At 42.1% G+C, this 72,089-nt stretch overlaps 1 long non-coding RNA gene across 2 annotated transcripts; it reads right to left on the bottom strand.

Moving 5' to 3' along the window:
* Window positions 1–42,081: 42,081 nt before the first annotated feature.
* On the bottom strand, window positions 42,082–55,584 carry LOC311603475. Of its 2 annotated transcripts, XR_014781087.1 has the most exons (4): window positions 55,499–55,584; window positions 52,510–52,586; window positions 51,837–51,986; window positions 42,082–42,442 (listed from the first exon to the last, which is right to left on the bottom strand). It is a non-coding gene; the product is annotated as an uncharacterized lncRNA (long non-coding RNA). The 2 variants fall into 2 exon arrangements; XR_014781088.1 differs by lacking the exon at window positions 52,510–52,586 and having other exon boundaries at window positions 55,499–55,582.
* Window positions 55,585–72,089: the final 16,505 nt, after the last annotated feature.

The following is a 72,089-nucleotide window of genomic DNA, read 5'->3' as shown; positions in this document are numbered from 1 at the left end:
ATTTCTGCACTGTTTACTAAATGGGGTGTTACTTTGCACTGTGCCAGTTTGAAGCATGCTCTCTCTCTGTCTCTGTCTCTGTCTGTCTCTCTGTCTGTCTCTCTCTGTCTCTGTCTCTGTCTCTGTCTCTGTCTCTCTCTGTCTGTCTCTGTCTCTCTCTGTCTGTCTGTCTCTGTCTCTGTCTCTGTCTCTGTCTCTGTCTCTGTCTCTGTCTCTCTCTCTCTCTCTCTCTCTCTCTCTCTCTCTCTCTCTCTCTCTCTCTCTCTCCATAGGCAATGGCCCTCACATGTGCAGTCAGGAGCTCATCCTGATTTTTTTTCAACCATCAGAAAAGCCAAATCTTTTTTTTTTTATGTGAAAAATTATTTGCCACTGCTTTGTGGGGATTCTCATGAAAGAACAGGGTCTGAGCATGTTTGAAAATGAGAGTTTACTGCAGGCTGGATTTGCTGGCTGAGCTGGATTTTTCTGACAATGAGCAGAACTCAAGGGATAGACAAAATTATAAGCTTCTGAGTGTGTGTGTACATTCAATGTATGTGTTGGTGTGTGTGAGTGTATGTGTGTTCTTATGTAAATGCAGTGGCATACATGCACTGAGGGCAGCAGACACACCTCAGATATCTGTCTCATTGCCTTGTTTGAGGCAGGGTCTGTTGATCCTGGCTGGGTAACTAGGCTACTTGGCTTGTGCCTCACAGGATCTTCCTTTCTTTCTCTGTGGTATGAATTCTGGGATTACAGACACTGGCTATACACGTCCAGCATTTATGTAGGTTCCGGAGACTTGAACTCAGGTCCTCCTGCATGCATTTCAGTGGCTCGTACCCACTGAAGTCTCTGTAGTCCTCAAAGAAAAGATCAAAGGCACAAGGAGAAAAAGACCTGAGTGTCTATTTCAAATTTGCTTCATGCACGTTTGGCTTAATGTGATGATATATGTAAACCTTGTATGCAGAACCCTGCAAGGGAAAATCTGCATGGGAAAACATGCATGGGAAAGCTGGTGAGGCTGTGTGAAAGCCTGTGTGTGAACGCCCTTGTGTGAAACAAACTCCATGTGTGAAAGCCTGTGCTCTACTCCTCAGACCCTTGTATGTTGAAATCCAGTTCCTGGGTGATGGTTTTACAAACAGTACTCTGGGAAATGACTGAATCCTTGGACTGAAACACTGCGGACAGTATTAGACATGTAAAAAAAAAAAAAAAAAAGGCCAAGAGCATTTGTGGTCCTTCCACTGAGCAAAGGCCCCATGAGAAGATGTCATCTCTCGGAAAATGCACCCTCCCTGAGCACTATACTTATTAGCAGTTTGTTATTGGATGTCTAGCTTCCACAATGGCAACAAACACATTGTTAAAACCACCCTGTATGTGTCATAGATGGCAGGATGGGCCAGACATGTACAGCCCTGGTTTGTATGCCCAGTACCGTCCTCTTAAAGGTTGTGGGCTGTGTGTTAGGGATGTCGGAATATCTGTACAGAGGCAGTGTGAGATTTGAACCTAGATTTCTTTGCTTATACATCCCTCTGTGTTGGTAGGACATAGAAACATACTTGGGGGCTATGAATAAAGGGGCTATGAAGCCAGAGACAGGAGTCTGGTGCCCAGAAACATCTGTGAGCATCCCATGTTCGCTAACAACGGATACAAACTGTGTTAAAGGAAACGCTTTACTTATGTCTCAGTGAGACAAAGCTCATCTGTTGGGATTTTTGATACATGGAATATTCATCTGGGAAACGTGGAACATTCCTTAGAGCATCTTTCTTGACCTTGGGCACAGAGATCTGGATATGCGCCTTGTGGACATCTGTTAAGCTCTATTCCTCTGCCACATTGGGTTTTCTCTACAAAGAGTCCAATGGAGAGGACCAGAGCTGGGTAGGCTCTGAGAATGCAAAGGGGATGTGCTTTCAAGCACCTTGCATCAGATTCTAGACAGAGTGAATAACAGCTTCTCCAGTTCTTCCATCCAGTGGAAAATCCTGCGTCAGGCACCCTATGTCTCCCAGGATCATTGACTCCACATCAACCCCTCAGTTCTCCCTGCCTAAAGCAAGTTCAGGGATGCATACAAAGGGCAGGCGTGGTTCTCAATATTTTCTCAGACCAATGTCACCATAGCAATTCTATGACGGAGCACTCTAAGCTGCACTCTCCATCGACAGGTGACCTCTCTCTTGGAAAGCAGTGTGGTCTCCTGAACTCCCGTGCTGTTTGTATTATCACCCCCACTCCATCCAGCTGCCCTACAGCACACTGAACTGTGGCTCTTAGACACCCGCCAGGGCCTGTTCTTGTCACCAGCTTGTGAACACCTTCATCTAATGCTGACCCCTCCAGCACTAGACCTTGCTCTTATTGACTAAGCACTGTACTCGCTGTCTGTACATATCTGGTTCATCATTCCTCAGTCTCTCTTTCCTGGGTTTGCAGCATAAGGACCATCACCTTCAGGCAGTCGTAGGTCACAACCCTGCTCCTTCCCATACCTACTCTAGGTCATATCCTAAAACTCTTTGGTCAAGGAACTGGAATAAAGCAACAATCCCCTCAGCTTGGCAAACACTCCATTCAGTTTAGACTCTCAGAGTTTCTGTATTAAGTCAGTGAATACACGACCTGGTTGTTAACATGCAGCTTAGCTCTGTGACTCCCTGCAATCACTTTTGTGCTCCTCTATTGCACGCATGCTTTTGAAAATAATACAATATCCATTTAATGGAGATGGAGCAGGAGAGTTGCTGCAGTCTGAATGCATGAGTGGCTTCCACCTTAAAATAAATATCCGTTAAACAACAGTAGCCTGTGCATGAATCTTATCAAAGTGCTTGTAGGCAGCCACAGTTAATGAGTTGATCATTATTACTCCTAAAAATCATAACTACCCAGGGAACGTGGCTGGGTTTGAATGCAACTACTACAGGCTGGCCACAGACACAGAAACAAGCTTTCTTTGTGCGGCTTTCTTTAAAGCACTGATTTTTAGGATTAGGAACAGGACATACCACAGTAGCCATGTTTATGTTTCTTCTTGTATATCTGAGCCCTAGGTTAGTTTCTAAGCTGATGTTAATGATGCTTGTACACCCCACTTCAAACTAAATGTTACGGTGCCCGTGAAGGTATTCTCTAAGTTGGCAAAGATTCATGAGCTCTAATAATAATTGTCCTGTCCAGTGTGGGCATCATGGAAACTGTACTACAACCTCCTTAGTTTGACACTCAGGCCGATGATCTGGATAACCATTCTGACATGTTCTATCTAGCCGAGAAGATCCAGGAGTTGAGGCAGGCAGGGAAAGGCATTACTTTGCACTATTTTGGTACACAGATGTTTGATTTTCCCCTATAGGACAAACAGATAAGTGTGCTCCATTCTAAGGAGAACAAGACACCTGACAGAGTAGTTCAGGATTTGCATACCACCAGTGATATGGTCAGTTGCAAGCCACTACACACTGTGCCACATGGTTTTCTTACAGTAAAACTCACAGGGGCTTAACCTTGCCAACTAGAATACAAACCCTTCACATAGCTTGCCAGTCTGTTAGGAGTGAGCCGTTGCTACAGTCCTTGCTCTAAGATGTACTGGATCCATCTCCAGTACAAAAAAAATTTTTATTTATCTTCATATGTTAATTTTTTGTTTCTTTTTCTTTTCTTACTCCTCCCCTACCTCCTCCTCTTCCTTCTCCTCCTGCAATTCTCATCCAGAACATTCATTCTGTAGTCAGTCACAGAACTGATTCTTTCTTGTTGTGTCCATCAGTACATCACCCTGATGCTAGCCACTCTCAAACCTATTGTTGGGCCTGGAAGGGATGGCTCAGCAGTTAAAAGGTCTCCCTGCTCTTCCAGATGATCTAGGTTCAATTCCTAGCACCCACATGCATATCACAAGTGTCTGTAATTCCAGTTCCAGGGGATCCGACAGCCTCATGCAGACATACACAGGCAAAACACCAATGCATGTAAAATTAAAAAAAAATAAGTCATTTAAAAACCCATTGTATTTGTTCTTATAGCATGCAATGAGAGCCCAAATTATTTCTTAATTTATATATCTTTATAGCAATGTTTTCCCAAGCTCCATGAGAGCAGGCAGATGCAGATCATACTCAGTCTTGGCACCTTACTAGGTAGGATGATGCCAGGGTGTAGGAAGAACCCAGTGAGTAACAGATAAGTGAATGAGACTGAAATGTAACAGCCCATGGGAGTCCTCTCTCTGCGTATCCAGAGAATCAGGTTAAGAGTCAAAGCCTGGGCTGGAGCTGGGAACCAGGTCCTTCCTTTGAAAAACAACAAAGTTGTATCAGAACCCCGCACAACGTGGAGACTACCATGGAAGTGTGCACCTTGATCTGCCTGTGCATAGATGTTGGCTGAGGTGTAAGGACAGGGCAGAAGCTTTTCACCCACAAGAAATGGAGAAGAGAAAGACATTAGAGTGTAGCCAGGGAGGTAGTGTGTGTGCACCACCTGGACTGCTCTGCTCAGTCAGCCATGCAGCTTAGGTCTAAGATTGTAGAAAGCACCACCAAGTGTGACTGGTGGGTGATAGATATCTCATTTACAAAACATCTTTTCCAGGATGCATCCTCCTCTTAACATTGTATTGATCTTTATATATTTATTGCACACTAGCCATATACTATGGAATGTATATACAATTTTATGTGTGAAAACTTATTAATAATATATAAACTTATATGGATATTTTTATTTAGTTAATACAAATTATCCACAGGACTTTAAGATATGATTCTTCTCAGACACATTATATACCTGGTTGTGAGGGAGTCTAGAAGGCACTACAGGAAGTTATGCAGGGTCAATAAGATAGAAAACATTCTATACATGTATGAAATGCTCAAAGGACAAATACAAAAATATTTTTAGAACCATTTACAGTTGTCTTCCTAGGAATCTACTACAAATGGAATACAGACACAAAATCATTTTTGAGAACCTTAAGACTGCAGGTTGGAGTTCTGAGGACCAGGTAACTTCTTGTCTTGCCCCTTTCATATTACAGGCTCCCACATGGCCAGCTCTTGGCCTAAGAACCAAAAGAAAACCCCAAGCATTTACCATGATTTTCTGAGGAGAACGCTTACAAAGTTCATCAAGAAAAACAAGGTGAACTGCAAGGCCCTTGTGCTCTGTGCAGTCACTGTGAGAAGCTCACAGCTGCTCTGGAAGCAGAGTCAGACCATGGCCTGCAGCTATAAACCTGGGAGCCTAACCCTACCCCCATCCGTGGAGCATGCAGGCACAAAGAAACCTTATTCTTTGATTGATTCTCTAGCAGGTCACCTTCCTCCTGACCATTGGTAACTAGAGCTGCCTCAATTATACCCCATCAAGAAGAACAGATAACAGGAAAGCCAGGTTCAGGGAGACAGCTGTAATTTTAGAAGCACTTCCTGTTATGAGTCTGACTTTTGATCTCCGGATGGCGCAGGTCAGTGAGTTGAAGCCAAGGCATGCATGCATCACTCTCTGACTGCTGAGAGCATGGCACATGCATGGTCTGACTCCTACAGGGTTCTGCTTGTTGGCTCAGGGAGATACCCAGGAGTCCTGTATCTTCCTGGTACCGAAACCTGGAAACTGTAGTTGCTCTCAGGTGCAGTTTGGGCAGAATTTATTGGCAATTCAGATAAACTTAAACTAGGATTTATCATGCAGTAGGATTAAGATTCTGGAACAAGGTTCTATGAGTCAGAGCAGACTTGCTGAGAGGTACCAATGAGCTAAGTGACTATGTCTTTGGAGCTCCTCACTTAGAACACAAAGAGGTGACAAGGTGGAGACTCGGATCTAATATGCACACTGATTTTGATGTGTACCTACTGTGCCTGGCTCTTTGACGCCACCAACTGTGATAGAGATTAGAAGAGAGTTGTGCGGTGAGTTTGGGGCACTTCTGAAGTGACTCCTATGACAGAATGGGAATCAAGAAGCCCGGTTTGGAGCGAGGCTCCACACTTCTCATATGTGAAATAAAAGGGAGCAACTTTGAGAGCAGTTACTGTATAAACTGACATGCCATTTCCATGGCATGGTTAAGGGGTTTTTTTTTGTAATATATCTTTAATTTATATATTCACTTTATATTCCAACTGTAGCCCCCTCTTACCTCTCCTCTCAGACCCATGCTCTTTCTCCTCCCTTTCTTCTCAGGGAAGGAGAACCCCACCAGCACCAACCCACTCCAGCACATCAAGTCGCATTACGGCTGAGCGCCTCCTCATCCACTGAGACCAGGCAAGGCAGCCTTATTAGGGCAAAGTGATCGAAAGCAGGCAGCAGAATCCATGTCCTAGACAGCATCTGCTCAGCTTACTAGGGGACCCACATGGACATCAACTCCCCATAGGTTACATATATGTAGAGGGCCTAGGCCCAGTCCATGTTGATCTTTGGTTGGTGCTTCCATCTCTGAAAGCTCCTGTGGGCCTAGGTTAGTTGACTCTTGTGGTGCTCTTGTCCCCTCCAGGTCATTCCATCCCTCCCCCAATTCTTCCACAGGATTCCCTGAGCTTCACCTAATGCTTGGCTGTAAGGTTCAGTATCTGATTTGATCAGCTGCTGGGCGGAGCCTCTCAGAGGATGGTTATGCTAGACTCCTGTCTGTAAACACAGCAGAATATCGGTACTGGGGTCAGGCGTTGGCTCTCTCATATGGAGTGGGTTGGACCAGGCATGACCTCAGTCTCTATCCCATCTTGTAGGCAGGGTAAATTTTGGGTTAAAGCTTTTGTAGGTGGGTTAGTGTTCCCTTCCCACCATTATAAGTTCCGCCTGGCTAGAAGGTGGCCTCTTCAGTCACTGTGACCCCTGATACTAGGAGGCTCAGCTAGTGTCAGCTCCATATCCTGCATGGAGGCTACCCTGTCACAGATCTCCAGGTTGTCTCAGAGATGCCCCTGCCCTCAGTTTCTCTTTTCCCTCCAAGTCCTCTCAACTCCCCTCCCCACTCTCCCCACACCTGAATCCCCCCTGCCCCGTTTCAAGGGGAAGAGTTTTTCGTTTGTTTTAGTTTTGTTTTGTTTTATGGTAGTTATGTGAGAAGAACCTCCAGAGGCATCTGAAAGAGTCCAGAGCAAAGGTAGTAGTTAGTGGAAGGTTGTAGACTGGATGAACATGGCCAGCAGACTGGACCAGGCCACGAGAGAAACAGGAGCCGAATAGAGAGAGAGGGACATAAAGGAAGAAGACAGGAGAGCAGTCAAGTAGAGGGAGGACACAGAGGGTGAGCACAGCAGAAACAGCAGGAGTATAAGGGGAACGGGTAGCTGGGAGTTTGAATGTTTCCTTGAATTCCAGATAAAGAGTTAGCTTGAAATAAGTTCCCCGGTGCCCCGTTTTCACTCTGCTGTTCTGCTGTGGTAATAAAACAGTCTGAGCAAAAGCAACCTAGAGAATGAAAAGGTCGATTTCGGCTGACAACTTGACGTCTGGGCAGGAACTCAAAGCAGGAACTTGAAGCAGAAACCATAGAAGGATGCTGCTCCCTGGCCAGCTCAGGAGCTCACGTTTAGCTAGCTTTCTTAGCTAGCTCAGACCCTTGTGTCCAGAGAACAGTGCAACCACAGTGAGCTGGTCCCTCCTGCATCAATTAACAAGCAGGACAGCCTCCCACAGACACTTCCACAGGCCAGCATTATCTGAGCCTTCAATTGACACTCCCACCTCAGGGGACTCTAGGCTGCGTCAAGCTGACAAAGTTAACTGTGACACACAAGATGGCCACAAAGCCCCCTTGTCGGAGCCAAGCCATAGCCACAGCCTTGACACTGAAGGAAAGCTTCCATGTAAAGTGTCTAGAGTGAGTGTGGAATGATCTCAGGTTTCCAGCAAAGGTGTGCTGTCTCCATGAGGGACGCAGGGTGCAGATTTTGTCACTCTTCTACCAAGATCCCATTTGTACTAATGTATTTCCTAATATCACAGGTTACTTTAAAATTGATTAAGTCTCCTGTTTTTGTATATGTACTTTTCTTTAAATTTTGTTATGGTGTGTATGTGTGTGTGTGTGTGTGTGTGTGTGTGTGTGTGTGTGTGTGTATGTATGTATGTGAGAGAGAGAGGGGGTGATGTAAGTATGGGAAGTATAAGTGTAGAGTGCAAATGTGCCATAAATCAATGTAGATGTCAGAAGACAGCACCAGGGAGTCAGTTCTTTCCCGCTGTGCTAACCCTAGGTCATCGGGCTTGTGTGGCAAGCACATGTATGTACCTGCTGAGCCATCCCATCTGCCCTGTAAAGTGCATTTCTTAAGAAAAACCTCAAATGAGGAAACCGAGCAGCAGAAATTCTCTACTTCTCCACCGGGCTGAAACACAAGGCGTTTCTATCACTGAAGAGCACGTCTATGGGATCAACCCTTGTCAAAGGTAGCCCCGGCTGTCACTCTGCTCTTAAGATTCATGTTGCCCCTGCTCCTGAGGCTGGGACTGACTGATGGCATTTTCTCCAGTGTTTGGGCTCATCCCCATCTTTGATACTCACTCCTGTATTCCTCCTCTGTGTCTTCTCTATTCTTGCAGGAGCTACAGAGGCAAGGGCAGCAAAGGAATCAAATGAATTGGGTGGCCTTCATTTTCCTTCCTCTTTTCAACTCTTCTCATTTCTCCCTTCCTTCCCTTCATCTTCTGTTTCTTCCTTCTCTTCCCCTGTCTTACTTTCCCTTTCCTTTCACACTCCCCTTATTCTTCCTTCAGATGCCATCCTTTTAGTAACAATCCATCCATAAATCCTTCCCCACCAGGACGCAAGATGGGCCTTGAATAGAGGATATTATTTATGCCAAAGCCACACAACCGGCTCCATCTTCCACTTTCACTCACTACACATCAAATGCAGCCCTGGTGCTGAAGGACCCAGAAGAAAAACACAGACACTGTGGTGCCCGAAAGGCTGATAGCGTAGTCACAGACTGAGAAAAGTCACCGTCAATAGCAAACCTGCTTTACAAAGCTGACAGACATGCAGAAGGTATCACAGACTCTAGAAGAGACCGACTGCAGAGATGGGCTGCACGCATGACTGAGAAGGGCATAGAAGCTGGTGACCCTGGGTTCTTAGTGTAAGAAAGACCTCTTTGTGCAAAACAAAAGAATCATATGTGGCTAGCACACAGGTACAAATGGCTACAGCAAAACAAGGAGCCAGATGACCTTGCTAAAGGATAGAGGAAGCTTGTAAGCTGACTGAAAGTGTTCAGTCTGGAATGGGAGGCATATGGAGCCAACCGAGCTTCATCTGTTATTCAAGAAGGAAGAAAGAAAAATGCATTTAAAAAAATTTAACTAGTTCAGATAAGAACTGTACCATAAAAGATAGTGTGTAAGTACATTAGTATCTGTGCTAATAAATACATCTTTACATTGCTGTGTAGTATGTGTGCTGTGCTTTACTTGCCTTGAAAGAATGTACAGTTATAAGGACAGTTTATAAACATGCTAATACATAATGAATCTGATCATGGTGTTCATACATGTTCAACATTAACACAGCCACTATGCTCCAAGTAACCCGGGACTCAGAAACATGTGACACAGGACCTATATGCAAGGCCTCATTTTCCTTTCTTCTTCCCTGACTTGCTGACTAACCTAAGGATTGTTTGTTTTTATTTTGTATATATTTATTTTACTTTTTCTGTATGTGTCTGTACGCATGTGGGGGTATACGTGCACATGTGTGGGGGAGATGGCACCTTAACTTATTCTTTTATTAAAGAGCCTTACATTGAACCTGGAGCTAGGCTGGCCTATGGACATTCTTTACAAATTTTGTTTTTCATGGTCTCTCTCTCTCTCCCTCTCTCTAGCATCTTAACCCATTTTGTGGGACACTGTGGTTTGTTTTTGTTTCTAATTAAGTGAATTTTCTGGTCCAGGGCTTTTGGCAGTGCCAGAAAGCGTAATTAAGTTCACGCTGGTCACAAGAAGAGTCTTTGGCAAAGCATATTTTATTCCTTCCTGTAAAAAACATTCTCAGGACGTTGGCCAAACTGATTGGATTTAATTGGGTAGAAGGCTCCAAGCTTTAAACTCTCTCCTGGACTTGTGGGCCGCCAACCCTCAGGCTTCCGGAGGCCTCTGCTCTGTAGTTCAAAGAGCAGCTTTTAGATCCGCTGTAAAGCTTGCATTTGAGTGTGCCTGAGGGCAGCTCTCTGAGACTAATCCCATGGCCTCCTTCCAAATGAGACACAAACGGACAGTCTCGCCTCAAATCAGAACCTGAGGGAGCCTAGGGCAGAGCCCTTTGACACAGAATAGGACAAGTCCAGTCACTTTAAAAGGAGCTAAATAATAATGGGTATTGTCTGGTGTTGGCTGGGAGCAGTGATGGCTGAGAAGGCTGTGCGGTGGTAAAGTGCTTGCTATACAAGCAATGAGGACTCAAGTCTGATCACCCAGAAACCATACACCAATGCTGGGCATGGGGCACGCCACTGTAATCTCAGCAATGAGACAGGTGGATTTCTTCAGCTTGCTGGCCAGATAGCCTAGACTCCTGGGTGAGGCTCAAGTCTCAGTGAGGCTCAGTCTGAAAAAAAAATGAGATAGATGGCTCCCGAGGAACAAAATATGACATTTACCTCTGGCTTCCAAATGCTTAATTGTGCATGTGTACCCATGTGCCTGCACATTCACATACACACACACACACACACACACACACACACACACACACACACACACACACATACACACACTCACGAGAACACTGAAGAAGAAAATGGCAAAGCCTGATTTTCTCATAGGTTCACAGAGAGGACTTGGTGTCTAGCTCGCTTACTTCACTCTCTAACTCACACCTTGCTTGAACAATACCAGTCCTTATACATTCCCTCAGAGAACAGCTGGAGCTCCTCCCATAAAGCAGCTGGAGAGCCTCCAAAAGAACTGACTGGAGCTGACTGGCCATGTGTTTGGCCCTTGGTAAGATTTCTAGTGGGAACAGATACAGAGGAATGCTCAGAGGAGTTAGAGAGAGCATGAACAGCCCACAAAGTCACCCTATGGACCAACTAAAAAGAGCTTATGGCAACTATGTGGCCCTTAGATGAAAGGAAATGCCAGGGAAAAAAAGGAATATAGAAATATTGGCATGGGATGGAAAGAAAAAAAAATCTATAGAAATACAGAGACACAAGTGTTGAGCACAAAAGGCCTTAGATATGGTGACCCTGAACTGGTTACCTAGTCTAATTAAAACAGTACAGATTAGCTTCTATTATCTTAATGAGAGTTTCTCCCTTATGTGGGTAAATGTGTGTATATGTAACAAATTATACTTAATACCTGAGCGATATCAGACAGAAAAATGCTGAAAGACCAAGACTGCCAGGCTGTTGTGTCACAAAGTGACACAAACAAATATTTGCAAAGATTATTAAAATTTGGAAGCTTCCTCCATGTTGAATAACTTTCACAGTGCTTGAGGCGTTTGTCCAGAAAATTGGAAGAGAAAAGTAACTACATCTTAGTTTCAAACCCTACGAGTTTCAATAGCCATTGCCTTGACAAGATTTGCCCACTGGGTCATAATGCCATGAATGTAATGGGGATAACCAACAACTTCCTGATTGGATTTAAGGACCCCTCCACAGGACACAACAAATGCCTGGTACCATAACCTGTCTAAGAACTCATGGATGAGCATGACACAGATCCAAAGACCTTACTAGCACTATTTTTAATAAATAAACATAGTGTCACACTGCACTCTAAATACTTATCAATTAGTGCCACTTGCAGCTCTCATCAAACACGCTTTTTTCTTTTTCTTTCTTTCTTTCGTTCTTTGTGTGTGTGTGTGTGTGTGTGTGTGTGTGTGTGTGTGTGTGTGTGTGTGTATGCAAGGGATGGCAATTAATAAAGCCCGCCACTGGCCAAAATAGATAGAATAAGGGAAATTAGAGTGTTCAAGTCTAAACGAACATCTATATCATACCCCTTTTCTCTTAGGCTCAGAGAAAGTGGCAAAAGAGAGAATTAAAGCCTTTAGGAATCTGGGATTTGGGAGGACTGGAGTGGAATAGTGTCTTCTGGCCGTGACAGGGCCAGTGTGCTTGTGGACTCACAGCAGCCACGGCTGTCTGTATAAAACTGCACAAGGTCAAAACAGTCAGCATTCTAGCAGAGAGGAAAGAAGGGCTCCTTAGGGCCCGCCCCTAGCCCAGAAGTTATTGGCAGTTGATGGCCTCTGGGGCCAGAAGACTCTGTTTTCTCTGAGAATGTGGCCTGTAGTAGTTTGTCCATGCCCAGCAGTGGGCCCTACATCCATTTGCATATGGACAGCACTGTTAGAGTCAGCGAACTATAAAACATGAGGGTGTGATGTTGGGAGGGGTTGTGATGTCGGAAGACAGACTATTTGGAGTGAGGAAATAGGAAAGTAATATAATCAAAATGTATTGAATACATGTATGAAATTCTAAAGGAGTCTTAAAATTAAAAAATATTGTTTCATGTAGATGCTGCTCTAGCTGAGGGACATCAACATATATATATGTGTTTTCTAGATACATATTCTAGTATGTTTGTTTGTTTAAAAATTGATGACCTAGCATGATATCCTTTCCTTCGTACTTACACAGGATAAGCACACACATGGCCACATAAAAGAGAATATTAGCAAATGTATTGACTCAGGGTCTGATGTAGTCATTGAGCTAAGAAAGATTTTAATGCTCGTGTTACCATGGTAACTAATCTTGATTGCCAACTTGACAGTACATAGACTAATGTAAGACACACTTCTTACATAATGTGTCTTCATGGGAGTTTCTAGACTCTGGGTTCACTGAGAGGGGAAGACCCACTGTAATGTGGATGGCATCATTCCATGGCCTGGGACCCCAGACTGAATAAGAAATGAACTGAGTGCCAACAATTGTCTTTCTGTTTTCTGATTGTGGCCACAATGTGATCAGCCTCCTCACCCTCCTGCCTTTTTTTGCCATGGTAGACGGTACCCTCAAACTGTGAGACAAATCAAATATTTAAATTGTTTTCTTATGGCATTTTGTTACACTGTGAAAAGAGTAACCAGTACACTTACTATGCTGTTCTCTATAAGCATTGAGGTCTGATAGCCTTAGGGGCTAAGCAAGAGGAGAGAGGAGAGAGCTGTCAGATCATGCTGGTTTCCTCCAGTCTCTCAGTATTCCTCATTTTAGCACCCAGGGATGTACGCAGTTTCTGCCTTCCCACACCCACACCTGCATGTCCTTTTACTCACCAACCCCTATCCATGTCAGCTCCTAACTCAGGTACACATAATGACAGACATGCACATGCTCCCTCACATACACACGGATTTGTTTTTCCAGGTAAATTCATTCTGTGGTTCTTCCATTAGTGATGTTCGTGCTTCATAGCATACTTTTCCATGTCCTCTTTAATACTTCCAGGAAACTCCTCCTCCAGGAAGCCCTCCCAGTCTTCTGGTCTTGTCTGAGTTCCAACAGTGCGCCATAGCACTAAGAGTTTAATGAGTTACATCATACACAGTCCAAATAGGATTCCTTAATGGCAAGAATGAATTACTTCCTTATTAGGATCCCTATGCCTGAACCCTGACCAAGATTCCATCAAAATAGGAACATTGGATATCTCAAGAGATCTGTGTTCTGGGTTGATAAAGAAGTAATAAGACGCACTTAACATAAGAAGGCATGGTCGTTAGGGCCTTGTGATTGAACAAGGGGTTTTTCTTGGTTGCCTTTCTGTTGCTGTAATAAAATACCCCACAAAAGCAACTTAAAGGAGAAAGGTTTTATTTTAGCTTACAATTCTAGGTTACAGTCCATCATTTCCAGAAGTCAAGACATCAGGAATGTGAAGCAGCTAGCCGTATTGACAGTCAAGAGCAGAGAAGGAGGGATCAGCGTATGCATGCAGGTGCTCATCCAGCTGTCTCTGCTCTCACACCCATCAAGACCAGGAGGATGCTTCCCACAGTGCCTGGTTCTTCCTGCCTCCACTAGCTTAATCAAGATAATCCCCACAGGCCCAATTTCTCTAGTGAACACTTCATTGAGACTTTCTTCCCAAGCGATCCTAGACTTTGTCAAGTCGACAATGAAAAACCAACCACAGCAGAGGTCAGTGACGGTATCCAGTCTGTCTCACTGGGTACTGATACCAGTGGATCTGGGACATAAACCCCGGAGTGCATGAGAATTATCAACACTCTACTTTGCAGCTGGGCCCTTCAATGTATTCTGTAAGGTGACGTAACTTAAAATCCTGGGTCGTCAGGATAGTTAACTGTGCCTACCCTGGTTTTTTCCCCCCCTCTTGGTCAGTAGTATACAAACCGGCCATAAAATAAAAACCTCAGGTCACAGTTGTAGAGCTGTGCTAAGTAAGGAAGAATCAGAGCTGAGCATAAACTGACAAGCTGTATGATAGTAAACGCTCGGGAACAGTAGAAGCTCCTTAGAATTGCATTTTTACCTTACTATTTGAAAACTCATGAAAATTAATACTAATGTCATTAAAGTGGCACAGGGGAGAAGGTCTCCTTGCAGATTCTGTACATCTTTCTGAGCAGGCAGCTCAGCCGGAGAGTGGGGACATGAGCCCCGGGACAGTCAGAGCAGTGCTCAAAATCTCTTAGTTCATTCAAGGCTGATGACATTGATTAAGGCCTTTGCCCACCTGTTCTGAGAGGGATCCTGGCTTGGCCCAAGGACAGGAACATGGATAAGGGTCCATGTCAGTCACTTTACTCATTGCTTCAACAGAGTGCCTGAACAAAGCAACTGGAGGAAGGAAAGGGTTCTTTCAGCTTAGAGCCTGTGGGAAAAGACTTTGACGACAGGGAAGTGATGACACCAGAAGCGTGAGGTAACTGGTCACATCACATCCATTGCCGATCAGGAAACAGGAAAGTAAGTGCTGGTGTGCAGCTTACTTTCTCTTTTTTCTTCAGTCTGGACAGCGCAGTCCATGGGATGGTGCCACAATCATTTAGGGTGTATCATCTCACCTCCCTTAATCCAATATAGATAATCCTTCACAGACATGCTCAGTGACCTGCCTCACAGATGTCCCTAGATGCTGTCAATGTGGCGATCAATATTAGCCACCACAGGCTCCTTATAGTAGATTTGGTTTTAATTGATTAAAACTGTTATCTTGGTACAGTAGGAGTAGCTCATTCATTAAGAGTCCTGTGTGCCGGAGGACCCAAGTGGTACCCATGGTTGGCAGCTCCAAGACATCTGACACCCTCTCCTGGTCTCTGTGGCATCTGCACACATGGCAGACATTTACAGAGACATACACAGTCTCATAAAAATAAGTAAATAGAACGTTAAAGGGACAACTGTTATTTGTGCTTTTAGAAAAGTAAATTAGAGTCTAGGTGACTTTGCTTTTCCTTTTTCAGATGGTAAATTACAGTTATGAGTGTCATAAAGCAGTTTTCATACAATTACTTGATGTACTTTGGCCGTCATCACTAGCCTCGTCCCTTTTCCTTTCCTTGCCCTACTGTTCCCATTTGCTCCTGCAGTCTCCATTCTGCTTTCATGGATTATGTACTTGTATGATTTTGTGTATCTATGAAAGCCTAGAATCCACAAATAAGAGAAACCATAAAGTTTGTTTGATTTAATTTGCTTAATATGATAAACTCTGGTTACATATGCTTCTTTTGAAAATGACATAATTGGTTTTTGTTTTCTTATGTGTGTATACACATATACATATGTATTAGTTATATATATATATATATATATATATATATATATATATATATATATATATATATATATATATTTGTTATATATATTAGTTCCCATATCCAGGTTAACATGCACCTTTCCATAACTTAGCTACTATGAATGTTTGGACAATAAATAAGTGTGCAAGTATCTCTGTGGCATGTTTATTTAGAGTCTCTGATATACACTCAGGAGTTAGATATTCATGCAGTAGCTATAATATTTAGTTTTTTGCCTCCATATTGATTCACATAGTGATTAAACTGACTTAAATCTGTTTTCCATACATCCTTATCACCATTTGTTTATTTTACTTCTTTTTAAAAATATTTTTAATTGTATGTATGTGTCTCACATGTATGTGCACATGTGAGTTCAATACCCACAGGGGCCAGAAGAGGGCATCAAATGCCCTGGAGCTGAATATGCAGACAATTGTGATTCATCCAACATGGGATGCTGGTAACTGAGCTCATGTTCTCTGCAAGAGCTTCATCATATGTTCTTACCTGCTGTTTCATCTCTCAGCCTATTTAAACAAAAAAAATCCCTTCCTAATAAAAGTCAACAGATTTTTAGCTTTGTAAGCAAGTAATTGAAACAGTCCTTCCACCAAATAACTCAAGATCTACAGTTTCTTTACATCAGAAAGACTATCAACAGGGACTGACTTTAACTTCATAAGTCATAAATCCACTCTAAATTTGCCCCAGATTTTGAAAGGAGAACCCCATTCCTGACAACCATATCAGCTCTGAAAGAACATGCATATTGATAAGTTATAATTGCATTTATTTATGGCCATATTACTCCATTCTCTGTTGCAACAACAGCAACAAACACAAACACACCAACAACCCCACAAACCAAGTAAATCACAAAGGAAAGGGAAGATTTAGTCAGTTTTATTGCTGAAAGTCACCAAGACAGAGCAGAGCATCCTATGGCAGGCACAGAGGCATGTGTCCACGAGCAAGCACACCCTTGGACTTCCTTTACATACTCTTGCTAGAAGGACAAGAATCTTGGGGCCTCTGGTGGGTGGATGGGTGAGCTTATCTATTCCAAATATCTTCCTGAAACCTCTCCTCCAAACACCACAGTTAGGTTAAGATTCTATTCCCTTACTCTCACAGTGTGATTAAATCCCACTACGTGCTTTGAGGGGACAATGTATTCCAGTTACAGAGCTAGCTCAGATCCTCTGAAAACTCTGTTTAGTGATTCACTTTACTGATTTATCGCCAGGTTTTTCAACTCATGTAAATATACTCATTTACACTGATACATATGTATGTCACACCACAAGGACATAGCCACTCTATATCTTGCTGAATTGCATGCTTCTAATGGATATTATGATTTAATATGAAAAAGAAAAAAATCAGATATGTTACTATAGCATTAGTTTAAAATAGCTTTTTACTCTTCACAAAAAATTAATTATGTATTACGTGTGTGTCAGTTCTTGGGTTTGTATATATATGAGTGAAATGCCCACCTAGAGCTGGGGTTACAGGGGTTGTTAGTGCTAGAAATTGAAATGGAGTTCTCTGCAAAACAGAATTGCTTTCTTAACCAGTACTTTACCTATGATGTGCATTTATGATCTCCAGTTTCAACAATAAGACTTTTTGAACTATGAGTTATACATGGGACAACTTAAACACAGTCATAAAAAATACGTGCATGCAATTATGTAGTACCCCAATAGCTGCCAAAGTCCAGGGTAAATAAGAAAATCCTGGAAATATACATATTCACATTGCTTCAAAGAGTTGCCCAAAATGGGCTTTTTGTTTAAGAAAAAAAAAACAAATTAAACTGTAAATGTTAATTTATTATGATATTTTCATGAAAATAACTATTTTTGACAATGATAAATTTCTACATCTCCCAATTCTAATTTGTTAGTCAGACAGATCGTAGTTAGTAAATCATTATTTTCTATTTTAAATCCTCTATCTCAAAGTTTTGATATCATCTATCTTTTTTGAGTCACAAGATCAGTAAAGACTTTCCCGTGGTCATGAGCATGTTCTAGATTCCCAGTGTGTCTGTCCACTTTCTGTTTTACTCTATACCTTCAGTATGTCACATGTCTTTGGAGTGGACACAGAGTCATTGTACGTTGCTAGTAAAACAATGGGTAAATCTTTTCTTCTACACCATGACAAGAGAGAAGCTTGCACTAAAAGAAGGATTGTCCGCAATGACAAAAAGCCCCTCTCACAGGAGTATCCTGGCTCTATGCCTGAGGCTTCCAGTGAATCTGCCTAGCAATACTCGGGAGGCAGCTTTGTCTTCCTTCTCTTTCTCTTCTTCCAGGATGTGGCTATACAAAGTCCTAGGCTCCTGTGCTTCCAAAAGGAGACACAAAGATGAGAGGATGCAGTGCACACTCAACTACTTGCTGAAGCAGATGCTTCTCTCTTAAATCGACACAGAAGGACAAAAGAAGATGAAACATATTTACATAATGATATCATTTTTCTCTTAATGTAGCCCATGAGGTTAAAAGCATTACTAGTCATGAGCAGATCAAAGTGATTTGAAATGGAGATCTGGACTCAGGGAGAGAAGAGGGGGCAAGAAGCCTTAGCTAGGAAATGGGAGGACACTGGAGACCAAGAGAAGCTTCAGGAAAAGGTGAAGCCATGGCATCCTGAGAGGATCCACTTGATTTGTCTCCTGTAGGGTTGTACTGGTGTACAGTTAGTGTAATGATATAATGTAACATACTATAATATTATACATATTAAACACTATATCACATGTATACTATATACTATTAAACTATAGCATATATAATATAATATATACAATAGTTTATACAATATACCATAACATAGTATATATACTATATAATATATGGTATATAATATACAACATATATGTTTATATAGTATATATAATATGGTATATATTATTGAATAGCCACATAGAGGCTAAGGGGAAAGACACAATATTGACATCACAGTGTTGAGAGTCCTTCTTTTTGGGGGGATACATGTGAGCCCCACCTTTTCCTAGGCTTGCTGTGTCCAATACATTTAGACTTAGTTTACCTGTAATGGTATTAAAACACCCATAGCCTCTATAGTCCTAAATCACCCCTAATACACTTATTAGGCAACTCCCTTTCTATTCCCAGGAATACATCACTTACAGCATACAGTCTATGCTGTGTATGGGTGTACAGTGCAGATAGTGCTGTGCATTTGTATACCAATTACGGGGTCATTCTCCATTCTGAAAATTGAGACAAAGCTACTGATTAAATGAAGTCTTTTGGGGAAAAGCACAGGATGAAAAGCCACTGACCCTCTAGGTATGGAGTCTTAGAGCAGGGCACAGCCTGCTCCCAACACTAGCTTTGAGCCAGGATGTCCTCTGCAGCTCATCTCACTCACATGTTTCCATCCTGTGTCTTATAAGCCTAATACATTCATCAGCTTTAATTTGGAGGCCAGGAGCCTTACCTGTTAGGGAACAGACCTGAACTTTTCAAACTTTTCAAGAGAGTCAACTGAGAGCTGTTTTTAAAAAGTAAGATTTTGACTTTGACCAATAGAATCAAAGTGTCTGTAGGTGGGACCTTTAAAATTAACAGTTTAAAGTGCTCCTATAGAAATTAATTTAAGTATGCAAACATGAGCCATCAATCTTCAAACTTAATGAAAACTCCTAACACCAGAAGTTTCTGAAAGGCTAATAAAAACACACTCCCTGGGGACTCCCAAAATCTGCATATCTATGATCCACAATGTGCATTTGTGTTCAAGGAAAAAGGGATGAATTGTTGAGTTTAGCATCCCAAGAGGAAGGCCTCAGTGTTTTATCAATAAAATAGGTATAAAGTTAATATTTTGGATGGGTGTAAGAATGTGGGATGTGTAGCATGTGAGAGAATCAAGATAGGAAACAGCTCCGGAAACATCGGCCCCATCCCCACTGAGCACACAGCAGGGCTCCACAGTGGAGCTGATGACTCATCCATTTACTCCCTGGTGTTCAGTTTTCCACAGAGCATTGATTTGGAGAAATGTCACTACATCTGAAATCTTCCATGAGAGAAAAGAAAACCCAGGCATTATTGTTGCCCATTAATTTTGTTTTGTTTTTTTTTTTTGTCTGTTTGTTTTTAAGTGACACATACATGACTAGAGGATGCTGGCTTTCTACAGACATGGAGCCTTCCAGTTTACCCCTCCCCCACATGTCCTCTTAGCTCATTTTCAAGTCTCTGGGGTCTCTCTGTATGTAGGCACATTCAACCCTTTTGTCCTTCAAGATTCTGTCAGACACTTCAGTGGAGGGAGAAACAGATTCAGGGCCACCTCCCCCTACCAATAGCTATCTCACATGAAATATGGAGAAAGTTATGTGACCACACTACAGGAAGATTGTGTGCTGGGAACTAAGAGAAAACAGGAATACCACAGGATTCTTGTTGAGAAAAACATGGAGAATAAGATCCAGTATATCTAGCATTAGCTAGCTCTTTATATTCTCACACACACACACACACACACACACACACACACACACACGGAAAAACATTGATATATAGAATGTATACACACATATATACAACATTCATACATAGAATGTACACACATATACAACATTCATAATTAAAGCATATGTACACATACTAACACAACATTCATACATGAAAAAGAGTGTATATATGCACATGGACACACATACATGCACACACACACACACATACACAGAGAAAGAGAAGAGAAGAGAGAGAGAGAGAGAGAGAGAGAGAGAGAGAGAGAGAGAGAGAGAGAGGACTCATTAATGTTACATGTATGAATGAAAATTTCCAAGCAAATAGTAACTTTGTCTTGCCTTACAGCTTGTTTGACAGTGTAAGCAATTGGATTCATCTTAAACACACAGTTTGACCTTTAAGGTCCTGGTGTTTGGAAGAAGAATTAGCCTTACTCCATCACCCTGTGGAATGGTTGCCTTTTGTGGGTATGATGTGCCCTTTAGCACACACATTAATCTGTGTTTCATTGCCTTGTGTTGTACTGGCATTTGGGTGTGTTTCTCTGTTAAGCACGCTGTGGTGGTTTGAATAAGAATGGCTTCCATAGCGTCTTATGTGTGAATGTTTAATCATCAGGAAGTGAAAGTGTTGAAAGGAGTAGAAGGATAGGAAGTTTCAAAAGTCCATGCCAAGTCATCTCATCCCCAGCCCCCCTTGCCTACAGTTCATAATATAGAACCTTCAGCCACTTCTTCATGCATCTGCCTGCATGCCACCATGCTTCCTGCCGTGAAGATAGTGGACTAAACCTCTGACACTGTAAGGCAGCCCTGATTAAATGTTTTCCTTTATAAGAGTTGCCTTGGTCATGATGTCTCTTCACAGCAACAGAACTCTACTAAGCTAGAAGTAGAATCATTTTGATGACTTTGGCCCACAGTATCTGAACAGTATTCTTGCAGAGGGCAACCAATTGCTACCTTCCCCAAAATGTTTGTTTCACAGCCTTTGGACAAAGCAAAATTACTGCTTGTCTTCATTAAAATGAAGGCAGAAACTCCCAGTGCCCAGAAATTGACTGGTCTATGGTAGAAGACATTTGCATAAATGGCACTGAGATCAGGAGACAGGTGAACAAGGGATCTGGCAAGAAACGGAGCTAGCAAGAAAGCACCAAGGATTAAGTCAGAAAGCTTTTCCAGGAGGCCAGGTGGAAGGATCTGACCAAGGGCAGGAAGAGGGACAAAATAAAAGATATTGGAAACAAATGGAGCAGGCAGCGAGAGGTCTTGTGTCTTCAACCATTCACTTTGTATTAGGGTGGGCTTATTTTCTGATTCAATTAGCTAACTCTTAGAATCTCTATACATATCTATACACATGAACACACACAGGAAAACATTCACATGAACACACACACACACACACACACACACACACACACACACAGAGAGAGAGAGAGAGAGAGAGAGAGAGAGAGAGAGAGAGAGAGAGAGAGAGAAATATCAGATGAGATGAGATGAGATGGTAACTGTAAATCATTCAGAACTCCAAATTATCTTGAGGATAATTCTTAATTGAAATACCAAATAGAGGGTCCGGGACAAAGCTATTTGGACAATTGAGATTAAGTCTCTCTTCCAAATAAATGTAACTCAAGCTGTGGCTTGATGATTTCTCCCTACATCAGAAAGGACGCTTATGGGTTAACATGGTCTTAAAAAAATAGGCATTTGGAACTAAATGTAAAGTGACAAATCAGAAAACAAAAGGATCTCTGGACTGTGTCTCACCTTCATAGCCTTCAAAACACTTGAAATTCTATATTATTACTAGAAGTAGTGCCTAAATACAAATGTAAAACCATGCAACAATTTGCAGTGAATCTAATACACTTTTCTTTCTTTTTGGCCTTCAGGAGCATTTAACCCCTCCATGATGTTGCTTGATATTTAAAATCCCAATCTGCTCTTCTCCCACACTCACCCTGTTCATTCTGCCCGCTGTCTCATGCTGCCTGAGCTCATTCTTTGGTTCCATGCCTCTCTGACGGTCTGATTGGCTCAGGGCTGCAGCTGGCATGTTAATCTTAGCACAGTTCCGACAGAGAACACTGTTCTGAGAGGACAAGGAGAAGGCATCCACAGGCTGCTTCTTTCCGTGGCTGGGGGCAGTCTGTCGAGCCTTCTTACTAGCTGCTGGCCATCTTTGTTATTTCTTAGTATGTAGAAACATTATTACAGTTTTTCCTTTCACCTCTATATGGTGTTCAGTCTCTCTGTGGTCCCAAACTCCTTTTTATAAGGACACAACATTGGGCTATGGTGTCTCCTGGAAGAGCTTGTCTTAATTAGCTGTATCTATAATAAACTTATTTCCAAGTAATGACATATCATTAATACATGACATAGGAATTTTTAGGGGATGTAGTTGGATCTATAACACCTCTAAATTTTAACCAGAAATAACTGTGTCATTATTTTATGGGTTCTGACTATGGTTAATCTTAGACAAAGCAAGGCATGTGTAGGCCAATTACATACATCAAAACCATTCTAAAGTGAGCCTGACATATTGAATTAGGAATTTTTAATCCCTGGACAGGGTGCATGGTTGCTTGGGAGGAATGGGTAAAGGGTGGACATGTCTTGAGCTGCACATTTAGGCCTGGACAGTCCCCCACCTTTCTAGGATAACGAATTTTATTCAGACCTTGATGTGACCTGCATTCTTACTCAGAATCCCCCTGTCTCCAAGAACATCAGCCAGACTTGGGGAGCGAGAGAGAGATGGGTGGTACCACAGTGTGGTAGCTAAGGCAGATTGTAAACATCAGAAAGGCCATGATGAGGAAGAACAAGTGTAGTCCAGAGACTCAAAAAATCTCAGGCACACAGGCCCGGACCCCAGATTTTGAAACAGGGATGATGGTCTTTAAGGACAACGGCTCAAAGCAGTCTTAGGTGAGAGGGTGGAATGCTGAGGTGAAAGAGTGAGCAGAACATAAGCTGTAGCCACTGAGCAAGACTGGATCCCAGGTTGGATCCGGGGAGGAATGACTTAGCTCACATTCACTTGCATTAACAATTAAATTGTGAGAAAGAAGAGAGAGTGAAGAGGAGAAAATAAAGAGCCCCCAAAGCTGATAGTTCCCAGAAAACACACAGCTGAAGCACTGGGATGGTGCAGTAAGATGAAATGAACCCTGGCTTACAAGGACCCTACAGGACTCTAGGACCCGACATTCATGTGTGTCAGCGGCACCTCTGATATAGTAAGGAAACAGCTAAGGAAAGGGGCCTTTGGGTCTCCTCTCCACCTTTGGTTTCTAGCTAGGGACTCCAAGCAAGCCCTTCCCTTCTTAGTGTCAAAGGTCAGTTCTTCATGAGATTATGAATGGCAAAAGCATAGCCAAAGGACCTAAAAATCAAGTGATGAAGATCAAATCAAATCACATCAAATACTGGTTTGTGTCCTTCCTTTTTGCTCTGCAAATATGGGCCTAAAATGGAGGATTACAGCCTTCGGAGAAAGTTATGTACTTATGAAATAGAAGTCAATGTGTGTGTGTGTGTGTGTGTGTGTGTGTGTGTGTGTGTGTGTGTGTGTGTGATGGCTCAATGGGTAAGGTTTATAGTAAAGTACAATAAATTAAAAAATTAGATTTGCAACATTTCTGCCTTGGGAACAGACCTGTGTGTTTGTCAGATGGATGAACAGATAGATAACATATGAATTTAAAGTTCTAATTAGTTCTATTTCAAAAAAGTAGGTATGGGGTCTCTGCATTTTGGACTTTCACTTTTACCTGAGAGATGCACACCCCATCATCTGCCATCGGAGAGGGAATGATAAAGTGCACAGGTGTGGGGAATATACTTCTACAATTTGAACTAGATTAACCAGAATTTCCTTAATCCTTTTTTCTTTCAACTTCTGTGCACTTCATAAAGAGTTCAATATCCATCTGTTTGGAAATCTTCAAATAAACACAACCACTCTTTAGTGTGCTGATTCCAAGGCTCAGGAGCTTTCTCGCTTGTGTTTATGCCATCAGGTTGTTCAAGACTTGTGTCCCTGGAGCATTGTCTCCCATGCTGGGCAGTGGTTTTGCTATTTAAATAACCAAGAAAGGTGGCCTGAACGCCAGTAGTCAGTGCTCCAGAGACATGAGGTGTTTGTTATGTTTGAAGTAGATTTGCATATTCAATGAAAATTAATCTTTTCAAAAAACAGCTCCTTGTACAAGCTCTGTTCAAATAAACATCAGAAATGCTAACCTGGCCTGATAAATAGCATCCACAGCTAGTCTCTTAGAAGAATATTCTATGGATTTGAAGATTTTATTGAGAGTAGAAAGTCAAAATGGTGAACCCTTAGAAACAAGTGAAAAGATGGGTTGTCCCTACCAAGAAGAAGATATTTCCACAACTTCTCTCATTGTTATGATTAAATACCTGAAGCAAGCAAGTGGAGCCACATTCCACCATGGCTGAGGAGGCATGGCAGCAGTGGGGGAGTGATGGAGGCAGGAGCATGAGGCAGCTGGACACAGCTGGAGCAGTCACACTGTACTAGCAGTATGGAAACAGAGAGAAAGAGATGAATGCTGAAGCTCAGCCTGTCACAGCATTTCCCTAGCTGTGCAGTCAGGGACACTAGCCTGTGGAACAGTACCAGTACCATATTCATCGAGGATGTGCTTCTTACTTCAGTTAATCTAAAACAAAAACAAAAACAAAAACAAAACAAACAAATAAAAAGTGTCACAGACACAACCATAGCCTTTATTCCAAGGTGACTCTAGAGCCCCTGAGGTTTAAAAGATCAGTGTAAATCATCACCTACAGTTCTCATTGTTGATACAAATGTCAAGAGGAAGTAATTTAAAAAGAGGAGTGATATATTTGGCTTGCAATTTGAGGAGTTTTCTGTCCACTGAGGTTCTGTGGTGAGAAAAGTGCATCATGATGCAAAGATGTGATTAATCAGACTTATCCATCCATGGCAACGATGAAGGAAAAAGACCAGAAAGGATCATCCTCAGCATGAACCTCCAATGACAAACTTCCTCCAAGCAGGCCTACCTCCTATGATCCCACTACCTCTTTAAAGCATGCCCAAGAATAGACAGTACATATTGAAACCACTACACAGGTCCATATCCTTGCATTACTATAATAGAAGTAAAAACATCTTTGAGGTTCTTCAGAAAGAGTGAGCTGCTTGTAATCACTGATGATTGTCTTAATCAGGGGATACAGAACTTCACATGAAGGGCCACACCGTGAGTGGCTTCAGCCAACTGGGGTCTGTTCTCACCAATTAACCCTGCTGGCAGCATTGATAGCAACAAATGAAATGTGCTCACCAAGGAGAGATAAAGGCAGGCAGGCAAAAGCAATGGCTTTGCCATCTGACCTCCTTGTATCTGGGCTGCCACCACAAGGTTCTAGACACTCATGGAAAGACCAATATTTCTGGGAAATAACATCTAGACATACTCAGAGAACCGTCTCTGTTGATTCCAGATTGTCAAGAGTAAAACTGACAAGCAAGGTTAATTATAACAGTTGGTTTTGTTCTGTTGCCTGGAAAGCTATTTCTCATCCCTTTAAGGAAATTCTAAGATGTTCTTTTTCCACATTGCTTTCAAAGAAATGTTTTTAAGTCCCCAAATGAGGAAATTTCTGTATTGGTCTTTAGTAGTAAGTTGCTAATATCCTCATGCAATATCCCCAAAACCTGAATTTAAAAGAGGTAAAAATAAAATAGGCAATTATTTTCCTGTAAGAAGCTGATGAAATTTTTATTAAGTTTGGAGATCTGGTTCAATCTTTGCAAAGGTTTTAATGTGTGCATCTAAGATCAGTTGACTTCATTGTTTTTAAGACTTATTTTTTTATTTATGTGTCTCTGTGTGTATGTGTACATCTGTGCAGGTGCCCATGGAAATAAGAAGTGCATATGTTATTAAAGGCTCTATACAGCAAGCTGATAGCCACCATCAAATGGAGAGAAAGCACTTCCACTAAGATCAGGGACAAGACAAGCCTGCCCACTCTCTCCATATCTCTTCAGTATAGTACTTGAAGTACTAACTAGAGCAGGAAGATAATTAAAGGAGTCACGTATTGCTATTCGAAGATGATATGATAGTATACATACGTGGTCCCCAAAATTCCACTAGAGAACTCCTACTGCTGATAAACACCTTCAGCAATGTGGCTGGATACAAAATTAAAAAAAAAAAAAAAGTAGCCCTCCTGTATACAAATGTGAAAGGGCTGAGAAAGAGACCAGGGAAACTACACCCTTCACAATAGCCACAAATAATATAAAGTATCTTGGTGTAACTCTAAACAAGCAAGTCAAATACCTGCATGACAAGAACTTCAATTCTCTGAAGAAAGAAACTGAAGAAAATATAGGAAGATGGAAAGATGTCCTATGCTCATGCATAGGTAGGCTTAACAGAATAAAACTGGCCATCTTACAGAAAGCAATCTACAGATTCAATGCAATACCCATCAAAATATAAACACAATTCTTTATAGACCTTGAAAAAACAATTCTAAGTTTCATATGGTAAAACAAAAAACCCAGAATAGCTAAAACAATTCTATGCAATAAAAGAACTTCTGGAGGTTTCTTCATCTCTGATTTCAAGCTATATTAACAGAACAAAAGTAATAAAAACATAGGAATACTCTGGTTGATCAATGAAATTAAATCAAAGACCCAGAAATAAGCCCACATGCCTATGGATACTTGAGTTTTGACAAAGGAGCCAAAATCATACAATGGAAAAAAAAAGAAAGCATATCAACAAATGGTGCTGGTCTAACTGGATATCTACATGTAGAAAATGCAAATAGATCCATATCTATCACTGTGCCCAAAACTAAAGTCCAAGTGGATCAAAGCCCTCAACTAATACCAGATACACTAAATCTATTAGAATAGAAAGTGCGGAAGAACCTTGAGCTCATTGATACAGGAGACAACTTCCTGACCAGAACACCAGAACAGCTGAGGCTCTAAGCTCAACAATAAATGGGACCTCATGAAACTGAAAATCTTCTGTAAGACAAAGGACACTCAATAGAATGAATCAACAGCTTACAGATTGGGAAAAGATATTCACAATTCCTACATCTGACTATGGGCTAATATCAAATATATATAAAGAACTCAGAACATTAAACACCAATAAAAAATAACCCAATTTTAAAAATGGAGCATAGAGCTAAACAGAAAATTTTCAACAGAGGAATATGGAATGCCTAGGAAGTACTTAAAGAAATGCTCCATGCCCTTAGTTATGAGGGAAATGCAAACCAAAGTGACTATGAGATTTCATCTTACACCTGTCAGAAGGGCTAAGATCAAAATCTCAAGTGACACACACGCTAGTGAGGTTGTGGAGAGGCAGGCACTCCTCCATTGCTGGCGGAAGTGTAAGCTTGTACAACCACTTTGGAAATCAATCTGGTGCTTTCTCAGAAAATTGGCAAGAGAGCTACCTCCAGATCCAGCTATACCACCCCTGGGTATATACCCAAAAGGCACTTCACCATAACAAGGATACTTGCTCAACTATCTTCATAGTATCTTTATTTTTAATAGCCAGAATCTGGAAACAACCTAGATGTCCCTCAGTAGAAAAACAGATAAAGAAACTGATACATTTATACAGTGGAATACTACTCAGCTATTAAAAACAACAAAAATTTCATGAAATGCTCAAGCAACTGGATGGAACTAGAAAAGATCATCTTGAGTGAGGTAACCCAGACCCAGAAAGGCACATAGGGTACATGCTCACTTATAAGTAGATTTTAGTTATTTAGTACAGGATAAACATACTACAATGCACAGGCCCAAAGAAGATAAGTAACAAGAAGGACCCAAGAGAGGATGCTTAAATCTTATTCAGAAGAAGAAATAGAATAGACAGGGGTAGTGGTTAAAGAGAAGAAACAAGGTAGGAGAGGGAGCACAGAGAGATATGAGGGTGGATCTTAGAGCTGGGGAGAGCACAAGGGCAGGAGAATAGAAGGCCTGTAGAGAAAAGAGAAACTACTGGAAGGACGTCTCAGTGACAATCTGGAGACCTAAGTAAGGGTGGGTTTCTGGGACAATATGAGGATGACTCTAGCAGAGACTCCTAGTAGAAGGAGTCATAGAGACTGAAGAGGCCATCCTCTAACTAGGCAGGGCTCTTACTAAAGAGAGGGGGGACACCAACCCACCCACAAAACTTCCACCACAAATTTCTGCTTACAAGATGTGCAGGGATAGAGATAAAGCAGAGATTGAGGGACTGTCCAACAAATGACTAGCCCAAACCATGACCCACACCATGGAAGAGAGCCAACCCTGACACTATTAACAATACTTATGCTTACATACAGAAGCCTATCAGAGTTGTCCTCTGAGAGGCTCCACCCACAGCAGTTCCAAACAAATTCTGAGACTCACAGTCAAGGATATGGGTGAAGCATAGGGAGTCTAGTGGAAAAGTGGGGTCGGGGGGGGGGGGAAGAGAAAAGGACCTGGAGGTGACAGAAGCTCCACAAGAAAACCAACAGAGCCAACCAACTAGGGCCAATAGAGGCTTGCTGAGACTGAAGCACCAACCAAGGACCATTCATGGACTGGACCAAGCCCCGTATGCAGAATTACCCAATAGACAGCTCAGGCTTCATGTGACTCCTCTAGTAAAGGGAGCTGGGAGGGAGGCCTCTCTCTGATATGGACTCTGTTGCCAGCTTTTTGATCACTTTCCCCTGGTCAGAGGCCTTTGCCAGACCACAGGGGAAGAAGCCATGATCACTCTTGATGTGAGTTGATGGGCTTGGGTGGATGGGAATGGGGCTCAACTCATCTGAGGAGTAGGGTTGGGGAGATAGGGAGAAAGGGAGAGGTGGGACTATGAGGAGAGGAGGGGGCTATGACCAGGATGTAAAGTGAATAAATAAATTAATTAATTAATAAAAGGTGTGTGTGTGTGTGTGTGTGTGTGTGTGTGTGTGTGTGTGTGTGTGTGTGTGTGTATGTATGTGTGTGTATGTTTCCCTGGAGATGGAGTTGCTGGTTTGAGCCTCCTAGGGTAGCTGCTAGAACCAAGCTCAGGTTCTCCACAAGAGCAGCACACACTCTTAACTGCGGAACCATCATCCCAACACCTATTTCATTGTTTTATAATGAGTGAAAGCATCTCCCAAAGGTACTCGTGGAGAATTTGGTTAAGTACCAAGTGGGTATTGATACTCAGTGATAAAATCCAGATCCTAAACTGCTTAAAATTCAGTCTTTTAGTTTGTCCTGTGGTTGTTCTCAAGTTTATTATGTCAATCATCTGTTCTTCAAACTAACTGGAGGAATTGATTTTTGAAATACTTTTTGTTTATTCTTTGAAATTTTCATACATTTATACAATGTGTTTTTCATATATCCAACAAAACACTTCATTTTACATTATTAACAGATGGGTGATAATTACACTGAAATGTCATAATTCAATTTTTACAAAATTAGACATTATATTTTCTGGAGTTTATAAACTAACAGTATTTTTGTTGCTATTTTATTTAAACAGGTGAGTTACTGATTTGGGTGATAAAAATCACAGTCATAGAAATATTCTTGAACACCTGCTTCTGTGATATTTTTAGCAAATAGCAATGTTTTTTTGAACAACAATTGCTTCTGCATGTGTCATTAAAATGTCATCTCTACTGTGGAGGCTGCGGACCTGGCTTCTGTGTGGTCCTGCTGGGAGGTGTATATCAGGCTGTGACTGGCATTCTTTGTAGAGTGGTTCATGCAGAGCTGCCAGCAGCAGCCACATCCCAGCCTTGGCATCTTCTTCTTGTTCACTTGTACTTTGATTGGGATAATAATATTATTTCTCTATATAAATTGAAAATGATTGTCATATCTATGAGACTATTCAGTTGAACATGGATGATGTAATCTATACAATCTGTAAACCAATTTTTTAAAAGTTAAAAAAAAAACAAGCAACTAAATTTGCTGAGGTGGAACGAGAGAGAGACACCTCGTGCATATACAAGGTCTTATTCCTTAGATAACATGTGACAGGTGTCCACCTGACAGGTGAGAGGGAGAGGAGGTTAAGTCAGCTTGCATAGGAACCACTAGTAAAGAATGCTGTTGTCCTGTGATAAAGCCAGATTAGTGTAAAGAGCCACTTTGGTATTTGACCTAAGGACTTCAATGGAGAGATCTTCTCTGAACTGCATTGCACTTGGGTGGCATTCGCTCCTGCAGACAAATTCCAGACTGTGGAATTAGAACCACAGTAGCCAGTGAGGACTTCTTAGCTAGACCCTAGAAGACTTGGCCAGTATCCTGAGGATGGGGAGAATTCTACCTGAAAACTTGAATCCTTGAATCTGATTCTTGAAATACCATTGTTCAGTTCTCATCACGTTTCTTCTGTGGCTCCCATAGTCTTGTATGATTGTATTTTCTTTAGCCTTAAGGCTTTAAATGGTCTTCCGGGATGCATCTTCTTTTCACCAGCTCCCAGCCCATCACGTGCTCTTCACGTGTCTACTCTAAATGCAGACACATTGGAATACGCTGGGCCCCTCATATGCTTTCGCATTTCCTTGAACCTTACACAGCCATATTTGCTATTAGGGACAACTTCCCGTAGCCTAGAGACCCCTAACTCCTGCACACTTTCAACACTGAGCTCTAAGATACCCCATCCTCCCCTGAAGCAGCTTCTCATTCCACAGACCTCAGCAGGATACTTCTCGGTCATATCGGTACAAACTCAGATTGTTATTCTCACACCTCTTACTAGACTGTGACGTATTTTAAGCCCAGAGGGGACATCCCAGGAGGGAGAGAGGCCAGATCATGCTACAAAAAGACATCTCAAAAACCATTTCTTTTCATAAGCCATGAGTGTAGGTGGGATGCTTGTATTAGGTGGATTTGGTCCTTGTTTTTATGGCTCTAGTGTATGGGACAGGACCAGTTCCCACTCTCTTTGGGTCTAACCCAAGTAGTGCCACAGGCAGACATGGGCTTTTCTTTGTAGATCTCACCTCCTTCAGACCTTCTTTGCAGGCACTCTTCAGCAGAGGTAGTGGCAGCTGTTATCTCCATCACAGGCTGTGTTCATGGAAGTCCCTTTGTAAACATTACAAGTTAACAATCATTCTTAATGTTGAGATTTGAATAGAAAACATCCCCCATGGACTTACGTGTTTGAACTCTCGGCTCCCAGTTGTTGGTGCTTTTGGGGGGTTATGAACTCTTAGGAGGTGTAGCCTCTCTTTAAGAAGTATGTCACTGGGGCCAGCTCTTAGGTTTTATAGCATAACCTAGACCAATCATTTTAGCATACAGAATCTCTCTATGCAGCCATGGCTTGTGTAGAACTCACTATGCAGACCAGGCTGGCCTCAAACTCACAGATATCCGCCTGTCTCTACCTCTCAAGTGCTGGGCTTCAAGCCATAAGCCATGACCTGGCTTCCACATCTCTATATTCCCTCCGCTTTCTCTTCCCTTTTGCAAAGAAAAAAGTTACATGTTTTTTCACAGAACAGTCACAATGCTTCCAGAGTTGGGTGCTAATGCCTTAATGGGGAAATGAAATAGATGGTTCAAGGACCAATGTGGGTGACATCACCTGTGTAACCTGGCTTCCTATGCACCTATCTTCTATATGGATATCATATAAGGAGAAGAGACCATCAAGAGAAAATGAGAACTTAACACGGGGCCTCTTTTCTCATTGCTGTGTCTGTGGCAAAGGCAAGTAGTGGCAGCTGTTTTCAAAGCTCTCTCTCTTTCTCTCTCTCTTTCTCTCTCTCTCTCTCTCTCTCTCTCTCTCTCTCTCTCTCTCTCTCTCTCTCTCCTTCTGTGTGTGTGTTATGGACATAGATAATGTGTTGTATATGAATGTGAGTTGTGGATGTATATGTATGTGTATATGTGCATATTCATGTATGTATGTGTTTGTGTGTGTGCACATGTTTGTATGTGTGTGTGTATTTGTGGGGCATGCATATGTGTGTTCATTTGCATGTATGTGTTTTTGTGTGCATCTATGTGTGGGGGAATGCACATATGTGTTTGTATGTGATATAGGTATATATTTGTGTTTATCATGCATGTGAATTCATCTATGCTTATGTTAGACATACACATAAGCACATTATAATCTCTTCTCTGTTTCTTCTGCTCACAGGAAGTAAAGAGGTGGTGGCCCAACTGAGAATGTGTCTTGTGTCTACTCTGAGACCTAGAGGGCCTGTCTGAGGAGGAAGTCAAGATAAATTCTAGAACACAGAGAAAGAAACAAAGTTGGGCTGAGGAGACAGCTCAGTAGATAAAGCATTTACAGTACAAATGTGATGGCAAGAGTTCTAAACTCTGAACACCAAGATTCTTAGCTCTGAGATGTTTGCTCTTGTGAAAGAATGCTGGTCCTACCCTCTAGATAGGCAAGCTGCTCAATCATCAGCCATCAGAGGTCAACAGATACCTGGAAAGATAACAGAAAGATGCTGACACTAGCCAAGACCCCAAGAACTGCCCAGCTGAGCCCTGACTAAATCTCTAGCCTGAAAAATACTCAGTAACTGAGTCTCAGTTTGAGTTACTGAGGCTTCTGAGCCACCATCTGAGTGCTAGGTCTTCTAAAAGAGCAGTAAGAGCTTGTAATTACTTCACATCTCTTCAGACCCTAGGCCATGTTCTTTGGGTAAAATATCTAAAGCTGAGTATTATAGAAAGAAAATATGATAATTCGCTCGACATTCTAAAGACTCAGGGACGCGGTGTCATCATCACCTGGGGTCTGGTAAGGGCCTTCATCTCATAGCAAGTGGGACCATGTCAAGAGGAAAGGTGGCGTGCAAATGCAGGAAGCCAGAGACTTGCTCTTTATAAGCAATTATATCCCTTGTTAACTGATCAGGATCCCATGAGAACTGCACTAACACCTTAGTTGTATCCTCAGGCACCTTATCATTAGGGCCACACTTCAAGACAGCCACACTGGGGGCCTGGCTTCCAATACATGAGACTTCATGGGAAGACTATATAAAAACCATTAAATTTTGCTAAACCACAAGAGGTTTTTTGTAAATATTTACTGTGCCCAAAGCAACTAACGCAGGCATTATAAGTGCAGTATATATGTATACACAAGTGTATTAAGTAAGACTTTCTTAAAACACTGTAAAATTTGGAAAGGAGAAAACCTTCCATACTAACTTGTTCAACACTTAAGAGTGAAGAGTGTAGGAGTTAAAAGGGAAACAAACATCTAGGGTAACCCATAAAAAGGACTTGTCCTTTTTTTTTTTTTTTTTTTACTTAATAAATGAAGATTTTCTTCTTCAGTTACATTATGAACTACACAGCCACAGAAACGCTTCTAGATAAAAATGCTGATGCTTACACTTTACTCGTGGCCGTGGTAACTATAAACGCAAAGGATAGAGAGAGATATGGAAAGACACCTGAGCTTTGAATGATCCCTCATTCTGACATAAGCCTTAGAGCCTCCTGTTGTTCTCTGGTGGTGAGGTTCTATACTTTCTGATGGGGCATCTGTGGAATAAAGTGAGACATGGGGTCTAGCATCGCCTGTGAGGGCTAGCATTCATTGTCAACTTGATAAATCTAGAATCCTTGAGGAGACAAGCTTCTGGGCATGTCTGTAGAGGGTGGTCTAGACTATGATATTGAGGTGGGAAGACTCACCCTAAATCTGGGCAGTACCATTCCATGTGCTGAGATCCTGAACTGCATAGACAGACAGGGAGATAAAGATGGGTCGTCACCTCTGTCTACTTCCTGTGAGGAGGCTGAGTGCTTCATGCTTCATTCTTTCCCCACCACCATGGGTCGTATTCTAAGAGGTGAGCTAAACTAACCCCTTCCTTCTTCTATTTGCTCCTCTCAGATACGTTGTCACAGTGATGGGAAAAGTAAGAAACTACATCTCCTGACAGAAGAAACTCAAGAAACATATGACACAGCTCAGATAAACCTTAAAGAACATGAATTCACAGTCAAGAATTCCTATGCAGAAAGGGAGGTTCATCAGAAAGGGCATACAGCACATCTAGATTAAGAAAAGCAGATATCAGAATCATCATACATGGAGCAGCTACCTGTGACTCCTTTTAGAAAGTAATGTTTTGAAAAGTGATGACAGCTTAGAAAGCTATCACAAGCTACTGAAATATTTTCCCAAGGAGGAGCAAGAAGAATCTGAAAATGGTATGTTTACAAATTAGCATTATCTATTTAATGTGAAATGTAAATATGGACAATTAGATTCAGCTGAAAAGGGAATTCAAAAACTGGAAGACAAACATGAGGATATTGAGATCAAAAGCAGAGAGTAATGAAATGAAAAGACAACAAAAACCTAAGATTAAATGACTTTGGGATTAAATGGGAAGAGCCAAGTTAGATCTAATCAGAATAACAGAAGATATCAATAAGTGAAAATACAATGAAAAAGCACTATTATTTTAATGTCACCCATTTCAGAGCTAAGAAACGACATTCATAAAAAGGGATAAGTACAATAAGATATACATATTTGCTGTACTGATATATTAAAACACCTTGGAAGAAACAATTATCATAAGCTCATTTGAAATATGGATTGTCTATAAGGAATACCATTCCATTGAGTTGACATGTTATATTTTAGTTCTACTAAAAATGGACATATTTTTTTAATTATGGCCTGAAAGCATCAATATTTAGTTAAGACAAGAGTTTTCTCATTTCTCATAATGTTAAACATAATTCCTGATGTATAACCCAGTCACTCCCCAGAAGAATTGAAAACATCTGTTTCCATACAGACTATACACAGATGTGCAGACAGCCTTCTCTGCATGGCCAAACACTAAAAGGAGAGATATGTGCACAGTTAGACAACAACACATCCATATTGTAGGAAACATTCTGAACAATGAATGTGTTTAATAACACTTAAGATAAGCCAATGATTCACCATGAAACTAATTCAAAACACAGTCTGGTCTGATTTTCTATTTTTTGACATATGTATGTATGTATGCATGTGTAGTGTGTGTGTGTGTGTGTGTGTGTGTGTGTGTGTGTGTGCACGTGCGCGCTTGTATGCATGTTCATATGTGCATAAGCATAGAACCTGTTTGTGTGTAGTTATGTATGCATGTGGCTATGTATGTGTTTTGAGTCCAGAGGTTGACAGTGGTTGTCTTTCTTTATTTTTCCACCTTATTTATTGAGATAAGTCTCTCCCTTGCCCCTGAAACTCACCTATTTTATCAATCTACTTAGCTGGATTAGGCCAGGGATTCAGTCTCTGAATCCAGATCATGGGATTACAGGCAGATTGCCATGTCCATCTGACATTTATATGGGCTTTAAGGACTCAAAACCTTGTCTTCCCACTTTACCCACTGAGGCATTGCCCCAACTCCTATTCTTCTTTTTTTAACTATCACTAGAGATAGAGTGGATACAGTGGCTCCCTAAGGGTGACTTGGTAAATGCAGATGTATTAAGATAGAACAGGTATTGGGAAAATGCTCAGTATCTTCTTTTGGATCAAACCTAGAGACTCCGGCCTCTAACAAGAGGTTCTACAACTGGGTCACTGTGTTAGTTTGAGATGCAGTATCTTGATGTGTTGATTGATTTATAGGTACAATAATTGGAGCAAAGGCTTTATAAGCTGTATGCTTTAAATGCAACACATTTTAGTAAATTTGTGTAGAAGGCATGACATAAAAATTCCTTACAGTTTTGTTTCCCACGAAGCATGTGTGAGATAGGAAGTGCAAGCTTGAATAACCAACTGATTCGACTACACTATTTAAACTTTTATAATTTCTATGACTTTTACATAGACACGCCAATCAGCTAAAAAATTATTATTAAAACTGTAAGATATTTTGGGGTACATGTTAAGATCATTTTCAATTAATTTGACAATATACACTTAATACCACTGTGAGGAACTAAAAGTAAAACAAATAGAGGGAGTGGCAATCATGTCCTGACAATTGTGGAATTTTCAACTTACTGTTTACCTTGTGTCTGATGACAGTGCTTTCTCCATGTGTCCTTGTCCCCTGTATAACTTCTTTAGATAAGTGTTCGAATAAGTCATGTTTTAATGATTATTTTCTTGTTGATGAATTTTTAGTGTTCCTTGTGTATTATGAGTAACAAAACTTTTACCAGATGGTAGGATTTGCAATATTTTTCTTCCATTTTGCTTCTGCCTTTATATCGCTTTGATTATGTCTTTCAGAGTGAAAGGTTCTTTTTTTTTCCAGTTTTCAAACATCTAACTTATTTTCCATGCTAGATATATTTTAACATAGATACTTTCTGGCTTTATATTGTCTTAAATACAGGGGAAACACCTTTTCCATCATCATTTAAAGTCAATAATTAGTATTCTTTTCTTACATAACCAGAAAAATTTGTAAAGATGGCAAATCAATGTAAAATAATGTAAATATGAACACAGAAACATAGCCCATGTGCTTACATGAATAGTCCACTAGACACGCACTTAAAATCACCAGTAAATAGTTTCAGTGAAGGGCTGTGGGATCACCATTCTGTGGGAATGTTTTATATGCTATGCTTTTTACATCATGTCTATAAAATCTTTGCTTCATCAAAGGTGCATGTTTACTTCCAAAAGCACTAGGGTATACTTTTAAATATATGATCTAACTGTTTCTGTCAACTTTTCATTTGGGAAGCTACTATCCTGCACTCCTGATATACTCAGATAATCAATTTTATCCCTTCTCAAGTCTCTGATGTGGTTCAAGAGCAAATAGTTTAGTTTTACAAATTGTTTAAGAGTTACCATATTTTTAGGTCTAGATAGATGTTTTAAGTTGATAATGGCTAGATATGATAGATATTGATTTACATTCAGAATTTTAGATGCACCAAGATAGGAAAGATGGTTTCTTCAAGGCTGTCAAATACAAATAGCCAAAACACTAAGAATGTAACATTTATATAATTTCTGATTGTTTCATTGTTTTTCTTGCTGTATGTACTTTATTGTATATATGTGTAATAATATAAATGTATATGTAAAAATTAAAAAATATTTAATAAAAAAGAAAAATAAATAAATAAATAACCTCTATGATCTATGTTGTTTTCACTGATATTTATGGACTGAACCTGGATGACATTCTAACATGCTGCCCGTTTACTTGGCACTTCTTGTTGGAAAGGCAACCCACTCTCCATTACACTGACTTCCCTGCTTTGTCAAAAATCAGTTGTGTGCAGGGACATTGATTTCTGTGTTCTCCATTCTTTCCAGTTGATCCAGAGGTCATTATCTCTCCATGAATTTGACAATGAACAGTAAATAACATTCTGAGGAACTCAAAAAGACACAAATACATCAAGAGACAGAGAGACAGAAAGAGACAGAGACAGAGACAAAGACAGAGAGACAGACACAGACACAGAGACAGACACAGAAACAAAGACACAGAGACAGAGACACGGAGAGACAGAGCGAGACAAAGACAGAGAGAGACAGAGAGCATGTTCTTAGAACATGAGACAATGTGAGAACTATTCGCAGTAAATGTACAATCAACACTTATTATTCTTAGAAAAATCATTAATGGCTTGAGAAAATATTTTTGAAAAAAAATTTAGGTCCACTCTGTGACAGAGAAATCATCTGGGAGATAGCCTCTAGAGTATCTATGAGGGACTGATTAAGTAGGTTACTTGAAATGGAAAGACTTGCCCACTGTGAGTAACACCATTCTTTGGGTTGGCTTCCTGGACTATAGACAAAGGAGAAAGTGAACTGAGTGCAGGCTTCATTGCTCTTTTAGATGCCATGTGACCAGCTGCCTCAGTTCCTGGTGCCTTGACTTCTCCATTATCGTGCATCACTCTGTCCTTGAGCTCCTTGAGCTGCAAGCCAGTACAAATCCTCTTCCTGTATATTGCTTTGGTCAAGGTATTTTATCACAGTAACAGGAAAGGGGTGTGTGTGTGTGTGTGTGTGTGTGTGTGTGTGTGTGTGTGTGTGTGTAACTGCTTTAATTGTTCACTGATTTTTAAATTTAATGATTAAATTAACCTACTAATTACACATTATTTTTCAACCTTATTATTTGTCAGGTTATGAAGAAGTTTAACTAAACATCCTAGGTATAGACAACCATGAGTGTTAATGCTGGGGTGGGTGTGTCAAGACGAATACCCCAACGGATGATGTCATCCATGCATGAGCACAGAAGATTGCCATTACAGAAGCCAAAATGTCTACTTAGTCACAATATATCGCACAACTGTCATTGTACATGTGGTCAGTTGCTGAGCAGAGCACCATAGTGCATAACATTCACAGAAGGGTGCGGTGCACTTCTGCACTTAGTGCACTTCACACTTCTACAGCTTAGATTGCCCTTTCATCCAAGAGTTCCTTCCTTTCCCTCTAGTCCCTGAGAATTCATGAAATTTGTTTGTTTGTTTGTTTGTTTGATTGATTGATTGATTTCTTGGCAGTGAAATTAATAATAGCCAGAAGCGATAAGGCACGGGCTTGGAGAATACACTCTTTTCAATGCATTCTCCGTACTCTATCATTTCATCAGAACTATTACTGGTTCATTTTGTTTGTGGTGGTGTGTCGAGTCAGTTGTGTCCTTTGTTCCTTTCTGTTCTGGCATTTACAGGAATTCTTCTGTCTCATCACCACAAGTGCTGGGATTACAGCTGTGAGCAACCACCCCTAGCTTTGCTATACCATTTTCTGATGTGAACCCTGAGGCACCAAGGGATCGATTGCCAACATCTGCAGAGTTGAGAGGACAGAGCTCAGTGCTAAACAGGCTGCAGGCTTCAGATGCCATCTACCTGACCGTCCAGCTAAGCTGCTCCCAGAGTGCTTTTGCTCTGGGGTTTTACATAGAAGACAGATTTTTCTGAAATTTCTGAATCAAAGCTGCAAGTTTCATAAAAACCCAGGAAGATATTTTTAACACTAAGATCTGACTTTTTAAGACCTGATCAAACAGCATAGTGCTTGAGCCTGGACGCATGGGAGAGTCTGGAAGGGGCTAGCTTAAACATTGACGGCATTCTCTGCTTTTCTGGCCTCGATGTTCAGAACTTCTCTCCCCCTCCCTCCTCCTCTGCCCCTTGCCCCTCACCTTTTCTTCTTATTTCCCACTTTCTCTTTTCAATCTACATGCAAGTATCATCTCCAAACGAATGTCCAATTGATCGTCACATGCCAAAAAGAGGAGAAAGAAAACAATAATATACAATAAAATCGTAAGTATGAGTGCCGGAGTATGGCCTAGAGCTGGTTGGAATGAGGTTCTGAGTTTACACCACCACCCTCTCCCCTCCCCCTTACCCCAAGTCCCACCCCTACCCCACCTTCCCCCCTGGGCCTCCTGTCAGAGAAGAATACTTACACATGCGCATTCATATTTGCCACCAGGAAACAGTGGATAGCTCAGGTACCCACTGGGCTTTTCTTCGCTTTTGACAGACGTTATATGAAGTTCATATTTAAAGAGCGAGAAAAAAATGAAAGATTCTTCTGAATTGGAAGCAGAAGATGTTGGGGTTTTTATGCAGCTCCCTTACCCGGGAGCTTCTGGCAAAGGGGCCTGGCGACAGCATGCTCCAACAAAGGAACCTTTGGTGTCTGGCTTCACATGAAGGTCAATGCTTTATTATAATTCACATTCGATTCAGAAAGAATTTTAAAAAAAATCAATGCAGGTAGGAAGCTGGCACACGCTGTCTGCCGGCCTCGGCATTTTTAAATGTGAAACACACACACACACACACACACACACACACACACACACACACACACACACAGGACCTTTTGCAGAAAAATTCTGTCCACCTCTGCCTCACCAGACTGTGGTGGGTGACTTGGTTTCTTTATGGCTTGCAATTTTTGATGCGTTCTGCTTTATTGATTATTTCCCCCACCAGAATGCATTAAATTAATAGTTTTATGATTTAGAAAGAGTTCTAATATTACACCCTTTGTTTTTTCAGGCATTCTCCAGTCTCAGAGGGCCAAAGGCTTATGTATATGCTATGTGTATTTAATAAGACATACAGCTGAAAGACCTCTGGAATGTTCCATGGCTGGGAAAGCCAACAATAATGGATGGCAGTGGAAGATGCTGGCTCTCGTAGTGACTGCAGAGAGAGGCCAGTGCCTCCACTGGTCACGTGCTCCATTGCACTGATATCTTCCAAATGGCACCTGAGTGGTCCATTAAGCATACTGAAAATGAGACAATCTCTCAGCCTGACAGGGTTTTTTATCCTCTTTTTACCCTTGAGTTCCTGCTCTTCTAAAGAGGTTTTAAGAATATTGCAGAATTGTCTATGAGTCTGTGGGCTTGTCTCCCTCTGATCTCTCTGCCCCTAACCGCAAAGGAATGTTATTTCTGGAATTAGACATGTCCATGGGCAAAGCCTTATGCGTTCAGGAGCGCTGTGCCTGTACTGCAGCTTTGCTGTGTTTTCTGAAATAGAATTTAATTGTTTCATTTATTTCTCAATTGAGTAATTACATTTTTAAAAATTTATGATATACATGATGTTTTGGTACATGTGTGCCTTGTAGAACAATGAAATCAAGCTCATAAACATAACCATAACCTCACATACTTATCATTTTGTGTGTTCGTAATATAAATCTAAAGTCTAACCTTTTAGCAATTTTTCATGAATTCAGTGTGGCCTCCACGTTGTACAACAGATCTTAAAAATTATTCTTATTGGCTAATTGAGGTTGTGTCTTTAGATGAAAGTTCTTAGACCCTGGCTGAATCATATTTAAATTACATGGATGTGTATGGGTGTGGAGAGAGAGAGAGAGAGAGAGAGAGAGAGAGAGAGAGAGAGAGAGAGAGAGTGTGTGTTTTACAGGCACAAAAATAGACAATGACATTTGCTGTCACAATAGCGATTTAAAATAAACACAGTCCTTTTCATAATTCCTTGGAGTCACAATACACAACAAGGCATGTCTCCCTGGGGCAGAGCATCCCTCGGCAGCAGGAGAAATGGGAAGCCTCCTGTCACCCCATGAAGATCCCTGGGCAGAACCCAGCTGTTTCCTTATCCCCTTCCCTGGAGCCTAACCTCCTGTCCAGGCCAGCGTCAGATGAAGTGAGGAGGCAGCTCAGAGCCAGATGGGGTTTGGGGGGGGGGCTGGGGGCTGTGACTGACCCTCAAGGCTCCTGTGGGGCAATCCAAGGCAGCCTTGGAACAAGAGAGTCAAGGTCCCTTATCCACCCATGGTAACCCCCTGTGGGAAATAAGCTCGGGTCTGAGCAGCAGGTAATAAAATCAGGAAGCTTCCTAATCACCACATTTATTGACACAGATCCCTGTCTGTAGCTGTCTGGGCAGTGTTCCCAGAGCCAGGCTCTTGACTTTCACAGGCAAAGGGGGACTACAACAGCGAGAGAAGGCAAACCAAGGTTAAATACTGCAAGGCTCAGAAGCATGCGTTAAGCTAGAAGATACTAAAGACAAATACATCTCAGTAGACTTATATTTTGTCATTATAAACAAAGTTCAATTTCCCTATCATAAAATACAGAATAGGAATTTTAGAGTAGAAACTACACAATGAACAACAACAACAAAAGCAAGAAAGCAGAGGGATCATATCATTCATATTTTATTTAAAAACCATGGCTAACGTTTTGGAATAGTTACACCTATTCATTTTCCCTCTCCTCATACTAAAATAAATCAGATAATCTGGGTCATGCAGAAACATGGTTTGTGCCATGCTTTTTTCTTGTAGCATTATTTTATGAAGAATTCCTTATTTATACATTTTCAATGTGCATCATTGTCTGAGACTGTATTATATTCTACCCTGTGTTTGAAGATCATTTTTACCAACTTTTCTTAAATTTCTCTTTAAATTTTATTCCAATAACTGTAACTATACCCATATATCAAGAAATAGTAATATTTTCAGCTTTACACATGACATAACAAACAGTTCATTCTCCCGTGCTTTCTTGACTTGTAGTTTCATTCTTGGCAGCCTGTGTCTTCTCCAATATGATTGAATCTGCTATTATGTCTGTAAGGAGCAAATAAAATTTGTAAGTTTAATGTACAAGATATTTTGACATTTGTATGCACAGTCCACAAATGATTAAATCAGACTAACTGATACACTGGGGTGGTTAGCTTGTCACAACCAGGAATCACCTGGGAAAAGAATCTCAATAAAGGATTTTCTACAGTGGGTTGGCTTGTAGATGAATCTATGGGGAATTGTGCTAATTTAGTAAATTGATGCGGAAAGACCCAGCCTACTGTGGGTGGCGCCATTCTCTAGGCAGGAAATCCTGATCATTGTAAGAATGGAGAAACCAAACTGCACACAAGCAAGAAAGCATGTATTCATTCACTCTGCCCTTAACCATAAACATAGTGTGACCACCTGTCCCAAGGTCCTGCTCCTGTGACCTCTCTATGGTGAAAGGCTGTAGCCTGAAACTGTATGCCAAAACAAAACCCTTCTCCTCTAAGTGGCATTCATCACAGCAACAGAAATGGAGTGAGTACCCACACGTATCCTCACATGCTTATCTTTTTTTTGTATTTACAATCTTTAAAGTCTACCTGTTTACAACCTAGTATGTAGTTCACGGTATTAGGGGCACCTAACATGAAACAGGGTGCCCAGATCCTTTGTCTCACTGCTGTTCTGTGGCCATTAGCCAAGCCTTCTTCTAGTTGTCCACCATTATTTGAACTTTAATGACTTTATTAATATATATTAATTATACAAAGAAATGTGTTTCACTGGGGCATTTCCATGTGAATGCATAGTATTTGATTATACCCATGCCACTGTTACACTTCTTCCTTCTCCCCTCCCATTTACTCCTTCTGCATCCTTAATACTGAATCTTTTATTTCCATGCCTTTCTTCCTTTCCCTATGTCTACATATGAGACAAAAATGCGGTAATTTTCTTTTTGAGTCTGTCTTATCTCACTTACTGTGGTCCCCAGTTACATCCAGCAAACAGCACAAGCACACCATTCTTCCTCACAGCTGAGTGAAAAGAACTCTATTATGTGTATGTAGCACATTTTCTTTTATGCATCCACTGCTGGCCACCTAAGTCTAGAACTTGGCTATCATGTGCAGTGCAGAAAGAGGATGCACATGTCGGTGTCTGTTGGTAAGCTGTCATTAATTCTTTTGGGTATGAACCTAACAGTAATAGTGGTAGAGCATATGGTAGTTCTATTTGTCATTGGATAACTTCCATAGTGATTTTCACGGTGGCTGGATTAATTTACTTTCCCAGAAATAGTTTCTAAATCTCTCCTTTATAGCCTTGCCACCATTTGCTTTGAATTGTTTCTTGACATGACACTTGCCATTTTGCACATAGTAAGATGAAATCTCATTGAACATATCTTGGTTTGTACTCCTTGATAGTTAGTGAAGATGAACATTTTTTCATGTTTATTTCCTGTTTGTCCTTCATTTTAAAAGCTCCTATCTAGATCATTGGCCCATTTATTGTTTGAGTTATTTTGTGTACTGATGCTTAAGTCTTTGCCTTATTCATGTTATAGCTATCAATCCTTTGGTGAATAACTAGCAATGATTCACTCCCATTTCATAGGTTGTGACTTTATTAATTGATTCCTTTTCTATACAGAAGCATTTTAATTTAATAGGGTCTTCTTTGTCAATTTCTGTTCTTTGTTTTCTGAGGAACTGGACCCCCTACTAAGTAAACTGTTGCCTGTCCTAGATCTTGAAGGTCCCCTACATTTTCTCCAGTAGTTTCAAAGCTTTAAGTCTTATATTAAGTGTTTTGATCCGTTCTGGGTTTTATTTATTTATTTATTTATTTATTTATTTATTTATTTATTTCTCTATTTTTGGTAACAAGTGAGAGGCAATGATCTAGTTTCAGCCATCTACAGGTGGACTGCTAGGTTTCCTGGAACTGCCTGTGCAAAGGGCTTTCTTTTCATTGTAGGTACATGTTTAGCACCATGCATAGAGTCTGGTAGCTGTAGTTTTGTGGAATTATTCCTGTGTTCTCCTCTACTGCATTAGCCTGTAAGTTTTTATGCCACCTTTTGTCACTATGGCTGTGTTGTGTATTTTAGAAGCAGAAGTGGTGATTCTCTCCCCACCCTCCCCCGCACTGCAGATACACACTAATCCTTTAGCTCAGAATCACCTTTGGATCTCGCACTATTCCATAAAGGAAAGAACTTTAGGGATATTTTTCCATTTCTAGAAGATGCCAGTGGGATTTGATGCTGACTGCACATAATCCATACATCATTTTCAGCTGTGCAGTCATTTCACTATTCACCATACAGCCTCAGGAACTCAGAGGCTTTTTTTTTTTTAATCTCCCAGTGACTTCTAAAGGATTTTTGTTGTTGTTGTTGTTGTTGTTGTTGCTGCTGCTGCTGCTGCTGCAGCAGCAGCAGGTTTATTGTTCTGCATGTTTCACTGCAGAGGTCATTAATATCTTAGTTAAATTTGCATGCCTCTACTCCCGCCTCTTTGCAGTGGTGTAAGTGGGATTGCTATCCAGAATGCTCGGCAAGCTTGTTCTTTGTGTGTTGTGCTCATATATTTTCACTGAGCTTCAAATATTTTTTGGATCTAACAGATTTTCGTGACATTTTTTGGATCTTTTCACCTGCAAATGTGAATAATAAGTTTTTCTTTTACTATGTCTGCCCTTTTACGTCTGCATCCTTTCTTATTGGTATAGCTACGACTTCAAGAACTATATGATTAAGAGTGGAGGACTGAAGCCCCCACCTCACTCCTGATTTTTCAAGGAAGTTCATGCAGTCTCCCCCCCCCCCCTATTCAATATAATGCTGGCATTGATGTCCAGCATGTTGAGATGATCTTTCTAGACCTAGTTTTTAAAAAATGTTTTAAATGACATTTCCACAGCTCTTTAGCTACAGAGCTTTTATGGATATTTTGATGCTTGAAGGATGCTGTGAGAGAGCGCCTTGGCTGCATGCAGCACATAACACTTGCCTTTCCTTACTCCAGGAGGGAATAACGGAGGCTTTTTCTCATGAAATACTTTGTCTCCTGGCTTTCATCACCCTGTCTGTCTAATATTGTAATTTTTTTTCCTTCAGAGCAAGGACTTCCCATATTGTTCTAAACCTTTCTGTTCTTAATAACTGTGACATCTAACAATTGTACAATAAAGCACCAGCATAGACCGGGCATTTATGCAAACCAGTCTCTAAAATGGAGGACTTTCACTTTCATTTTATTTTATTTTATTTTTTAAATATTTTATTAATTTATTCATATTACATCTCAATTGTTAGCCCATCTCTTATATCCTCCCATTCCTCCCTCCCTCCTGCTTTTCCCCTACTCCCCTCCCCTATGACTGTGACTGAGGGGGACCTCCTCCCCCTGTATATGCTCATACGGTATCAAGTCTCTTCTTGGTAGCCTCCTATCCTTCCTCCGAGTGCCACCAGGCCTCCCCATCAAGAGGACGTGGTCAAAAATGGGGCACCAGAGTTCGCATGAAAGTCAGACCCCACTCTCCACTCAATGGTGAAGAGTGTCCTGTCCATCGGCTAGATCTGGGTAGGGGGTCTAAGTTTACTGCCTATATTGTCCTTGGCTGGTGTCATAGTTTGAGCAGGACCCCTGGACCCAGATCCGCGCATCATAATGGTTTTCTTGTAGGTTTCTAGGACCCTCTGGATCCTTCTATTTCCCTGTTCTCCTATGCTTCTCTCCCCTAACGTCCCAAGTGTCCTCCCCTCTGAGCCACTTTTATTTTATGTTTTAATTGCTTCTGAGAATGTTGTACATGAGCAATATTGTACCACCCTAGTCCTCCCTCCTGTGTCCTACTCTTCCCGAGCCCCACCCTTTCTCTCTCCTACTAAATGTATTATTTCTTCTTTAATTACTGTCCAGGTATTTGAGATTGGCCAACGTAATATAGGAGCCCCTCCCTTTCTCAGTGATCACCTGTGGTCCTCTATGTGTAGGATCAAGCAGAATTTCCTTACCTTGACATTAGGGTGTCAATTGGCTGTGATATATGTTGGTCTTGTTCAGGAAACCCTACCATAAAGATTTCACGGGTGCCTTTTCCTGTCATATTTAGGGGCATATGTAGCTATAGGCAATGCTTTCTAGTGTAATTCCACGTGCACATGTTTCTCTGTGTAACAAAATTTTGTTTTAATTTTGCCTTAAGTCTCTGCCTTGGCCTTGTAACCACACCATTGTCTGGATTGTGTGTGTATGTGTGTGTGTGTGTGTGTGTGTATGCATGTGTGCATGTGTTTGTGTGAACTATGTAGAACTGCTGTAATTAGTAGACTCTGTTTACTATAAATGATTTTCTAAAATTTATTTTTTGTACATACTGGTGTTAGGATTAGTCTCAATAGAACATTAAAATTTATTCATGACTTAGATCTTTTTGAAGGACCAACTTGAGTTTTGAAACTACAACATATCCATGGTCCCTTCCCCCTAAATGCTTCCTCCAAGTACAGTAACTACCAACCCATATTCCTGTATCCAGTACAGTTATACTTTGTAATTGGGGAAATAAAAACATCCCACTATAAGAACAAACTAAGGTATTTATGACCCCTAAGCCAGCGCCAGAGAAGATAATTGAAGGAACCCTACACAATGAAGAGAAAGATAAACACCTCCACGAGATGATCACAAAAAGAACAGACACCAGTTGAACTAAAGAAATGAGGATGAGCGAGATACCAAATATTACCCCCAAACAGCAATAATTATATATAACTTTCAGTAATAAGTATAAGTATTGATGGTTTAATTCTCTAATCAAAACACAGACTAGCTAGATTTTTAAAAAGAAAAGAGCAAAAGAAAGACAACAAAAGCCCACAGGACTCAGCTGTGTGATACTTTTAAGAAATGTACCTTACTGTCCAAGGCAAATAGCCTAGGGCAAAAAAAAATGCAGAAAAATCCAAGAACCAGACAAGAAGCAATTGTAGCTATGTTAATAGATTTCAAACATCATTAATCAGACAATACCAAAGAAGGTCACTTTATATTGGTTAAGGGAACAATATTTCAAGAGTACATTACAACCTCAAACATATATGTGCTGAGCATTGGTGTACCCAATTTTAAAATTATTTTTAATTAATTAACTTTATGTACATGAATGTTTTGCCTGCATATATGTCTTGAGCCATGTATGTGTCTGCTGCCTGCAGAGGCCAGAAGAGGGGGTTAGATCCACGGAGCTTTAGGGACAAATGATTGTGAGATGCTGTGTGAGTGCTGAGAATGTATTATGGGTTCTCTGTAGAAAAAAACCAGTGGTCTTAACCACTGAGACATCTTTCCAGTTTGAGGTGCACCCAATTTTATAAAATACACATTACTGAACATAAAGGTACAGGTTGATACATGCACAATAGTGGGTGACTTCAATCGACCTCTCTCATCAATAGATAGGTCATACAGACCCCCCAAAAGTCACCAAGAAACATCAGAATTAAATGACATTCTAGGTCAAAGAAATTCAAGAGAAATCTATAGACAGCCTGCCCACTCTGGAACAATAATATACACCCTTCTTGGCAATCTATGAAAGTCTCTGAGATATATTTAGGACACATAATAAGTGTTAATGTCGACAAAGAATTTGAAATAATTTTTAGATTTGATCTGACCACAGTGGGATAGAATTAAAAATCAACTAAAGGAAATAGTAAAAATGTATAAAATGTCTTAAGAGTAAAGGGCATAAGTTTGAATGGTGAAAAGTTATTGAATAAATAAAGAGTAGATTTTCTAAAAATCTGAGAATCAAAATAAAATTCACATGTTAGAATCTGTGTTCAAAATGAAAGTGGTTCTGTGAGGGAAGCTTACAGTCACAAAAATCTAGTTAACCAATCAGAGGAATCTCAAAGAAGCAATTTAATGATGCACCCCAAGGTCTTAGAGAAAGAATAAACCAAAGCCCAAATCAGTAGATGGAAAGGAACAAGAAAGATCAAAGCAGAGAATAAGAAAATAAAACAAATCAACACAGAGAATCAAGAAAATATAGGGTGTATCTTTGAGAAGATAAATACTGACAACCCCTTAACCTAACAAAAAAACAAGAGAGAAAACTCAGATTAGCAAACCAGTGTCTTTCCCGCACTGTTACAGAGGACAGAGAGGAGTCAACAGGAAGAAAGAAGGAAGGGTGAAAAGGCAGGAAAGTTAGATAAAGTTTTGTGTATGAAAGATTAAGATTCATGGAGGAGACTGGCTTGGCTGGTTTAAGCAGCTCTGAGAGCCACATTGATCATTGACACCGTCCCCAATTTCTGAGCAGCCAAGTAGAAAGAGGGAGAAATCATTGTGCAGAAGTAACAGCCAATGCCTTTCCAATCCATCAAGCCCTTCCGCCATGGGGAAGGAAATAGTGTACAAAAAAGACTCCTGCTTGAAGCAAAGCATATCCATTGATCTTTGAAGCATTTTCTGCAATTACATGGGTTTCATTTTTAAAGCTTTATTTATTTTCATTTTATGTGTATGAGGATTTTGCCTGCACATGTGTTTGTGTGCCATGTATGTGCCTTGTGACCACAGAGCATCTGATCCCCTGAAGCTGAGGGTACAGTTCTGCTACCATATAGGTGCTGGGAACTGAACTCAGGTCTTCTGGAAGAGCAGCCAGTGCTCTAACTGGTGAGCCATTGGTCCAGCTCCCTGTAATTCTATTTTTAAAAAAACTTTTGGCTAGAATATGCATATGATCTTGCTGCTGCTTTATGAGGTCTGTGTCTCCCTGAGCCTATAGGATGAGTCAAAGCAACCTCACAATGGCTGCAGAGAGACATGAAGCGAGTTCTCAAGCCAGGCTGTGGATACCATTCAGGTAACTCTGTAGCATGAAGCTACCTCTGGACCCCTCTGAATTATGATGCCACAGAATGCAATAACATGAGGGAAAGGAGAAATTAGCTACAGGAAAGCTATTACATGGGTGATAGGAGCATTTATACTCACTAATAAAAAGAAGGGAACATTGCTGGAGAGATGGATCAGCAGTTAAGAGCATGCACTGCTCTTCTAGAGGATGGGAGTTTGGTTCCCAGCATCCACGTAGGAAGGCTCACAACTGCCTGCAATTCCAGCTCCACATTCTCTTCTGTTCCTAGACATAAATTCACACAGACCCAGACACCCACACAGACACACACATACATAGACACAGACACCCACACAGACACAGACACAGACACAGAGACAGACACAGACACACACATACATAGACACAGACACCCACGCAGACACAGACACAGACACAGACACACACATACATAGACACAGACACCCACACAGACACAGACACCCACACAGACACAGACACAGACACATACATAGACATAGACACATACATATACACATACACAGACACATACACATACATAGACACAGACATATACACAGACACAGACACAAACACAGACAGACACAGACACAGACACAGACACAGACACAGACACCCACACAGACACAGACACAGACACAGAGACAGACACACACATACATAGACACAGACACCCACACAGACACAGACACAGACACAGAGACAGACACACACATACATAGACACAGACACCCACACAGACACAGACACATATACATACACAGACACAGACACAGACACAGACAGACACAGACACAGACACATACACAGACATAGACACAGACAGACACAGACACAGACACATACACAGACATAGACACAGACAGACACATGCACATACACAGACACATACACAGACACAGACAGACACAGACACATGGACATACACAGACACATACACAGACAGACACAGACACAGACACAGACGCAGACAGACACAGACACAGACACAGACAGACACAGAGACATACATAAACACACACACAAACACATACACATACACATATACATACCCAGGCACATACACAGACACAAACACATACGCATAAATAAAATGAAAGTAAATCTCTTTAAAGTGTTCATAAAGAAGGGAACTATACGCTAATATTATGTACACTCATGCAGAGTGCTGTCCCAGGTAGAATCAGGGGTTTGCCCAGTTGGTTGCTTGGGATGGTGTATTGAGGATGTGCACACACACTGCTGAAAGGCAGGCAAGGGCAACAGGGCTAGTGTTTACAGAGAGCAGAACAAGCCCCGTGAAGGTCATATGAGGCTGCAGTGCGTACCTGGGCTGCTGGCGTCAACGTGGGGGACACACTGGAAAACACTCTACACCTGGAAGGACAATCGTGAAGAAAAAGCTTCTTAAACTTAATACTTAGTTACTTCTAAATTTTACCCACATACCAAAGAGGTGAACATAGGCACTGATGGTTCCCACTTACTGGCCCCATCTCCTATGTACTTAGAGTTGAAATGAAGTGAGGTTAAGAAAACATTAGGTGGCGATTCAGGTAATTTTCAAAACCGCCTTACAAAGTAGATCAGCAAAGGATCAGCATCAAGCCTGCTGCTCTAACACAGCACTTGTTATACTGGGTCCCTTCTGTCCCTTCCACGTCTTCCCAGGATGGGTGTGGTTTAGGAAACTGATGCTACAGAATTGCTATGTGATGGATCTGAACCCCATCCATGTACCTGGCACAAATTCAATTCTAAAACTTCCAACTTACTCCTCTGGCTTCCCTTTCTGACACTCGCTAACCTGGGTGTTCTTAAGAGTACGATTTTACCGAATCTCCAAAATACATGTAAAGTAATAATCCGTGATGTATAGGTGTATCACATGATAGGCGTCTGCAAGAGACCTGAGCCTGCAGCAAATCTGCTTCCCAAGGAAACAACATGGCTGTTGTTTCTTTTGCTCATATCAAATAGTTTCAGATCGAGGTGGGAATGTGAGACCCATACACACAATTTAGAAGAAGACAAGAAAAAAAAAAAGGAAAGAAGGAAGGGAAAGGGAAAAAGGAAGAAACAAAGACAGAGTGAGTTTAATATGCTTAATTGAAAATGAGCAGTGAGGTATTAGCAAGACACACACCTCAGCTCACAGACTTCTAAGCTCAACCCCTGCCTTTGCTGCTTACAGCTCTGTGGTGGAGCTGAACTTAGAGTCTCAGATTCTCCACAGAATAAATAGGTCCATTGTGAAAGTAAAACCAGACGGTCAATGTGAAGTCCATCCGAGAGCTTGGCTCACACACAGGACACTGCCCCATTGTCCATGCTCTCCCCTAGATTGTATAACGGATCTGAAGGCTCCCACACTCCCAATTTTGAACTCAATTGGAAAAGAAGAAGACAAAACAAAACCAAAGAAAAACAACAACAACAAACAAATAAACAAACAAACAAGAAATAGACCTTGGAATTGGACAGCAGAGGATTTATTACAGGTGAGACCCGGATGTGGAGATTTGCTTACTTGTGACCAAATGAGCCTGCTAGCCACAAGACCTGATGCCTCCATGGTCACACTCGGACTTCACAGTTGCCCCTCAAGAGTCCTCCAGTGTGAGGTTCACATTTGTAGGCAGACATACAGATGGAGCTGAGGGTTTGTTTTATCGTGTCTCTGAAAGAGAAGGCAACAGAAGCTAAGTCCCTGCTTTAATTATATACGTAACTGTTGCTAATGAAGACAGAACTTCCTACTTCTCTTTTCAGAGTGTAATGAGGAAGGATTGGCAGAGGCTGGGAGACCAGGTAGGTAGGAGTCCACGGGTCTGGGTGAGATACAGAGCAAAGGTTCACACACCATGTTCCTGTCACTCAAATGGAAATGCTGAGCCAAATCAACTCAAAGCACGGCCACTTTTCAACTAGCTTCTGCCTGCTCCGCCTTTAGAGGCCTCTGTTGTGTCAGCACTCACACTACAGTTCCACATACCCACTGTCCCCCCCCCCCCCGTGTGTGTGTGTGTGTGTGTGTGTGTGTGTGTGTGTGTGTGTGTAACCTCTTTTATGCTATATCCTCCACCCACAGTTAGCGCCACGCACCTGGTTAAGCACCTATGGCCCATTCTTATATTCCTCCTTCATTGTGTATCTAGCCAGTTCCCCTCAATTCCTTACCACCACTCAGATTCTCAAAGTACCTTGGGGTCCAGAGATGGCTCAGAGGGTAAAGGGTCTTGTCACTCAAGCCTGGCTACCTGTGTCTGATTCCGAGAACCTGAGTGTTAGTTAGAGGAGAGTATTGACCCCACTGATTTAGTCCTCTGCCTGCCACATGTGCACTGTGACATGAGTACTCAATAATGATAGTAAACCAATAATAAACAAACCTATCCATTTTCTATTTTCCTTTACAGTCATTGCTAGTCAAATTTTTGATAAAATTATATGTATTCATAATAGCAGTACAATATAATGAGCCAACCTCTATTGAGAGCTGTCATTTGGGTGCTGTGTTAAATATTTCTGTTTCTGATTTTTGGGTTTGGTAGATTTCTTTTCTTTTCTTTTTTTTAATCTCATGTATCCCAGTCTGCTATCAGGGTGGATTACCTTGTATTTATGATCCTCCTGCTTCTATCCCTCACGTTTTGGGATTATGGGCATGTACCACCATGCCTGATTAGTACAGCATTGGAGTGGGATGCGGGGTTTCATGAATGCTAGGTAGCCACTCTGCCAACTGAGCTACATTCCCTGCCTCATATGCTAAATATTTTTTCCACATGTTATTTTATGGATTCCCCAAACTTGTCTACAGTTTAAGATTGTACTTTTATGTCTATAATGGGTAACAAGGCTTGGAAATGTTACCCTGGCCCAAGGTCACAGAAAGCTGACCCCCTCAACTAGACCATAGCAAACACGTAGTCTGGGATTGAGGGAACTCATTTCTGACTCCCATCTGGACCTCATTCTTATAAATGAGTGAGTCACACAACTGCTCAGATGAACCATGGGGACCTTACTGACGTGTCGAACACCTGTGTCATCCAAGAGTGCCTGACAGAAGTGAGGGAACTGGAGATATACTTTGCAAATGTCTAAGATATTTCCCATTGAAATTGGCCACGTGGATCATAGCACTATGTCTTCTTATATCACTATGTACTCACTGCCATGGGTACCTTCTGGGAGACCCAGACAACTCTTATTATTTGCTTTGTTTTGTTTTATATGGTTTATTTTATGAAATGAGTCTTGAGCTCAGCTTCAAGTTAGCAAGTTCAAAGTTTGTCAAAATATTGATTTTTGTGACTCGGTTTTCTTAAATTATTTTATTCTTACCAGGAATAGGAAGCAAGTTGTATCTATACAAAAGAAGTGGAAAAAAAGTGGGATAAATGTTGAGATCGTTATGAAACAGTTCTGTACGTGTTTGTTGCTCTCCTGGAATTACCAGGGAACCAACAATGCTGGCAGCCACACTGGGGTCCATCTTGATTGGTCTCCACACTCTTCAATGCTGACAAGGGGAAGGCAGAAAGGTGTCTCTAAGGGCAGGCTCCATGCAGCTGTAAGACATCTTCTCTGTGCTCCAATTTACGTAGATAAGGGATAAGTAAATTAATCTTCATTATCCACCCACCAGATAGCAAGAGTCACTCCTGCACCTCCACTCCCCTGGTGCAGGAAGGGAACCACCTCCTTCGCAGAGTGTAGAGCCAGGTGCATCCCTGACAGGTTTGGCAGGGAGAATGATTTTCAGCCTGCCGGTTGCTTCTGCTTACATTTGCTCATGGCTCTTGATGAGGGGCAACTGCGATCAGACAAATCGCATTGTCTATAATCTGCTCCCCTTTCCCTTAGCCATGATTCATTCTGACAAGGAAAGTTTAAAAGCAACAGGTAAAATATGATAAACAGCATTCATCATTACATAGGGGAGCCTGGCTAAAAGCTTTCTGTCACTGCTAATAACACTGTTTAGTTTTCAGCTTCCCCTAGGATTGCATTAGTGCCAAATGGGACCAACAGGGAGTGGTGGACTTTCAGGACTGACTGCCCCGTGTGATTCTTGGCTGTAACGGAAACTATTCTCAATGTAGCCTTTATCTTTGAAGCCGCCATGGGTCTGAATAGAGAGGTCAGGCGTAGCACGAAAACTGATGGATACGGCAAAGACTCCATTCGTTCGTTTTCATATCTGACTTATTTTACCGAAGCTGCCCTCAGTCTTGTTCCTGAAAGCTACCTTGAGCCTTCCTGGCACCTGTTTTTACATAGACTGCTTCCCTCGGGCCACAGGACTGGCTTTTCCCTTCAGAAGCAGATTTCTTCTTCCTCCTCTCTCCATGGGAAGAACGTTCCACCTGGACCTGTAGAAGCTCACCTCCAAACACAGCAATGTGGTTTTATAAGCCCGAATCAAGTACAGCCACCCTTAGATGGAGAAGTCTACAACACATGAAATTTCTGTCTTTAATAAAGAAAGACCTTGCCTGTTATTTAGTGAGGCTGTGTTGTCAATCTGCTGAGCATATGGGCTGCCTATTTTTTTTTTTTAATCTCTTCATTGAGCAAAATCTCACTCATCACCAACAAGCATTTCTATTCTATGGGGTTCCATTTAAACACTACTTTCACATACATGTTTCTTAGCTTGCAAAACAATTAACATGTAATTACTTGGTCTTCAGAGCTATGGAGTGAGAAAAATCACATCCACAGTGTAGTGGCTAGCAGTCAGTACCTCGTCCATTATGAGGTCATTATGAAAGGTTCTGAACCCATCCCAAAACTAAGGACACTGAACACTAAGAAGGTAGCATCAGTGGTAATATTTCCCTCCTTTGGCATTTTCTCATTTCGCTGATGGAGTCACTGAAGATTGAGACAGTTAAAGGTTTGTCTACTATCTCAGGATCAGAGGACCTGTCTTTCCCCACATAGGAGTTCTGTCACTCAAGTCTCATTCCAGGATGCAGCTTCTTTTGTTGAGCATGATACTGGATCCTTAACGCCTCACTTAGTGTCACAGAGATTGTTCCTGGCTGCCCTACTTCACCAGGTGTAGGCTTCGACCTTTTCCAAACATACTTTATTTGGGGTTCTTTAATGAGTATACCTCCCTTCCAACCCACCTGTCCTAGATAGAGAAAAGAGGTTAACGGAATAGGAGAAGTAGACCTTTTTGGACTCAGTTCCTGGGGGCGATTCCTCTGGCGTAGTCGGCAGGATTTCAGCAGACCCCCAATTCAACCAAAGCTGCTGCTGGAACCTGGAACAGCAGCCAGAATTCGGAGCCCCGAAGCGTTCTCTGGAGCAGTCTCTCTAGGAATGTCTCAAAGTGGAGCCATGAACAGCCAAATGATAATAAGACATCCCCCCCCCTCAAGAAAAACTACCCATTTCCTGTTTGGGGCTCATATATATTCTCTCAGAATCTGTACTAAGATGTGTTTCAGCTGGCAAAAACCAAGCCCCTGCAGGAGATGGTTGATCTTCTAGTGGATAAACGTCACCTGTTCTCTCACAAGTCTGTTCCCCATTCTACACTTAGGATCAAAACAAAAACATGTGTACATCCACTACAACCGAATATGTCCTAATTGTATGTGGAAGGCAAAATCCACACATAAATACACACACACACACACACACACACACACACACACACACACACACACACACACACTGAGATTTGTGTGGTTAAGTGCCCTATCTGTGTATCACTAACTCTTGTGTTGCTGTAACCAAAGGAAACTTAAGGGAAAAGTTTATTTGACTTACCATTCCAGGGGGCTAGAGGTCCACAAATGGCAGGGAAAGTGTAGTGGGAGGAGCAAGAAACAGAGAGCATCCTATGTACCTCAACCACACAGAGAAAGCAGCTGGGTGTGGGTGGAGGATATGACCTCTCAAAGCCCACCCTCCAGCGATGGACTTCCTCCAGCAAGGCTCCACCTCCTAAGGGTCCCACAACCTCTCTCAAACAGCAGCATCACCAACTAGGGAGTGAGTGTACAAGTGCAGGAACCAACGGGGAACGTTTTTCATTCAAACAACCTCAGTTTCCATGGGGAGTTGCTGGAAGCTTCAAGGGGTAGGACAAGCTGGAAGAAGTAGGTCAACAAGAAACGGGTCCTTGGGGCCTGTATCTTATCCCCAGGTCTCTCTTCGCCACATATTCTCACAGCTGTGGTATCCAGCTTCCATATATGCCTCCAATATGGAACCAATTGACCATGGACCAAAATCATGAGCCAGAACACCCAATCCATCCATGTAAGGCTCTGAGTTACTTTGGTCACCACTAAGGAAAGTATGACCAACACAGTAATGCATAAAATAAACATGATTATGCTGTATATGTAGGAGAATGTTTGTGGCTTAGTTAGATATGGTTATTGTAGTAGTGACAGTGGAATTGTCCCTGATGATTCAGCAGGACTCCAATGCAGGAGTCCATGCTTTACCACCATAAAGTTCCACTGGGGGAAAGTCAGAGTGTTCAGATCATTTGAAAGCCAGGATGGACAGATGCTTTAACTTTTCCTGTCTCCAGGAAAGTTGTTTTCTGCTTGTAACTGCTTCGTTTCTCCACTGATTATGCTTGAGAGTATTAGCGAATCACCCCCAAACTCAAAGGCTACAACAATAAATTTATTTCTTACACTTCTCTGGCAGTTACCAGTTTTTCCTGCCTCAAGTTTGATGTCTCTGGTATACTTACCTGAAAAAAATTCATGGGGAGAAAGGGACGGTCCATGCCATCTCTGACGATTCTGTACTTGCCTGAACTTCTTTTCAAGGTCCTTTCAGGGATCCAAATGTAACAAAATCAGGCAAGAGCCAGGAGCAAGAACTTCCTAATCACCTGCATCACTTTTTAATATATTATCTTAGCCAAACTGAACCAGATGCTGAGCCCCAGTACAAGAGACATTGGGACTATAGAGAGGCCACATCTGTTCACAATCCTGATGCCAGACCACTAAAATACACAAAGAAATATTGCACGGCAAGTCTGAAATTGAGAAATCAGGAGTGCATAATATAGTTAGCAAGGCCCATCAAAGTGGCTCAATGGGGTAAAAACATTAGCTGACAGGCCTGATGACATGTGTTCTCTCCTAGAGACCCACACAATAGGACAGACCCAACTTCTGCAAATTGCCTTCTAACCTGCACACATGCACACACACACACACACACACACACACACACACACAGAGAGAGAGAGAGAGAGAGAGAGAGAGAGAGAGAGAGAGACAGAGACAGAGACAGAGACAGAGACAGAGACAGACAGACAGACAGACATGGGGGGGGCGAGGAAAGACCATGCACTCATGTACACACATGCATACATGTACACACACATGTGTGTGTCAGTGTCCACTTGAGAACCATGGTGTTCTTTGTGCTAAGGCTTTTCCATGTACCTTGTCCCTGTAGATCCTTACAGAGATCCATGAAGGAAACTCCATCTTCTCTGTGCAAAGGCGTGTTGGCAGAAGAACAGGCAGCGGTAGCCAGCTGGAAGCTTGTCAAAGACTCAGAAGAGAAAGAAACTCTCACTCCCGCGAAATAAGAACTGCCAGGATAATGCAGTGGAAGCAGTCAGTGTCAAATGAAATCACAGCGAGCAGCAGCCAGGTTCGTCAGCTGGTCTGTGCTGGGCATCTCCTGGGCGCACTTACAGCACTTCAACTTTGGTCAGCGCTTTGGAAACTCGTGCAGCCCATGAAATGGTGTGAAGGGTAGGAAACTGGTGAAGAGTGCATGGATCCTGGGGGTTTCACTGTCACAATGAAGTTAATGATGCTCTCCTGAAGCAGGCTCAATCCTGAAGAAGCCAGTGAGTACTTGCTGAACTGGATTAGTTATCAAATATGGGTTGTCAGAATAAGAGTCTCGTATTTCAAATTTTGTCTCTTCTGTGTGTGTGAGCACACACACACACACACACACACACACACACACACACACACACACACACTCATCTTTGAAACCATGCTATGAGACAGAACACATGCAAAGGCCCCATCATGGATTTCTGGCCCTGGGAGTTTTTCCCTTATAAATTACTCCCCTTAAAGAGTCTGGTAAAACCAGGGGAAATAGAGCAGTGCCTTTTAATGAAGATAATAAAGGACATCTCTGTTCAAAACAGGGTTATTGAGGAAATAAACCATGATGATGTGATTACATAAGGCATTTCAGGGCTGGCTTTGTGGCCCAAAGGGCACTAGGGCCCTAGTGACATTATGTGTCCTAAAGTGTGGAGCAGCCACAGTGATGTGCAAACAAACACCCAAAAAGGAAACTGTGTGTGTGTGTGTGTATGTGTGTGTGTGTGTGTTTGTGTGTGTGTGTATGTGTGTGTGTATGTGTGTGTGTTTGTGTGTGTGTTTGTGTGTGTGTATGTGTGTGTGTTTGTGTGTGTATGTGTGTGTGTTTGTGTGTGTGTGTATGTGTGTGTGTATGTGTGTGTGTGTGTGTGTGTGTGTGTGTGTGTGTGTGTGTGCCTAAATCATTGACATAACCATGACTTTGGTCCCCATGTGTAAAACAGAGATGTCTGGAGTTGATCTGTTGTCTCCTAATGCCTTAGAAACTGAGGCTGAGCTGTTAGTCTATTCCCATTGTTCTAGTTTTCCCTGTTGCTATTTTGGTAGAGGTAGAGACAAAAGCTGCAGTCTAGACATTTGCAGGTCAGGACTCTGCGGGTGCTGCTGGGTAAGGCTGAGCTCTGCTCTTCTCCAGACAGCCGATTGCACACTTGGACTATGAAGAATGGACTCACTTTCTCAGCAGAGCCCCTCACCCACCTGATCTGGTGACTCCACAATCTTGTAAAAGGAGTCACAGGGAAAATACAGGCCCAACTTTTCCTGATAACGGGCACAGGGAGTGCCCATCCAGTGCTAAGATCTTAGCCTCCAACAAATGGTCTTTAATTATACCTCTGGTGCCATCCCCTCATACATAGGAGAATCAGGTACTGTTTTCCTTCCTGTGATAAAGGCCCATGTTGCTAAGGCACCTTATCACTGTATGTAAATGAGGTATGCTGGCACACTGAGCTCCATCCAATCAGACACATTCACCCTCACGGCCTAGGGTTTATAACTCCCTAATTCCTTGGACTCCTCACTTCATATGGCTGTCACAGACTAGAAGGGCTCCGGAGATGCCCCTGGCTCCCAGGCCTTCTAGCAGTTGGCTCACTCCATCAGGGCAAGCCTGAAGCTGGAAGCTGACTGCTGGGAAAGCACTTGAGAAGAGTGCATCTTGCCCTGACTGCTGAAACCCCTATCACCTTGGGCCCAATACCAATCGAAGAGCCGTGACACTTGTGGAGCACAGGGAGGTCCCTATTTCCCATTGAGACCTGCAGTCTCATTCTAAAGGAACTGAACATTACACCCGTTCCCCGACTGCCCCCTCCCCCAGAGAAGCTGGGAACCAGTCAGGCTGTGTCCCTAAGTGATAAGCCACTGGAGAAGCACTTGCCAGAGCATTGCCCTGTCTCCCCATCCTCATCCCTCTCCCACTGCCAAGCCGGCTTGGGATGAAGGCCTGTCTGCCTGCAGGGACCCAGACCTGTACAACTCACTCCTCTGGTGACCCGGAACCAGCACACTCTGTTTCTAGGTGAAAAGGGCAGGCCCTGCCAACAGCTGCTTAGGTTAAACTGAATTCAAAGCCCTAGGATAGAGAGCAAGATTCCTACTAACTTATGTACACAGAAGAAGCTAGTCACACCCTACAGCACTGTCTTGACCTTCTGAACCTCTGGAGTTTGTGTCTCATGGGAGTACACACTGCTGTTGTCATGCCAAGTGCCTGTCACCCAGCAAGGCTTGAATTTTGGGCCCAGGGGGTGTTTTTCTGCGTGTCCTTCCACACAAGTAACAACCAAATACCAAACCCTTCGAAATGGAAACTTGCGGAAAATAGGTGAAATAAGCAAATTGTCCATACTTTGTTCCTTATTTATATCTAAGCCATAAGGAATTGCTTATAAGTTGATTATAGAAGAGCTTCCCTACACATTTTGTTTGCCGGTGACAAGGGGTCAGTCTGTAGCTTTCATACTTAACTGCAATCCCACTGTCTTAACCTCCTGAGGGCTCGATTACACATCTAACTCAAGAGCTTTAGATGTTTTGGGTTTTGCTGTTTGGAGGAGGAAATTGGGACAGAGTGGAGAGTATGGAATAGCCTGGGAACGGGGGCTGGTCTTCGCAACAGCAGAGGGGCAGGCCATTTCTCCTTGTCATAATTTCTATTATAGATTCCCAGGCAGCTGCCTGGCTCCATGCTGTAGGCATTGGAGAGATTCGGTGCCTGCTGGGGCTATAGCTCTTGACAACCACACTGCCAACTAGTGCTTGGTGGGGAGGGGGAGGACCATTGGCGTTCTAAGATGTTCTTGCTTCCAGTGCTACACGGATTCCTCCTCTTTGGCTTCTTTCCAGCCTGGTGATCAGAACTCAGGCTCCAGCCACATGTGTCTCTGCCTTTGACAACACTGTCAGGTCCAAAGGTACATTAGAGAAGTGAAATGTTGGGGCTTGCTTTGACATTCAGGCTTGTGCAATGTTCAAGAGACACAGTCATGTCAGAGACAGTGCGTGCATTTTAGCAGCTCTGAGGCTTTCACAATGCCATTCAACCCTAACACAAATATGAAGTGAAGTCAATGGCCTGTTAACACTCATGCTCTTTAAGGAAACCACCCCTTGCCCACACAGCAGTAACTCAAGGAAGTAAAGCCCCGTGGAAAGGCAGGATGCACGGATGGTATTGTCCCCCAGGCATGGGGACGCCATGTGATACTAGTGTACTTCTGGAATAGTCATTAAGACTTCGTCTTAGACCACTTCCTTCTAAAATGCTGCCCGTATCTGACTACAAACGTGAAGATGACTTGCTTGTAGCTCAGTGTGTTTTAGCCCAACATGCACATGAGGCCTGTGTCCACCAACCTTCATCCACATATCAGGGATCACACAAGGGAGCAGGGAGAGTGGTCACATCACCCTGCAGCTTCTCGGTGGAATGCACCAGAGAGCACCTTAGAGATTCACTGCTGAACACATGAAGAAGGTACATGTTTAGTTGGTTCCCCAGAGGTCTGGCAGAGGGTCGTTGAAGATGACAATGAATGAATCCTGGAATAAAGAATAGATTTAGTAAATTTGAGAAAAGCCAGGCAACTCTGCGGGAGGGAGCAGGGAGTGAAGGGTCACAGGTGTGGGAATCTGTGGATTTTAAGGGAACAAACAGCTTTTGTGCCCACAAGGCTGCTTTGGAAGCTGAGGAAAAAAGTGGTGTGATGGATACAGACTAAGAATTCAAAGCCTGGTCTGTACAGTGATGGAAAGACCCCTGCCCCAGTCTGAGGGCTGAAGAGCTTAACTCCTATGGGTATAGTAAAAGATGACTGACCATACCAATTGTATTTTGAGGAAATTTTTATCCAGGCTTGCACTGGCTTTTACAATCTTACTGTGTCAGCAGATATGGTTTGATGTGAACATTTCTAAGAATTTATTGAACAGCTTCCAGACAATGGGTCTAACTGGGGCAAATTGCCATCAGAAAAGAAAACCCCATCTTCTCCCTACTTGTTCAAAGTATTAAACATTCCCTTATTTCATAATGTTTTGAGACATAATTAGGTGCATATATTACTTATTTTGTAAATATTGATATCTGACATATTGGTTATAGAATCTGCTTAAGATAAAATGGTGCCACAACTGTTACCGATAACATTTTATTACCAGTCACTTTGCATATGAGCCACTGCGTAAATAAAAATGTTGCAAGCCTTTGTGTCTAATTGATTATGCACACTGAATAGTTTTACACTGCTGTTTCAGTTTCAAAATAAATCGTACCAGCTTCATGCAGAAGTTTCTAGTTGTTCAGAGCTGGGCTTGCAAGCCCATGAAGATATGTGTGAAAGTGGAGGCCAGAGGGCGACTTTGAGTGTTGTTCCTCAGGCTTGATCCTGTTTTCTTTTAAGACAATCCCTTGGCATCCTGGAACTCACAAGCCGGCTAGACTGGAAAGCCAATGGATGAGCTACAGGAATATGTATCTGTCTCTACTTTCTCAGGGCTGGGATAATGTGTGAACAACACCACACCTGGATTTTTTTTCATTTATTCATTCATTCTTTCTTTTTATTTCCTCTTCTTTTTCATCTAACGTGGCTTCTAAGGGCCACACTCAGATTCCTGTCAATTGGAAAGAGAGTGCCATCTCTCTCTTCCTCAATATCTAGATGAAAACAAGCACTCCTCAGTGTAGTACATCCCCGCCCCGCCCCCTGCAGATGGGTGTGGCCAAGCCCACAAAGATCAGACATCCTTGTCCACACTTGTAACTATGCATGCCATTTTTACGTTTTCATCTCTGCTTGCATTCTGCAAGGAGACTGATATGTATAATGACTGAAACGTAGATAAACAGGCATACTAAGATATTTTCCCAAAAGTTATGGTAAATTAATTTTATAAAAGTGTTTAAATTCTTTCTGTTTTAACCTAATATCACCAAGGCAGTCCATGGCATGACCTACTCCCATGTTTTTGTTCAGCCCATGTGCCTACAGAACACACTTTCAATGTTCTCAACATGATTATATAAAAGATTCAGTATTTGCCACCATCACATTTCAATTTAAATCTTTGTCTCAATTTTACACAGGGTGTGTTTCCCATGTGCTGAACCTAATGAAGAAAACGGCATTAATAGCCTCCGTCCCCACTTCCTTGATGCCTGAGGTTGAAGTTATATTTAGTTCTCCCTCCATCAAAGTCAAGTTCAGTTTCTTTTCTTTTTTTCCCCTCAAAGTGCCTCATTCTGGCTATTTTGTTGTTGATTTTCATCTTTAGTCTTTATTCAGTGTGGACATTCCTTACCCATATGGCGCTCACACACGTGGGCGCCACACTTGGTCTGGAGGAGAAGCCTGAGTCTTCTTTCCTCGAAGCCTCATAGAAAGTATGCTCTCTGCCCTCACCATGCTCACGGGGCACTCTGGGGGCCATTGTGTCTTTACAGAAGAGTTAAATTTATTAAACAGAGTTTTTCTGAAGAGACCATATGGGGCTTCGTCTGTACCCTTTGCATCTTTCCTCTTTAAGGGGCGTTTTTTTTTTATAGTAAGAACTTTTTTTTCCTCGTTGGGCGTGCAGTATTCCTGGCTCTCTCTTTCTTCCTCTAAGAAATTAGTAGAAATGACTACATAACCAGACTGCTGGCATTGAGGCACCGTTGCTAGGAACAAACGTGAGGCAAGACTAATTCCACCAGTCTTAAGAGAGCTGGAGTTTCCTGATCAGAGCACTAAAATAATTTTCTTGCCTCCTTTCTTCCTTCCCTCTTTCCTTCTGTTTTTGCTTCTTTTCTACCTCCTGGATGTCAAGTGCATGTACCTAGGCTGAAGATGAATCACTGAGGCTCTCCAGAACACAGGGGGACCACATACAGGTCACGTCATCTATTTGCCAAATTAATTATTTAGTGTCTTTTCGTAAGTATGCCGAAGCCTGCCATGGAAAACAGATGTCAGGAACTGGAACACAAGGCAGGTCTCACCGTTCTGTCTCCTGCATCCTGTGCTTTGGAGGCCCCATGGGAGGTGGCACTCAGCTGTTATGCTCACTGTTCTTGGGCAGACTTGCTGGCAGGGTTTTAATACGTAAATACTTTCATGTGTATTTTATCTTAGTATTCGTAACTTCACAATATGTGTCATACACAGCCTTTCAGCATTACTGTGTCTGTTTAAAATGGTATTGCTAAGGTTTACTCCCATGTCTGTGTTATCAGTGATATTAATTCATTTTGAGTGGTACAAATGTATTGTGGTTCACTCGTCTTCTTCTTCAAGATGGTTGCAGGGCATAGCTTGGTGGTAGAGTGCTGGCTGGCATAGTGGAAACTCAAGTCCATAACACTATTAGAAAAATCCTTTCCAGACATTTTCATTATTGCAGTCCTGATGCCAATAGTCTTCTGTCACAAAAGAAGGGGAAGGAGGTTCTATGTCTCTTGACTTAATGTTTTCTTGACCACTATAGACTTGACTCCTGTCTCTGCAGACTTGCTCAGTATTTCCCTTTCCTCTTCTATCGGGTTCTTGTTTACTGTTATGCTTTTCTTATTTTTTTTTTAATTTCCATACAAGTTCTGATGTTTTTTTCAATTGCAATTATAGAAAATCTCCCCTCTGTGTTAAAAACCTGCCACTTATTTCTACAACTATGTACATCACTCTGAAAGGTAGGGTAGACTTAGCAAGATGTGGTAGGAGGAAACAGATAAACTCAAGGAGAAAAAACTAGTTTGTAAGAAGAGACTAAAGGGAGTAAAAGAAATAGAATTCAAGGCCTTGCATTATAAACAAGCAAGATGTTTAAGATGTTTCTACCCTTTCTTTTTTTCTAGAACTAATAAGAAACATACAGCAAGGCAGTCAACAGGAGAGACAGGCCAGAGGAGCCTGAGGACCCCTTGACTCTGTAAGCTGACATCCATGACAGTGGATGGTAGGGCGAATGCTGAGCACTCTGCTTCCAGTCTGCAGCCCTGAGAAACAGAAGCACTCAGAGCTGACCGGTAGCTCAGCTCCAGCCAAGAGACAGAGCTCTCACCATCCCTAGCTCTGCCTTGCTCTGCTGGCTCCCAGCACCTTGCATAAGGCTCATGTACAGAATGAAGTACCAGTCTCTGCCAGGATCCCACACACCCAGAGTAGCATTCAGCCAGAGATCTATACGTCCATTACCCTCACGTATACATGAACTTAACCATAATAAACATTAACTAACTTGCTTTGTTTTGTTTTTCAGACAAGGTCTCATGTAGCTCAGGCTAGCCTCAAACATTCTGTGTTGCTGGCTTTCAAGGTGATGCTCTAGCACCTTTTAAATGCTCAGATTGCAGGTGACTGTTGCCACACCCAGTGTCTGCAGTGTGGGTGGCTTTACCAAGGCCAGCACTCTACACACTAAGTTACAGCCTCAGCCCACATTCAGTAATTCTTTGTATTTTCTTTTTAGGTACTCTTCTCTCATACAATACATCCTGATCACATTTCCCCTCCCCCACTCCTCCCGGACACTCCCTACCTCCACTCTCCCCCAGATCTGTTCCTCTTGTGTTTCCCTTCAGAAAAGAGCAGAACTTCCAATGACATCAACTGAACATGGCATAATAAGATGCACTAAGACTAGGCAGAAACTCTCAGATCAAGGCTAGATAAGGCAGCCCAGTAAGAGGGAAGGGGTCTCAACAGTAGAAAACAGAGTCAGAGACAACCTCCACTCCCACTGTTAGGAGTCCCGCAAGAACACCAAGCTATACAACCATAACATACCTGTGGATGGCCTAGTGCAGAGCCCTGCATGGTCTCTGATTGTTGCTCCAGTCTCTGCGAGCCCCTATGGGCCCTGGTTAGTTGATTCTATGGGCCGTGCTCTCCTGGTGTCCTCAATCTCTCTGACTTCTACAATCCAACCTCCCCACCTTCCTTGGTGTTCCCTGAGCTCTGCCTAATGTTTGAGTGTGGTTCTCTACATCTGCTGCTGAGAGAAGCCTCTCCTATGACAACTGAGTATAGCAGACTATCATTAAGATTCTTAATGTAGCTCTGAAATGTGAATGCCCAGTCCCATGAACACTACATTTTAAATTGAACAGAATAATCTGTCCCCTCATTCAATATCAGATTAAAGATTTGGAATAAAGTGATCTGGATAGAGGTGTTTGAAGGCATGTACAAGAATGGGCAACATGGAACTGTCCAGTATCTCACATTGCCATCTTCCAGAAGATACCTTGAAGACCGAATCAACTAAACGCCCTTTCCAATCTACACAGCTAGTCAAGCCTTCCACACCAGCTCTTTCACATGGGCACATGAATAGAGGGACAGGTAGGGAGCCCATGGTGGTCTACGGGCTTTGAAACAGCATACCTGACCCAGGACAAACAAGGAATAGGCTACAAAGATTCCAGGCAGACCTCTGCTCAAGTGACACTGGACTATGAATATGTGTAATCTGGCTAGGCATGAAGCTTGCTTGAATTACTGATAAGTCAGGGCTGTGTGCTATAGATACCAGCATTTTAACACAGGCACTTTAAAGCTCTTCAGCATTTATACAGACAAATATGGACCCCTGTATGTCTTTATACAGTATGCATATAGACCTATGACTGCCTTTATAAGAAACATAATCAAACTCATGCACACCTTCATGTAGCAAGCATGTAGAATCCTAAATTTCTTATATGGCATTATTGTATCCCCACACATGCTTTTGGATAGCAGTCATATAGACCTGTACATGCCTTTGGATAATATGCATGTCTGACCACAGCAAAAAGATGTGACCACTGTAGAACTTTGCTCTTAGCAGAAATTTTGACACCTTCCAAAAGGAAATAGAATTGCTTCTTGGTTCCTTTCTTCACAAGGTATTAATTAGCCCCTGGGGAACAAAACCATAAAGTGACTTACAGCTCAGGGAAGTACTGCTTTGACTCTTCCTGGTGGCCAGAGCACTGATAAATGCCTTTAATTAGTCTTATGATTCTCTTATTGAAATATATGTCACTGATACTAAGTACCAATTGTTAGAGAACCTCCAGTCCTCAGTGGAGGGCTACTAGGGCACGGAGTTAAGACAAAGCTGCTTAGTCTGCCACACAAAGCCTGCTAATCCCTCTAACCTCCTCCCTGGTAGACTGACTTTGCTTTCATTTCACTTTAGCTATGCTGACATGGAAACAATTCTTAGGCCATGTAGTCCCTGTTTTTACATCCCTATGCCTCTGTATCAGTGGTTCCCAACTTTCCTAATGTTGCAAACTTTTAATAAATTCCCCAACCATACAGTTTTTTCATTGCTACTTCATAGCTGCAATTTTGCTACTATAATGTGAATCTCTGTAATTTCGATGGTCTTCAGCAACCCATGTAAAAGGGTCATTGAACTTCTCAAAGGGGTCATGACCCACAGGTTGAGAACCACCTGCTCTTCCGCTTAGATGCGCATTTCCTTAACACCCCTTCCAGAAGGATGCCCAGTGTTCACTCCTTATGAGAGACCTCCAGAGGTTATGGACAGTAATGACATTACCTTAATCCTCAAGATGCTTGCTCCCCAATCTGCCCACAGCAGGGATATGAGAGTATCTTAAAGAAGCTACTACGGCCTTTCCTGCCAATCCCTGCATGCATCCCTGAGACCAAGGAACAGAGGATCCTGGGAGGTAGGAAGTTGACGTATAACTAGGACTGGGGTCAATTTGGATTGTCCAGCAGCATCTTGTAGATTTTTTTCTGCCTCCATTTTAGATCTTCAGCCACAGTATTCACCCTTGCTTTTGAGGACTTTAACAAGTTACCCATGCCTGGTGTTTGGAGTAAACCCAGTCTACATTTCCACAAAAGCACGTTAGCCATTGTCATGCCCTTGAATGGAGGTCAGCAAGTGTCCCGTGCTCTCTCTTCAAGCCTTACTTCCTCTGCAAAGTGGAAACCTTTCTGTGGTGAATTTCACAAAACTGTCTTTTCATAACAATCCATATCTGGTGTGATGTATACATGTGGTCCTAACACTCAGAAGGCAGAAGCAGGAAGACCTCAAATTCAGAGCCAGCCTCAGCTTCATAATGAGGATGAGGAAGAAGAGAATTAGGAAAGAACTTATAAGAAGAAGGAATAAATGTATAGATGTATACATTGATTTGACATCACAATGATGATAATTAGTTTTTTTTTATACAACAAAATTAGTTAAGCATTTTACTGCCAGTTTCAGCTTTTCTGTTTTTATGCTGTTTCTCTTGGATGAGTACTAAAGATCATATTTGTGATCAGCATTTTAAATGGGTTTAGAATACTCTTTGGAATTGGCACCATGGTGTCAAAAGGTGAAGGAAGGCTGGCAGCCGTGTAGGCTATCTCTATAGTCCAGTTGGCACACTTCTTGGCCATCACGCACACTCCCTTCAGTTCCATTGCCTGCATGCATAAACTGGATATTGCGGCACACACCTGCAATCCTAGCACTGGGGACGTGGAAGCAGCCATAACAGAAATTAAAGGATCTCCTTGGATACATAGCAAGTTTGAGGCCAGGTTGGGTTACATGAAACTCTATAAAGAAAGAAATGGAATAAGAAAAAAAAAGAGAAGATGGGGAAGAGAAAGGGAGAAAAGAGAAGGGGAGCGGGGGGAAAGTGGGCAGGGAAGACCAAGGTTTCTAGAAAGACATGAATTCAAATCCTATCTTTCTGGATTGTCAGTTTGGGGTCCTTAAGACATAATCCAAGTCTCTGGCTTGGTTCTATTTTGCAGTATTATCTTTAGAGAGATTAAGCCCCTGTACTCATGCTGGGTAGAGCAGGCCACCAGTCCAGATGTGTCCCATCTAACCCTCAGGAGTGAGTGAGCTCTGTTAATGTTTTTGCTTGTTCTCTTACAGGGGTTACAATGCCCCCCAAAACATGTAAAGTGTCAGTCATGCGCAGCCTTCCAGTTGTTTCTGGTGTGTCCTGTTTCAGCCCCTTGCTCCAGCCATAGGACCCCCACCACACGTGTCTTAATTACCTTTATTTGCACATTCCCAACCATTCAGCCTCCTAGCCCAAATTTGTCAGAAGGCTCTTATTTAACAGTTACCAGTTTGAGTTCATTTTCCTGTTGCTACATCTGTACACCTGGGTGTAGAAAATGTGTAGCTAGCTGGACTTATGTCATGGCTCTGGAGTGTGAGAAATCACAGAGGTCTATTGCACATCTCATTGTGCTGTGACAGGACTGTCTTATCACAGAGCAGACATACGACCTTAACTTTGAAACAGGATCTTCTAAATCCTAAACCAGCCTAGATAGCCAAGGATAGCCCTGAATCTCAAACTTGGGGTTTCCTACAAGGTAGGTGAATATTTTACCAACTAAGTCACATCCCTCAGCCCCCTGCTTAAAAGCTGCAGATGCTGTCACGGTCTCCATGGCCAGGACCTTGTCTAATTCTCATTTCCTCCCAGTGGCCCCTCTCTGAATACCATGAACATTTGGCTTTGGGGCTTGATAACAACACACAACCTTTGGGGTACACCTTGAAACCATTACCTTTCTCTGCTTTCAGATTCCCTGAAAAAAGAAAAGGCATTTGCATTGTAATTCCTGCCTGGAGTAGAGAGACCTGTTTAATGAACCTGAGTTCTCTGGGTATTCACTTCTCCTCCTCCTGGTGTAAGCACGCATCTTGACCCTCGACAGGAGAAAATGGATGATGCCAAAACTGAAATCCTGCCTTGAACCATTCAACAAGGAGAGGGCTGAGTGAATGCTGCCCAGGGAGGAATGGGGGCTGGAAATGAAAGCTGAAGGCTTTGTTTGACTCAGATTTTGTTTTCGCTTGACTTGCCCAGCTGGTCAGGACACATTTTGAAATGGGAACTTTACTAGAAAGAAATATAGTTTAGCACAGAGAAATTCTCACTCACCTTCGTCCTCCACAAAGCTTGCTCCAAGCTGTGATCCCTCTGTAGGCAATTTCATGTCAATACATATGCAGGAGAGTAAGTACCTCCTGGGGGAGAGAAAGATTTCATTCCCCAGGGAAGCTGGCAGGATGCTGACTGGGTAAACATTGGACCACTTTTCCTTATTATTATCTGAGGAAATGTCACCAAGGCGCCCCAGCTCCTCTGGATTGTTTCATGTTTTTACTTTGCAGTTTTGTAGTTTATGTCTTTTATTTTTATTATTTTATTTTCATTTTATATGTTGGCGATCACATTGTAGCAATAATAAGGAATTCTATTTATTTGGTCCTGGAGGCAAAATTCTGAATATATATTCTTCCTTAGCAGACCCTAACCATATTGGTTCTTCCCAGTACTGCTTTGATTAGATTTCTTGGAAGGAAGCAGCAAAGATCTGCTGAATTATGTCTCCAAACTCAAGAGCAGACAGAGCAGTCCTGTGCTGGCAGAGGATGCATGCATGCAAAGACTCCACTTAATGTCCTCCCTCAGACCACCTCAAATCACATTCGAAATGACAAGTCCAACGGAAAGCTCTGGAATATCTTAACCGGTTGATTGTATCTCTAGAATATTTCAAATATTAACAGGGCATAAGTCTACACAGACTCACATGTGCATACTTTTATCTGTCTCCTGGGACAACCTTAGACAGGAAAGTCCCCAGACTCACAGAGCCCAGGAACGCGAAATTTGATTTCCTTCCCGGCCACATGTAAATGTCTGATAGGAGGCTGGATTTGGAGACTCTGCATCTATGAAGTTGTTTGGAATTTTTTGTTTGTTTGTTTGTTTTCTTTGTTGCACAGTCCAGAAGCAGTCATATTAGAAATGTGTCATTCCAGGACTCCTTGAAGATCTGTGAACAACAACAACAACAACAACAACAACAACAACAACAGCCACAACAAAGAATTATTTTTTATGACTTTCCAATATATATGTGGTGGTTAGTATTGACTAGCAACCTCATGGGACACAGAATGGCCCAGGTGACAAACTTCTCAACCTCTGAGGGAATTTCTAGGCTGCATTAGCAGTGGTGGAAAAGCCCAGTCCACATAAGCAGCATCCTGTGGGCTGGGGTGCCAGGGTCCCTCTTTCTCTCCTTTTGGAATGAGGATGCAACATGATTAGCTGCTTCACAGTGTTTTCTCCTCCCCCATAATGAACCACCTCCTCAAACCATGAGGCAGAGCAAACCCTTCACCCCTTCTTTCCTAAACTGCTCTCAGACATTTTTTTTGTTACAGCAACATAATCAGCAAATATAGCACAGACATCTACTTCAAAGGTCTTCTTTGAGCATTACCTGTTTAAACAGATTGTCCTGAATCTGTCGGTATCACTCAGGATATCACAGTCTCACTATTCGCAGGGCCAGCATCTCAACTTTCAACAGCCTTTTCAGTAACTGCCCTCGGTCTTTGCTGGGCTGGATGATCCAGCTACGGGACTGTGGAGGGATGTGAGGAGGTGGGTGATGTGGGCCACTATAACATGGAGACTTGACTCAGTAGAATCCAGGAGGCTCAGACTTCCGCTAAGCCATTTGGTTCCCTTTCTATCATCTCTGAAGATGTTCCCAATGGAAAGGGAAGCAGGTGAAGACAGAGAGTTGGGAGGAGCTTGTGTCTTTAGCGTAGGTTCATTATGCCCACTGCTTCCTTTTAGAAACCTTCTCCATCATCTTATGAGCACACAGGCTCTGAGACTTCTCAGCAGGAAGCTGTTCTGAGTCTTTGGTTGCTACTTCTTGAGTAACAATCACCTCAGGTACCTGTCAGCAGACCTTCTTCAGATGCTACCTTCAATGCGCTGCCTTCTCCCAGGGGTGCTTTGCCTCCCTCCCGGATCTGTGTTGGTACACATACATGGGCTCCTCATCACAACCAAACTACTTTAGGTATGGCTCCAGGAGGGCCCTGCCAGTTCCTATAAGCCCCACTTTAACATCAACCCCCAGAACATGCAAGGATTTAGTAGGACCGGTTTCAGGGGCCATCTGGATGCAACAGTAGGACACTGAGCCTGACAGAGCCTTGAACACCTGCTCAGACACAATCTGTGCATCTCCTTCCTTGCCATGGCTCTTCACAGTTTCCGTACTGCCCTGGGCAGATTTTTCGCTCAGAACTCTATACACCCCAAATGTCAGTACTGTGTGTCTGTTTGGAATGCTACACGT

This window comes from Acomys minous, assembly GCF_964271855.1.
Source record: "Acomys minous genome assembly, chromosome: 8".
In the NCBI taxonomy this organism is placed as follows: domain Eukaryota; kingdom Metazoa; phylum Chordata; class Mammalia; order Rodentia; family Muridae; genus Acomys; species Acomys minous.
The sequence above is the reverse complement of the archived record's forward strand: the minus strand, read 5'-3'. Positions and strand labels throughout refer to the sequence as shown.